Genomic DNA, 71,030 nt, shown 5'->3' on the forward strand with positions numbered 1-71,030 from the left:
ACCCCAGTCAAGCTAGCAAAAATCTATCATTTGCCTGATAATAAGTGTTGGAAGTGTAAAGAATCTGAGGGTACTTTCTATCACCTTTGGTGGACGTGCCCGAAGATTAAGGCTTTCTGGGAAATGATATATAATGAAATGAAAAAGGTGCTAAAATGCACTTTCCCTAAGAAACCAGAGGCCTTTCTCTTGGGCATTAGTAACCAATTGGTGTCGAAGAAAGATAGAATATATATGTTTAACTGGGGAGTAAGTCCTATTGAATTCAGAAGGGGCTCCCTTTGTGTAGATATGCATCGCTAATGCATTGATAGTATCAAAAATAGGAGTGGCCCTACAGATGTTCAATTCCCAGCATCCCTGGTGATTGACCTTGCTGCCCTGGGCTATTGGGATTTGGGAGTTCTGCAGCATCTGGATGGCCAAAGGTTAACCCCCTGGTTCTAAAGCATCAAACATTTACTTTTCAGCTCTTAATTGTTTGTAACTATTATTCCTTTGGGAACCTCTCCATGAAATGTAGAAAATGAAGACTTCTGAGAATTTGAGTTTACAAGCACCTAAGAAGGCATCTATCTCATCAGGTAGATGATAGATACCCATGACAAAGAGTGCTAAGAACATCTTCTTTCTCCTGCTATTGCCTCCTTGTGTTTATCTTCCCTTTTTATTTCCAGAAAAAGCAGCACACCAACATTACCAGAACTCTGACAGATATACTCTGAAATCTGTATTGTTGCTCCTAATGCCACATCAAAAGAACACATTCTTGCATGCACTTTAATTTCTGTTATTAGTAGGAGTTTTGTTTTGTTTTTTAAAGTATACAGTTGCTAGGAGATTCCAGTGTTCCTTGTTGGATGGGAAGAAATTTGAATGCTCTGCTTTTTATCAGATATTAAAATAGCTTTTTATTTATTTCTTCACAGGCTGAAGAGAGGAAATACAACAGGTAAGTTCAGCAAACAATAGATTGTAGGCAATAATGGATTGTAGACTATATTAGTTGAAATTAATGAGCATGATTGGGATCCTTTATTCTTCAACAGGTCTACAGTGAGTAAAAATTAGTTGGATACAACATACAGTGGAGAAATAAAGAGTGGCCTTAGACATAAAGACCAGTGAAGAATGTTGAGAGAGAAAAGTTTTGCTCCCTCTCTCATAAGATTAAAGCTTGGGGACATCCACTGAGGCCGGACGTTGGAAAACCCAGGAGAGACAAAACAAAGTACTTCACATAGCACATCCTTGACCGATGGATTGCATGTGTGTGAATGTGTTTCTTCTGCTTGATCATTCCACAACTCCACATTCACCATGGGACTGAGGAATCAGAGCAGCATGGAGCAAGTGGCCGAGTTCATCTTAACTAGTTTTCAACTTCCTAGACACCTGGAGCTTATCGTTTTTGTGGTGCTTCTTGTTGTTTTCCTGATAACAGTAGCTGGGAATATCACCATCATCACACTGGTATGTTTGGACCAGCATCTCCAAACCCCTATGTACTTTTTGCTCTGCAACCTCTCACTCATGGAAGTCTTCTTTGTCACATCTATTATCCCCAAGATGCTGGTGGACATGGTTTCCCTGAGCAAGGCCATCTCTTTTTTGGGCTGTGTGGCTCAATGCTACTTCTACTTTGTCTTTGGCACGTGTGAAACCATCCTTCTTGCTGTGATGGCCTTTGATCGCTATGTTGCCATCTGCAGACCACTTCACTATGCCATCATCATGAATGGATGGGTCTGTTCCTATTTGGTCTTTGGCTGCTGGCTTGCTGGATTCCTTTCTCCTGTTGCCCCATTCATTTATTTCTATCCACTATCCTTCTGTGGCTCTAATATTATAGACCATTTCTTCTGTGATTATGTTTCAATGCTAAAGCTTTCTTGTAATGATGTACATTTCAATCTAACTTTGGCTTCAGTCCTGTCCTCAGTGGTGCTCCTCAGTTCTTTGTTTGTCACTCTTCTCTCTTACATCTACATCATCGTCACCATCTTGCGCATGCACTCCACCAAAGGTCGGCAAAAGACATTTTCCACCTGTGCATCTCACATCACTGTTGCCTCCATTTTTTATGGCAGCTCAATTTTCATGTACTCTTTACCCAGCCAGGGACGCTCTCGGGATGTCCAGAAAGCAGTTGCTGTCCTTACTGGAATGGTTACCCCATTGCTGAACCCTTTTATTTATAGTCTAAGGAATGAGAAGGTCAAGGAGGCCTTCAAAGACTGTCTGAAGAAGAGGAAAGCTCTTTGATGTAGCCTTTCCTTTCTTCATTGCACCATCATGATTCAGTTTGTACAGGTTGATTAGTATGTGAGCAAGTATGTGATGGACTGCTGGTTGTGGTGTTCCTTCTGAGCTGAAGGTCTTTTTTGGGGGTGGGTGCAAGTCCTGTCTTTCAGCTACTATACCACCAGCAAATGATTGCATGAACATTGAAAATGCAAGGTATCACCACGTGTAAAATGGTTATAAATAGAAAACTGGGTAACTGGGAGCCAGTGTGGTGTAGTGGTTAAGAGTGGTAGTCTCGTAATCTGATGAACCGGGTTTGTGTCCCCGCTTCTCCACATGCAGCTGCTGGGTGACCTTGGGCTAGTCACACTTCTTTGAAGTCTCTCAGCCTCAGTCACTTCAGAGATTGTTTGTTGTGGGGGAGGAAGGGAAAGGAGATTGTTACCTGCTTTGAGACTCCTTAGGGTAGTGATAAAGCGGGGTATCAAATCCAAACTCCTCCTCCTCCTCTTCTTTTTCTAACTGGGTATGACAGACAGACCCCAGGTTAGCCTCCTATTGACCCAGAAACCAATCGGGACTGTGTGGAGTATTGTCAAATCAGCCCGATAGGGCTTTTCTGACAGTGAATGTTTGTAGGGGCTTAGAGAGTACCTAGATAGGGCGCAGTTCAGAGCCTGCTTAGGGCTGAATTAGAAGTTAGCTAGGTAGGGCAAGCCAGATCATTTTCATGAGGGAAACATAAAGATCTTAGAAGGGACTGGGAGTGTTTTATTGGTTGATGTTGGCACCCATCTGTCTCAAGAGACAATGCAGTGTGACCAGACCACTAGCCACTCTAGAAGGCATTGTTGTGTTTAGAGAGAGAGGTTCAAAGTGAGAATTTCAATAAAGTTCTGTAAAGAGTGAGTGAAACAATGAGCTGTGCCTTATTAGAGAACCCATTAATCTGTATCTCTCATCAAGATTATGTAAATAAAATTCTAGTTTTGTTCCAAAAGTGCCTCATCCTTACTTTGATCCTCTGGGAGGGGATAAGTGAAAACAAGTGATGTCATAAAATCAGTTACCACTAAAGTAGGTTAAAGTAACAGAAGTATAAAATTGGGTCAGGTGACAAGAAGGCTGGGGGGGGGGTGAGACACACACAAATCATGTCATCCACACATACCCAATAAAGGAAGCAGACTTTCCTCCCAATTATTTCCCATCATTTTGAGTGGAGGGTAGTAAATATTCCCTCATCATCACCACCAAAATGCCCTAGAATAGCAATAGATCTGGGTACTGTGAGGAGTGAAAAATAATGGCCAGGCTCCCAACACACTTGCTGCTGCCCACCCCCCACTTGCAAGCTTGGTGGTGGTTGTGGGTGGAGAGAGAAGAAGCTGTGGTAATAGCGAGCCCCACCCTCAGCGAATTGTTCAAGATCCCCTTCCTGGATAATTTTTGGTGAAATGGTTCCTCCTCAAGTTCTCTGTTCACAAAAATGAAGCATGCTCAGTATTGTTTCCTGCCGGGGTTAGTAAATAGAGCAGAACAGAACTTTCCTTGGCTATCAGCCAAGGAAATGAAAATGGAACAACTTTACCTCTGATTTCAATATGACGATCATTTGTCAGGCTTGATGAAATTGATGCTTAAAGAATGAATAAGTAGGGTTGGCATATGCCCATAATTCCCTGGACATATCCAGGACGTATGGCAAGTCATGTCGGCAGTGTTGTTTTTGCCGATTTATCAAAAAATAGCTCCAAATAGCTAAAAAGCAGCTCCAACAACTTTTGGGGGGGGGGGGACAACTCAATAACTTTTTTGCCTGGATTTTTTGAAATATGGCAACCCTAGATGATAATAGCCCCCATGGGAATCTCATGTAGCACCGCCGAGAGAAGGAAGATGGGAACCTCAAGCCCAAGAGCAAAATGTGTAACTCTCCAGCCTTTCTATCTCTTCCATGTAACTCTCCCAAAGCCACAAGTCTCATTTACTCCCCAAAGTGTCATTTCCATGGCTGTTTCACCACTTCACCTGCTATTCCAATGCAAACACTTTCGCATTACTGTTCCAATTCTTTGAATCCTTACTCGTGTGACCTTAGAAGAGAGAGAAGTAAGGATCACCATCAGCTCATGAGAGCTGATACAGCAGTGTCCTAGTGGTGGTAGCACTGCATTTGTTGGGACAGAAGTGGGATTGAAGGAGTTTCAGGATTTTCGTAGCCCCATAGGTGTAGGTGCATTGCTGCCCTGGCCAGCAGAGTACCAAAAATGGGTCAAAGTTAATGGCTCTGTGCCCCCCGCATGCACAAATCTTGAGTGACCACTGAGACACACTGTCTCCTACCTAGTATCAGAGAGCTGGAAGGGACCTCAGAGGTCATCTAGTAGCAGTAGTAAAAACTTTCTGCTATTGCAGGAGATCTGCTGCTTCTCGCCCAAGAAAAACAATTCTGAACTGTGCTTGAACCATCTTGAATCCCCAATAGTGAAATTCTATGCATGTCTCCTCAGAAGAAAGCTACATTAATTTCAATGGGACTTGCTCTGCAGCCCTGTACATGTTTACCTGGGGAGAAAGTCCTACTGAATTCAGTGGGAGTGTCCTCTGAGTAGACATGCACTGTTAGTATTGAAAATAGAATAGAATACAAAATAGAATAGAATAGTATTGAAAATGGAAGTTGTAAACCACATAGTGTGAATCTTCAACTCCCAGTATCCCTTGATGTTGATTATGCTGATGGGCCGGCAAGATTTGGGAATTCTTCAGCATCTAGATGGTGACAAATTAACCACCCTGGTCTAAAGCATCTAACATTTTGCCTACCAACTCTTAATTGTTTGCAACCATTATCCCTTTGAGAATCTCTCCATGAAATACAGAAAATGAAGACTTATGGGAATTTGAGTTAGAAACCACCAATGAAGTACCTCATCACATAGATATCCTGTAGATACCAGGGACAAAGAATGGTGAGAATGAATGCCTTCTCTGGCTATTATTCTGCGCCTCCCACCTCCCACTTTTTACTTTTACTAAAAGCAGCACACAAACATCATCAAAACTCACATAGACGTGCTCTGAAATCTGCATTGTTGCTCCTAAGGCTGCATCAAAAAGCACAACTTTTCTATTTTGGCATTTGCCTTGATTTCTGTTATTTGATTTTGTGTTTTGCTTTTTTGAATACAATTGCCAGGAGCTTACAATGTTCATTATGTGATGGGATGAGATTTATGCGCTCTACTTTATTATTTAACACATTTTAAAATGGCTTTTTCTTCATATCTTTACAGGCAGAAGAGAGGAAACACAACTGGTAAGTTCAGTACTTAGTGGACTGTATCCGATATTAATTATACTCAGACTTGCCTCATTGCGATTGCTGAGCACGACTAAGCAAGGTCCTTTAATTTCAACAGGTCGAAAGTGAGTAAAATTTGTTAGGCTACAGCTTAATGTTTCCCTCCTGTACCCTCTGAACTGTCACACTGCAGACTAATACAGAACTATTTATGTATTTATTTTTCATGGTATTTCTATGCTATCCCACAACTAAGGCTATCTGGGCAGTGTACATAAAAAATAAAGTATGTAGGTCAGTCAATCCACAGATAAAATACTAAAGCTGGAAACTCAAAATCCTTTTTAAAAAATGAACCCTACATACATTTATATCCCTCTCTCATAAAAGTAGGACTTAGGGACATCTAATAGAGAAGACAAAACAAAGTCCTTGTTCATTTCCCCCCACCCACTCTTCTCTCTATACTTCTGTATCGAAGTATCATCTGTGCTTGAGATATTTATCTCCTGAGTACATTGAGTTCAGTGCATTTACTTAACGAGTACACATTGAAATCAATTTATGTTTTTTAGGTACCTCCCAAATGTACAAAAACAACCAAACCACAAGCAAAGTCAATGAATTCATCTTGCTGGGCTTCTCGGTAGACTGGCAGGTGGATATCGTTTTCTTTGTGGTGCTCCTTTTGGTCTACGCGTTGACCATCACTGGCAATGTGGTCATCATTACTGCAACATGGGTTGACCGCCGACTCCACAGCCCCATGTATTTCTTTCTCTGTAACCTGTCCTTCCTGGATGCCATGGTGGCCACAGCCATTGCTCCCAAGATGATGAAGGACTTTTTATCAAAGAAAAAGGCCATATCCGTATCCGGCTGTATCGCTCAGTGTTATTTCTACTTCTTTCTTGGCACCACTGAATTCATTCTCTTGGCTGTCATGTCCTTGGACAGGTATGTTGCTATCTGCAACCCACTCCGATATTCCATCATAATGAATATACGCTTGACAATCCAGCTAATGCTTCTCTCCTGGTTTGGGGGCTTCTTTTCAGTCCTTTCTCCAATCATCATTATTTCTAAGCTACCTTTTTGTGGTCCTAACATAATTGACCACTTCTTCTGTGACATTGAGCCATTGATAAGACTTTCCTGTGCTGACACTGCCCTCCTGGAGATGATTGAGTTCTCCCTTTCGACCATTGTGCTCTTGAGCTCTCTGATGCTGACAGTGGTATCCTACCTGTATATCATCACCACCATCCTCCGCATCCAATCTACAACAGGTAGGAAAAAGGCGTTCTCCACTTGTGCTTCCCATATCACAGTGGCCTCCGTCTTCTATGGAAGTGCTATCTTTATGTACATCGTGCCCAACAAAGGCTTTTCCTTTGGCCTCAAGAAAGCTGTGACCCTCCAGACCTGTATTGTCACCCACTTGCTCAATCCATTCATCTATACCCTGAGGAATCAGCAGGTCAAGGAGGTGCTGAAAGACACCGTGTCCAGACTCCCATGCACCACAAAGAAGCTGAAGACAAGCTTACCAAGGAAGGAAGGGTAATCATCAGTGCTGGATACAACTTAGGGCCCACCCAAAAAAAAAATCACTATTAATATACTTCTTCTTAATTGTATTTCAGTTCAAAAATTACTTTGATAAAATACATATTTTGTTATGTGCAAATGGGCTTTAGATACCTATTAGGTCCATAAATTACAATTTAACCCAAAAAACAACAATTTGTTGTTGACAAAGGACAGCTGGACATATAAAGGGATCCGTTACCTTCAGTAGCTTAGGGCCTCATCAAACCTAATTCCAGCCCTGATAACCATTGCCATTCAATGGAGGATGAAAGAGAACACACAGACATTGGAGACAGCATCCTCCTTCTGCCCAATAGCCTATTAGAAACCATGTATCCTTCTTTCCTTCTTTTTCACTGTTGCATTCCTGAGTTTGAAAAACATATTGAAACTTTCCTTACATCCAGGAAACATAGGAACTTTTAAAACATTCCCGTTTTCAGGAGCTCGTCCTACTCTCGAGTAGGACACTGGCAGAGACACTTGCTTGACTGGCATGTTCTCTCCCTCCTGGTCGATCATTCGGGAGCTTCAAAAGCTTTCTTCTGCCTGAACATCACAGCCACTGATGCCAACAGACATCAGCACGCTTAGGGATCGGCAGATTCTTCACAGCTTCCGTAACAGACCTCAGCAACTCAGCATTTTGGCTAATCTACTTTATTTTAAGTGCATATAAACACACACGGAGCACTGCAACATGGCTCCTTCTCTCTCTAGCATCAGACAGCAAAGAGGGGGGGGGAAACAAAGGACAATAGTCCCACTTCACAGAACGCAGTAACACAAACTTCCTTTCTCCGTCACTTCCCACACTGTGTGGTGTCAAAACATACATCGTCATGTGACAGACAAAAATCCCATGACTGCAATCATGGAGCAGTAATTCTAACACCCAGATGTTTTGAGAATTCTATTCCAAACATTCAATTTACAAATGGTAGTTTTAGTTTTTCGAAGCCTACTGCATAATAAGTCAATGTGTAATAGAAGGAAGACCCACTTCATCAGCTTTCCTGAGAAATGTTCTCCATCTCCCTCAACTATCACTTGGCAGCAGACACTCCATAAGGCTACAACAGATGGAGGGGGCAGGGTCACTCCATTGACTCAGCCAAGAAACATTCAACTTTTGGCCCCTCCTCTTTTCCAACTATTTCCATTCCAGCTGATTGTTATAAGGACTTTGTATCTAAAAACTAGTGGCTGATTGCCCTTTCCCCATTCTCCCTCTCAATGTGTGTGTGTGTGTGTTGTAACTTTTAGATTGTAAGTTTGAGGGCAATGACTATCTTATCTGGCTGAATCGTGGGTTTAATTTTTTTCAAAGAAAGAAACAATAAATATGACAAGTCATTTCTATTATTATCTAATTGAATTCATTTTACATGTTATAAAAGCCATTCTAAAATATTTATGTGTTATTCTGTTGCCTATATTGAAGATTGCAGGATTAGGGAATGGGGTAGAATAAAATCATAGTTGAGAAGTGTCATGAGAACAAAAAATCACTTCCGAAGGTCCGTTTTCCAGGTGGGGAATTTACCAAAAATAAAAAGACACACACAATTTCAAAGGAAAACCCCAGAAGACTAGAGCATACTTAATACCACTGCAATAGGACCAATATTACAGGAAAGAAAGGTAGATTCATGGTACAAACATACAGGGTTTATACAATGGTACCTCAGGTTACAGACGCTTCAAATTACAAACACTTCAGGTTACAGACTCCACTAACCCAGAAATAGTACCTTGGGTTAAGAACTTTGCTTCAGGATGAGAACAGAAACGGTGGCGGCATGGCGGCAGCGGGAGGCCCCATTAGCTAAAGTGGTACCTCAGGTCAAGAACAGTTTCAGGTTAAGAACGGACCTCCAGAACAAATTAAGTTCTTAACCAGAGGTACCACTGTATATATGTTTTCTGCTGCCAGGGAAGTTCCCTGGCTTTATTTACATATTAATATCTAAAACAAACAACTCCCACTACTTTACAAAGAAACACATCTAGGAACATTTGTAAGATTAAATACCAAAGGGATCTGTGATGAGCATTTGAATTTCCTAGCTGATTGATTCAGCTTCTTGCAGGGCCAGATTTAGGTTTGATGAGGCCCTAAGCTACTAAAGTAATGGGGCCCTTTATATGTCCAGCTGTCCTTTGTCAACAAAAAATTGTCATTGTTTTTTGTGTTGAATAGTATATGGTAATTTATGAACCTAATATGTATCTAAAGCCATTTGAACTTAACAAAATATGTATTTTATCAAAGTAATTGTTGAACTGAAATACAATTAAGAATTATATTAATAGTGATTTATTTATTTTTGGCGGGCCGAAAGAGAGTGGGGCCCTAAGCTATAGCTCGTTTAGTTTATACATAAATCTGGCACTGCCTTCCTGTCAACTTAACTTAACCCTTCCTGCCAATAAGATTCAACATATATCCTGGCATCCTTAAACTGGGAGATATTAGGCGATCTGACAGGTTTAACATAATCAATTTTAGCTGTACTGCTGTGCTGAAGTTTTACATGGGTTTCCCTTGCCATCCTGCAAGGCATTTAAATAAAGTTCTAAGCTTCTTGTGCCTTCATGTGTGTGTGTTTGACTTTTTTTTAATATAGCTGCTACCTTGTTTCCCTGGGGTGAGTTGCAAATGGGGAGTCTGGCTAGGGAAGCTCATTCTGATGCAACAGGGGAAAGTGGCTCTGAGAGAAGTCTTTCATGCTTTTCACCAAGCGGGAAGGAATGTCCATCTTTAAAAAGTCTTAATGCGAAGCTATTTGTTTTTTTGTTTCTGGTCCCAGGCGTTAAAATTAGTCTTTTGAGCCATAACCTTTAAGCTGGCTGTTAAACGTATTTTCATATCAGAAGTTATGTTCGGCTGATGCTCTCCCCAATCATACTGGGTTCTTGTGAAATGTGATACACTGTCTATATCCAGCTCTCAGGGCATCCTGGACCTGTCTGTTCCTCAGGCAGTAAATGAAGGGATTCAGGAGAGGAGACACAACAGTGTTCAGAAGGGCCACCCCTTTGCTGAAGTCTAATTCACTGGTGCCTTTTGGTTTTATGTACATGAAAATGCAACTACCGTAAGTGATGGAGATCACCATGATGTGAGAAGCACAAGTAGAGAAAGACTTTTTCCTCCCTATTGTAGATGGGATGCTCATGATGGTGGAAATAATATTGATATAGGATGCAATGTTTATAGCCAAGGTCCCGAGGAGAGAAAGAGCAGCGGTGAGGAGAACCATGAGTTCCAGAAGACTTGTATCTGTGCATGCCAGTTTAATCAGAGGCCCAATGTCACAGAAAAAATGGTCCATGGCATTTGGACCACAAAAGGGCATTTGAAATAATGTAATTGCTGGAGCCATGATAAGCAAAAATCCCCCAGCCCAAGAGCAGAGCACCATCAATGAGCAGGTTCGGCCATTCATTATGGTTGAGTAGTGAAGAGGGTTGCAGATAGCCACATATCTGTCAATGGACATGACCGCCAACAGAGCAAACTCTGTGGTTCCCACAACCAGGTATAGATACATCTGCATGAAACAACTAGGCAGAGAGATAGTCCGTTGGCCATTGACCAGGTTGGCCAAAGTTTTGGGGAGGACGGTGCTGGTGAGCCCAATCTCCAAGACGGCAAAGTGTCGCAGAAAGAAGTACATTGGGGTGTTGAGACTGTGATTCACGAATGTAACTGTAATAATCACTATGTTCCATATAATTGTCAAAAGATACATGCCCAGCAGGAGGCTAAAAAGCAATATTTCAACTTGTTGATTATCTGTTAAACCCCAAAGTATGAATCCACTGACCACGGTGCTGTTCCTCATTGTTAACATGTTCCTAGAAGTAAACAGAAGAGGTATCCAGAGTCAATATTCAGTGTTTATAAACCACTGTAAATATGGGTTTCTATTCAACTTTATTCTTTTATTTGTTTTCTTTCGCCATTAAGTTTCAGTAGTACCATTGCTAGGAGATATGATAGGTGATTTGCTGGAACTGACCCAGGGCAATCTCTGGATCAGGTGCCAACTCATGCCCATCCTTGCTTAACCTCTAGAACCTTGTAACCACAATTGTTCTCTCTCTCTCTCTCTCTCTCTCTCTCTCTCTCTCTCTCTCTCTCCTGACCTCAGCTCCTCATGTTCTTTGTCCAGAAAATCCAAATCAGTACATCTCTCTGATGTTATTGAGGTTGCCCATGATCTGCCCTGTCTTGTCTATTTTGGTAGCAAGAGACACATTTTGTAGGCGCAATAATGCTACTTTTAAACAAGTGCTGCAAATATTTTTATGCACCATGCCCTTCATGATCATATGTACCATGTGCTTTATATACTTCTAAATATAAAATGGGCCTTTATGGAAAATTCAATAAAAAAATATTTTCAGCCATATTTTTTTTTTGTTAGGTTAGTAGTGCAATTTTTTAAATAGCTGTGTTCTATTTTCTGATCCTTTCTTTATTAGTACTTCTGTATGTGTGTCACTAGGCCTTGTGGACACAATGAGCACCATCTAGAACATTGTACACAGTCAGTACACAGTAAAGTGCAATATTAAAAACATCAGTGTAGTACAGACTTTAAAAGAACAACAACCTGGAGGACAAATAGTTTTATTGGCTAGCAACCTGCCTGAAATTCAGCAGGGTTAATCCCCTCTCCAGGGACCATCATGTCTATGTCAGGAGCTTGTCCTACACTCGTGTAGGACCCTGGCAGAGACACATGACCGACTGGCATATTCTCTCTCTCCTGGTCGATCATTTGGGAGCTTCAAAAGCTTTCTTCAGCCTGAACATCACAGCGACCAATGCCAACAGACATTGGCACACTTAGGGATCCGCAGAGTCTTCGCAGCTTGAGTAGCAGACCTCAGCAACTCAGCATTTTGGCTAATCTACTTTATTTACATATAAACACACACGGAGCACTGCAACATGGCTCCCTCTCTCTCTAGCATCAGACAGCAAAGAGAAAAAAAACAAAGGACAATAGTCCCACTTCATGGAACACAGTAACACAAACATCCTGTCACCGTCACCTCCCACTCTGTGGAGTCAAAACATAAACCGTCATGTGAAAGACAACAATCCCATGACTGCAATCATGGAGCAGGAATTCTAACATCCTCCAGATTTCATGCACTGATGTGAACAAACACAAGAGGTATTTCAGTCAGGGGCTTTCAGGCAAGGGTCTCTCTCAGCCCTGTGAGGTGGGCTGGGAGGTAGAGGGGGAGATTTGGGAAGTGGGCTTAAAAGGAACTCTGATGGGCAGGTCAAGGGGATAATGAAATGCCTGGGCTAGGTAGGTTGGGGAAAAGATCAGGAAACAAATTGGGTTTAGCTGGAAATAAATATAATAGGGATTAAAGGTAAAGGTAAAGGTACCCCTGCCCGAACGGGCCAGTCTTGACAGACTCTGGGGTTTGTGCGCCCATCTCACATTTATTGGCCGGGGGCCAGCGCTGTCCGAAGACACTTCCGGGTCACGTGGCCAGCGTGACAACGCTGCTCTGGCGAGCCAGAGCCGCACACGGAACGCCGTTTACCTTCCCGCTGGTAAGCGGTACCTATTTATCTACTTGCCCCCGGGGGTGCTTTCGAACTGCTAGGTGGGCAGGCGCTGGGACCGAGCAGCGGGAGCGCACCCCGCCGCGGGGATTCGAACCGCCGACCTTTCGATCGGCAAGCCCTAGGCGCTGAGGCTTTAGCCCGCAGCGCCACCCGCGTCCCACATAATAGGGATTAGGTCCAGATATTCTGAGGGGAGTTGGACAATAATTGTTTCTAAACATCTAACCTATTTCATTATTATTTTTACCTGAGGGCTCCCATTTTAACAGATGGCTCATGAACCTTCAAATTTTGAGGGAACCAGCATGTTTTCATGTTTGAAGAGGCAGATCAATACCTAGGATAGGAAGCTTCAAATTTCTACTCAGCCTTGAAGCCCATTGGGTGGCCTTAGGCCAATCAACCTAACCTACCTCACAGGCAGTACTATTTTGCTAGAAAAAGAGGTGCTGGACCTCACCACGAATGCCTCCCTTGTCCTCTTAGAATGGCAATGGCACCCACCTGAGAGGTGATGGAGCCAAGTTCCTGCGAGTTCAGGCTGAAAAAAGCCCTACTCACCGGGTTCTTGTGAGGATAAAATGAGAGTGGAGAAGCACCATGTGTGTCATCTTGAGCTACTTGCAGGAGAGATGGGCTATAATTATAATGATTACTTATTTAATTAAACATTTTGCCTCATGTTTTCAGCCTTGGTAATCTCAGACCAAGCCATGTATAATCATGGCGAATGGATTTCCCATCAAAGGACAAGTTGATTCAACTTCCTGATTGAGCTGCCTTTGCTAAGGGCAGAAATTGGTCTAAGCCAAGGGTTGGGAACCTCAGTTTTAAGGGGCAAATGCAGACCTCCAGGCCCCTCTATCAAGTCCTCAACACTCTCACCATCCTCACATCCATTCCCTTGGTCACATCCCGCACTGCCCCTGCTTCACAATCACCCACAAGTAACTTTGACTGCCTGGGATGCAAGTTTGAGCTCTGATAATGCATCTTCCTTGCCTGGATGGAAGATGGACAGAAGTGTGCGTGTGTGTGGAGAGAGAGAGAGAGAGAGAGAGAGAGAGAGAGAGAGAGAGAGAGAGAGAGAGAGAGAGACTAGCCTACTATGCAAAGGTATAAATTATTTTAATTGTTCTACCAACTTTTGTGTCTGGTCTCACCAGCTATAGGTATGTGACCTCAGAAAGTTGCTCAAAATGTATTGTGGCCCTCATACTTAAATAAGGCTGATGGCTCCTCTCGTCCAGCATCCTATTCTCACAGTGACCACTCAGATACCTCTGGAAAATCCGCAAGCTGGATCCAAGCAAAAGAGCATTCTCCCCCTCATGTGGTTCTCAGCCACTGGCTTTCAGAAGTCTTACTACCTCCAGCCATGTACCTTTAAGCCAGGACTGAGAAAGTACCTTGAGTTTAAAGAAACATATACAATTTCAGACGTCTCCATTTGGACTAGTGCTTTCCACATTGAAGAAAAGTATATATGAATCTGAGCACAGTGGTGGATTAGAGGACACACAATTTCACAATATATTTTCACCACACCAAACACATCAAGATGTGTATTTCGCATGCATAGTGTATCATTGTCACTACATTGTATCCAGTCAAGTTGTCCCAATGGTGGAAGTACTTCTGCCTGCACAACAGGACTTCCTCTCTCTGCACCTGTCCAAATCTGATCCAGAGGGTTTGGGGAGCCCACAGAACAGATCTAGGAAAGCAGGAGGGTGCACAGAGAATGTAGACAGATCCTGGTGCAGAGATCATTGGATCCAACTCCAAACTGTGATATTGTCTCTCCTCCCTTTCCTGTCTTGTGGAGGCTAACAACTAAAAATGTGTCAGTCCAGCAAAATTAATACCACCATACAAAGGAAAATACAATGTAGCATACAATTTCCCCACCAGCAATTTCTATATCCTCCATTCTTTAAAAGATTTTTTTCCACTTCCTTACATCACAAGCCAACAAGCTCTGCAAATTTTATGCCATGCATTTATCCATCTCTTTGCTACCATGAAGAATCCTACGGCATGCAATGTTACCCATTCGTGTCCCTGTGCAGCTTGCAGGAGAGCTATTCACTCTCTGAAGCTTAAAGAGGCAACCACTCATCATAGGCAATGGTGCAGCTTATTGTTCCTAAGACAACATTTAGCATGAGAGATATTAGCTCTCACTTTATTAGGATACACCAGAGACATGAGCTTTGATTCCCACCACAACAAACTAATCTGGAAGAATATTTGTGTATGGGGCTCAGCTATGGAACTGCTGCAGTTTCTTGTCCCCAAGCCAAGTTATTCATGATACACCAAGAACCTTAGCTTTGCTTCCCAGAAGAGCAGAAAGAAAGAAAAAGCTGGTGCAAGAGGCTCATATCATACTACCACAAACTAGTTTGTGATGTTCACAGTCTGTATATGTAGCTTCTAAGTGGTTGGTTACTATTCTGGGATCAAGAGTTGTAATCACATTGCTCCTCCCTGCCTTCTTTCTTCTTTGAATTTTGATGTTGAATATTGGCTGGTATATTCTATGTATCCCATAGGGACGCGGGTGGCGCTGTGGGTTAAACCACAGAGCCTAGGACTTGCCGATCAGAAGTTTGGCGGTTCGAATCACCGCGACGGGGTGAGCTCCCATTGCTCAGTCCCAGCTCCTGCCCACCTAGCAGTTCGAAAGCATGTCAAAGTGCAAGTAGATAAATAGGTACCGCTCCGACGGGAAGGTAAACAGCGTTTCCGTGCTCTGCTGTGGTTCGCCAGAAGCGGCTTAGTCATGCTGGCCACATGACCTGGAATCTGTACGCTGGCTCCCTCGGCCAGTAAAGCGAGATGAGCACCGAAACCCCAGAGTTGGTCACGACTGGACCTAATGGTCAGGGGTTCCTTTACCTTTTAATTCAGTTTTACTAGCAAACCAAAGGTTAACTAACCCTTTCCAGTCCCGGGATGAGTGCAGGGAGCCCTTGCAGTATATACTGTAGCCGACAGACTAACGTGTTGTGACACATAGTTTGGAAAGCACTGTTCTAACTTTTCCCTCACAACAACTCTATGGGGTGAGCTGGGCCGAGATGAACTGACTATTCCAAGGAATCCAGTGAGTTTCATGGCTCAGAGGTGATTTGAACCCTGTACACTCTTACCACTATATAACACCTTAAACAATATCTGCAATTTACAGTCAAAGAAAGCTAGCCATACCCATATTCTTTTTCACAAAGGGCTGCAAGTATGTTCCAGCAGCCTTAAGGGTTTTCAAAGCAAAATCCGTTTCCCAACTCCTGTATGCTGCAAATATCTGGCATAATGGGGACCTGCCTAAGCTAGACATCTTTCAGGCAAAATTTCTACGATCTCTGCTGCAGGTACCCAACTGTGTCCCCAACTCCATAGTTCTGTTAGAAGCTGGTGAATGCCAGATTTCAACTAAAGCATGGTGGGCTGCCCTAAAACATTGGCTCAGGATTTCAGTGTTTGAACTAGGGAAGGGTTTGTATCAACATCTGGCCAATTAGGAGTTTGTCAGCAAATGGCAGAAAACCATGGCTAGAAAAGTCACCACTATTGGTCTGTCTCCTCCCCAACTGTATTACCTGGGTTATGAAGGCACCTTATAGACGTTAAAGCAAAGATTATGGAATAATACACACAGTGACTTGTGATCTCAATCACACGCAGTCTGTAGTCCGCTGGCAGTAGGAGTACAATATGGGCATGTCTTTAAGTTAACACCTTACATTAAAAACCTGACAGTACCGAATTACCGAAGGTTATTCACCAAAGCCAGACTAAACGTTTCTCCTTCTGCAGTGTTGGATGGCAGGTTGAGAGGAGTTCCCTACCAGGACAGACTTTGCTCGTGTGCCCAAGACATCAATTCTATAAAACATATTTTACTGCACTGTGCGAAATATGAGCAAACCAGGGCTGAACAGATATTACCCTTGCTTGTACATTTCTCAGGAAAATCAGAGGCTCACTATGTCATGTTCCTATTGGAAAACCAGACAAGTGCTAGAACATTAGCAGTGGCAAAGTTTTTATCGGTGGTTGCAAGAACCAATGATCCCTATCTTTAAGTCTGAACAAAATGCTTGTTTTACCTGGAGGTAGGCTGTCTGAATTGTGCATTGCTTTGTAACGATTTGTTGGGTCTCTGGACTGTAATAAAGATTGATAATGATGATGATGAGCTTGCTTCCTCCCAGACCACATACACACATTCCTCCCTAACATGGCCTTGAACATTGCTGTCTGACATCTGGCCCACGTAATCAATAACTCAGCCTCACTGGTGCTGTGTGCAGAGGGTGAAAATAAAACCCTATAATAGTGTGTGTGTGTGTGTGTGTGTGTGTGTGTGTGTGTGTGTGTGTGTAAATATGTAATATACATTTCCCCACTCTCACACTCTCACAACCAGAATCAACTTCCGCAGTCACTTATGGACACACTGTTAAGACCATCTTCATGGAAGATAATCTTACTCAGCTACCAGTAATCACCAAAGAATGTACAACAGGTAGTCCACTGATTTCAGAACTTTATGCCAGAAATTGATTTGGCATTTATTTGACATTTTTCACACACTGTATTCACCCATAGATGGTATCCCATCCTTGCAGTGTTATTGGGAGGCAAACCAAAGGCCTGATATTCATGTTCAAGCTGATGTCAGTCCTATTCCAAATCACCTTGGGGACTTGCGAAGTCCAACACACTGTCTAAATCCAGCTCTCAAGGCATCCTGGACCTGCCTGTTCCTCAGGCAGTAAATGAATGGATTCAGCAGAGGAGATACAACAGTGTTCAGAAGGGCCACCCCTTTGCTGAAGTCTAATGAACCAGTGCCTTTTGGTTTTATGTACATGAAAATGCAGCTGCCATAAGTGAGGGAGATCACTATGATGTGAGAAGCACAAGTAGAGAATGCCTTCTGCCTCCCTGTGGTCGAAGGGATGAGCATGATGGCTGAGACAATGCGTATATAGGACACAATTGTTATGGCCAAGGTCCCAAGGACAGAGAGCAAAGCGATGAGGAAACTGAGGAGTTCAAATAGAGACGTGTTTGCACATGAAAGTTTCATCAGTGGCCCACTATCACAGAAAAAATGGTTGATGGTGTTTGGACCACAAAAGGGCATCTGAAAAAGGACAACTATTGGAACCATAATGAGTGACAACCCCCCTAGCCAAGAGCAGAGTACCAGCAGTGAGCACAAGTGATCATTCATGATGGTTGGGTAGTGAAGAGGGTTGCAGATGGCCACATACCTGTCAATGGACATAACTGTCAGCAGAAGGAACTCTGTGGTACCCAGGACAAAATACAGAAAGGACTGTGTGAAGCAAGCAGGCAAAGAGATGGTCTTCTGTCCGATGGCCATGTTGATCAATGTTTTAGGAATGACAGAGGTGGTGAATCCAATCTCCAGGACTGCAAAGTGTCGAAGGAAGAAATACATTGGGGTGTTGAGATGGGGACTCACCTGAGTGATTATAACAATCACAGCGTTCCCAGTTATTGTCAAAAGATACATGGGAAACAGAAGGGTGAAAAGCAGGATTTCAACTTGCCGGTTGTCTGTAAAGCCCCGAAGTATGAATTCTCTCACCATGGTGCTGTTCCTCATTTTGGGCACATCCCCACAACTAAAGTGAATAGAAATCATTCATTAGTATCAATGTTTTATAAACTATACTAAGCAAGTGTTGTTTTTCCTTTTCTGGCAATCAAGTTCACAGTGCTGTGAATAATAAGCCATGTTGTATACTTCACGCTCAGGTCCCAAGTAGAAAATGGTACATTAAAAAGGAATTTAATTTAACATTCCATAAACAGGAACACAAACATATTTGTGACGGAAATAAGGCAATAAATTCTTTTAATATAATTCTCTCATTTTGACACAGGATGTAATTTTATAGCACATCATTTGGAATGCAATTTTAAAGCACAGTTAAAATAATGGAATAAATTAAAATAAAACATACAATATCTCAGACAGTGATGTCTGTAGCCTCAGTGGTCTCTAGAAAGTTTCTTCTTCTTCTTTACCACACAAAACTCTGCAATTTAGGACATGCATTTCTTTGCAAAATGGAAACACCCTATGAGAAGCGATGGTACCCAGTCTGTTCTTTAAGGGAGACAGAACATGAGCTATTTGCTTCTTGGTTGCAACCTCTCCTAAGCAGGAATGCAGCTTCTTTTTCCTGAGGCAGCATTTAGCATGAGAGATATTAGTTTGTTTTCCCACAACAGGGACATGAGCTTTGCTTCCCAGAGGAGCAGAAAAAACTGCTGAACATTTGATGTAAGAGGCTACTGTCCTACTACTGCAAGCTTCGATGGAAGAGTCATGGTGCATAGGGCTTCTATGTGGCTGGTTACTATCCTGGGGTCATGAGTTGAAACTATTATGTTCCTTCCTCACCCCCTTCTTATATATCTACCCCCACCTTTCTTCCAAGGAGCTAAAGGTGGTGCATATGGCTTTGTGTTCCTCACTTTTCACACAACAAGCCTGTCAGGTGAGGTAGGATGAAAGGCAGTGACTGGCCCACGAGCACCTGGTGAGTTTCATGGTCCCTCAACCCTGATTTCTGTCATTGAATAGCTCTTGACAATCAGCACAGAATATTCAGTACTTGACATCATTAACTTGAAGGATTTCCTTGAAGGAAACCTGTGTTACTGAAAGGCAAGGTTTATCCAGTTGGCTGCAAGGTTGACATATGTTTTTAATGTTTGAGCTAAAGCACCTTGAGTTGCCACAAAACCCAACACGCTGTCCAAAGCCAGATTACAAGGCACCTTGTCTATTCCCCAGGCAGTAAACAAATTTGTTCAGAAGGGGAGGCAAAACCATGTCAAGAAGAGAAACCCCCTTGGTAAATGCTAATTCACCTGTGCCTTTGGGTTTTATATAATTGGAAATGCAACTGCTGTGAGTGTTTGAGATCACGATGATGTGAGAAGCACAAGTGGAAAAAGTCTTCTGCCTCCTTGTGGTTGATGTGTATGATAGTGGAAATAATAATACTGTATAGGTAATGGTAAAGGACCCCTGACAGTTAAGTCCAGTCACCGACAATTCTGGGGTTGCAGCATTCATCTCGCTTTACAGGCTGAGGGAGCCAGCATGACTTCTGTTGCTGTAGCCTAGGATAGCATTACCTTTTTTTTTTGCTGCTGCATCACATTGTTGACTCATATTAAACTTGTGGTCTACTAAGATCCTTAGATCCTTTTCACACGTACTATTGGCAAGTCAGATGTCCTCTTATATAGCACCAGACTAAAACTCAGAAACACAACATAGAAAATCATCCTCACCCACCAAATATACATTCATACATTTGACAGGATGGACAAAATAACAGACATCCCAACCCTGGAGGTCCCTGCTAACGTCTCCCAAATGCCCCTATCCTGCTCAGTTAGAATGGAAATGAGTGAAATTTAATTGTGGTTACAGATCAGAGTTACATACTCTGAGCCAAGGGCATCTGTAGTCTATGGAATATGTCAACCACTGCTATTCAATTTGTGGGTTCTCATCTTGATCAATGGTTCATGAAGATTCATATTTTTGGAGGACAGCCATGGGTTCATACTAAAATGGTTTCACTTGATCCTGGAAGATGAGGGTTCAAATTTCCACTCAACCATGAAACTCATTGTGTGATATTAAGCCATTCATTGGCTCTCAGCCTAACCCTACCTCACAGGGTTGTTGTGATGGGAGAGAGGAAAACCATGTGTGCCACCTTGGGCTCCCTGGAGGAAAAGTGAGATGTAAATATACAATGATTAATTACTTAAACCCAACCATTAGAATCTCAGATCTAAGCACATCTCATCATCAGTAGAGCATAAGACTCTTAAACTCAGAGTTGTGGGTTCAAGCCCCACATTCGTCAAAAGATTCTTGCATTGCAGGGGGTTGGACTAGATGGCCCTCATGGTCCCTTGAAGCTCTACAATTCTATGATTTCTAAGGCGTTTGCCACTAAAGGGCAAGTTTATTCCTCAGCTCTGATCATCCTGGTTGATTTGCCTTTGCTAAGGGCTGGAATTGTGCAAGTTGGGGGCACTCAGATTTGAGGGTCAGATGTAGCCCTCCATGCCTCTCTAGCTGGTCCCCATGGCTCTCCCCAGTCACAGATCTTTTCCTTGGGCCACATCCTTCACTGTCCCTGCTTCACACATTTCATGAGTGTATCTGCCTACCTGGAAGGTATACTTGAACTCTGATAATGCCTCTTGCTTGCCTGGATATGGATGTTTAAAGGTGTTTAGATGTGGGAGTAAGTGTAAAAACTAGTCTCCTGCACAAAGGTAACATTTTAATTGATTGCTCCACCTACCAACCATCCGGCCCCACCAACCACTGGTAAGGTACCCAGAATGTAATGTGGACCCCATGCTTAACCGAATCTCCCAACCTCAGTCTAGGTTACTGAATAGCACCTGACATTTAACACTTGGTATCCTGTTTATGTATAGCTGAAACTCCTCTGTGATGTGAACATTCTATACTCTCTGATGTGAACACTCTATGTTCTTTGACAACAAATTTGATCTAATTTGTTTGACGTTTGATGTTTTCCTAACACAGTGTTGTCACAGTTAATATCTGATTTTAAGGTTTCGGCTGATGGCAATCATCTTGGCTTCTAATGAAACCCAACACACTGTCTAAATCCAGCTTTCAGCGCATCCTGGACCTGTCTATTTCTCAGGCAGTAAATGAATGGATTCAGAAGAGGGGACACAATCGTGTTAAGAACAGCCACCCCTTTGCTGAAGTCCAAAGTACCAACACCTTTTGGTTTTATGTAAATGAAAATGCAACTACCATAAGTGATGGAGACCACGGTGATGTGAGAAGCGCAAGTGGAGAAAGCTTTCTGCCTCCCAGTGGTCGAAGGGATGCGCAGGATCGTGAGGACAATGTTGACGTAGGAAACAATGTTTATGGTCAAGGTCCCAAGGAGACAGAGTGCAGCGATGAGAAGAAATCTGAGTTCCAGGAGGCTTGTGTTTGCACACGCAAGCTTCATCAGTGGTCCACTGTCACAGAAAAAATGATTGATGGTGTTTGGGCCACAATAGGGCATCTGAAACAGCACAGCTGTTGGGACCATAGTAAACAGCAACCCCCCAACCCAGGAGCAGAACACCAGCAGTTTGCAGACCCGAGCATTCATCATGGTGGTGTAGTGAAGGGGTTTGCATATGGCCATGTACCTGTCAATGGACATGACTGCCAAAAGAAGGAACTCTGTGGCTCCAAACGCAAAGTACAAAAAGGTCTGTGTGAAGCAACCAGGTAGAGAGATGGTTTTCTGGCCAGCGGCCATGCTGGCCAATGTTTTAGGAATGATAGAGGTGGTGAATCCAATTTCCATGAAGGCAAAGTGTCGGAGGAAGAAATACATTGGGGTGTTGAGCTGGCGATTCAGCCAAGTGATTATAACAATCGCAGCATTCCCCGTCATTGTCAGAAGGTACGTGCTAAATATGAAGGTAAAAAGCAAGATTTCAACTCTTCGGTTGTCTGTAAAGCCCGAAAGTACGAATTCTCTCACCATGCTGTGGTTCCACATTTTGGGCACATTCCTGCAACTAAAGTGAATAGAAATCAACCACTTGGAACAAAATTTTCAAATCCACTTTAAATATATTTTGCTACTCCATTTTGATTCCCCCCCCCAAAAAAAAATCAGGTCAAAACTGTTGTGAATAATAATATGCCTCATATACAATCAGTTCCAGGTGGCGACTTCAAGAGAGAAGAATTGCGGTTCAGCTGTCTGTCTGTTAGCTCACCCCTGACAGAAGATAATTTTGTGGTGATTGATAATAGTCAGAGAGATGGGCTGATCTTTAATCACTCAGAAAGAGAAGGGATTTGTGAGCAACCTCAAATGCTTTCATTGAGGCTTTTTATGCTGTCTGTGCCTGGTGGCTCAGACAGAAGTTAGAATGAGCTGGCAAGCTGAGGAGTCACAAAAATACCTTCTCTAGGTAGAAAGACCCACACCCTCCCTTGTTTAAACATTTCTGGGACAAGGAAAAATATAACTTGGAGAGACCCCTCTACCTGCTAGTGAAAATTTACAGTCTGAAAATTTGTATGTACCACATTCTGTCATTAAGAAGTACACAATGGAAAAGTGGACATTGAACTGTCTAAGGTAGAGCAAAATGCCTGATTTATGGTTGACAATAAGAATTATAAACAGATGAGGGAATCCTCTGCGTGAAAAATCTCTAACCATTTCCCTGTTGCTCGCCACTGAAGAGATGAAAGAACTGAAAGTAAACCAACCATTACTCCAGCAATGGGAAAGAATTTCTTATGAGGTAAGATATGCTGGCTGTGATCATAAGGCAGAAATAGTAAGGCAGACTGAGTTGCTAATAATATTCAAAACATCAAAAGCATAGTAAAGAAAAAGAAGGGATGTTTTTTCATGTGTGGTGGGAATGTAAGAAAGTGAAAAGCTTTTGGGAAAAGATATATAATGAAATGAAAAAAATGTTAAGATATACTTTTGTAAAAAGACCGGAGGCTTTTCTCTTAGGAATTGTAGGAAAGGATATAAGAAGAAAAGACTGTAAACTTTTCCAATATGCAGTAACGGCAGCCAGAATCCTTATTGCCCAGAAATGGAAAAAAGAGGAAATACCAACGATAGAAGAATGGAGATTGAAAATGACAGACTATGCGGAATTGGATAAACTAACTGGGAAAATCAGATATACCAAAGACCAAAAGTTCATCGAAGATGGGAAAGTTTGTAGACTATCTGAAAAACATATGTGGTGTGAGCACAATGCTAGTGGGATTTCAAGAGGCACTGTAAAAATGGAGAAGTATTGTTAATATGAAATAGTGGGAGAAGGGAAGTGTAATGGCAATACGAAAGGAGGAATGTGTAACTATAGTTATAAAAACGGATGATTGTCAGAGACGCTGAAGGAAGTTCAAAAAAAAGAAGTAATTTGTTGTATTTTGGAAAATTGTATAATTGTTTGGAAAATCAATAAATTTTTTGGGAAAACAAAACAAAACATCAAAAGCATAGAGAATGGCAAAGGTACCTTTGGATCGCCCAGTGATGTCCATCAAAGCAGCAGGTATGAATATTTCCTCTGGTTTTATTCCCAAAGCCTTTCTCATGAATGTGTATGTAGCCCCAAGACAGTGGAGGTTTAGGACCAGATCTTTCCTTCTTCTGGTTGGGCTACCTTCCCAGGTGGATGAGCCCCATCTGTCGCTCAATTCCCTCTACAACACATGCAGTCACCACCTTCTTGACTTTTGGATCCACTGTTGGTTTTATCTGCTCAATCTACCAGAACCTGTCTTCACATGAAGGGGAAATTTCTAACTCCTCGAGGATTGAAGCCCATTGGCTACCCTCACTTGTTTAGCCAGCCAGTAGAAGCCATTTCCCTTATAGGAGCCACAGGTGAGCCGAGGGCAGAGTGGGAATCAAAGGTGGATAAGCTTAAAGGTACATATGCAAAAAAGAAAACAACAAATTAGGAGCTCAAGATATAGAATACAGGTTTCAAGCCATCTACTTTCACACTCAAAAGTCAGTTCTGAGCTAAATACACACCTTTTGCATTTCACATTAACCGAAGGATATTCACATTACTGTATTTTCTTCCCACTCCCGGTTTCTGGAAGTTTTGCATCTACTTTATTCCTTCTGTGGAATAAAGACAAGGTCTTAACTACAAAAGAAGAGCCCTGATGAATCAGGTCAGTGGCCCTCAGTCGCAACTGGCAAAAATATTACTGCCTCCAACCATGCACATCTATTCCAGTAAAGTGTTTTAAGTTTATAGAAGCAGATCAGGGAGCTGCCCTATACAAGGTCAGACTTTTTCTCCATCTAGCCCAGTGCTTTGCAAGTTGAAGGGCAATGGCCCTCAAAGCTCTTATCTGGGGGTCTTTAACGTCATCTGCTTCCTGATCCTTTTATTAGGAAGTGGTGACTATTGAATCTGGGGCTGCGGATGTAGGGAAATTCTGCAATCTAATTCATGGGGAGTTATTGATCAGAGGACACACTTCTCTGAATTCTGAGATACATTTTCAGTTCAAAGCACAAGATGGATATTTTGCACAGGCAGAAGTACTTGTCCTAGGAGTATAACTTTTTGGACTCCGCTTTTAACTAAGAATTCTTATTCTCTCCCCTTCCTCTCTCATGAGCCCATGGAGGCTAGCAACAAAAAATGAAACATTCAAATAAAGTTAGAACCACAGTACAAAATACATTACAATACAGAATACAAATTTTCTGGTGAGTGGTGCCTATATCCTCCATACTTTCAAGAAAATCCCCCCTTCCGTACCTCATAAAACAAGCCCTGCAAATTTTATGTCATGCATTTCTCCACCTTCACTACAATGAAGAATCTTATGATATGCAATGGTACCCATTCTGTTTCTTAAGCAGAAAGTGCAGATTTGATGCATGGGGGTGGCCTTTTCTAGGCAATGGTGATCCCCAAGCCAGCATTCACCACAAGATCTATTAGCTCTAATTTTGTCAGAATACACCAAGGAGGACTTTAGCTTTGCTTCCCAGAAGAGCATTAAAAAACATCTGATGCAAGAGGCCCACATCACACGACCACAAACTAGACCATAAGGGACAAGGTATGCCTATGTGGCTACTATGTGGATACTATGTGGCTGATTATTATTCTGTGATCTAGAGTTGAAATCATTTTGCTCCTTCTCACCGTCTCCTTTCTCCTCTGAGTTTCGATCTCGGATATTGGCTGGGATATCCCATGAATATTTTGCCGAAGGTTCACTGAGCATTTATTTATATATTTATTGCCTTTCTGCCTCACCTTTATTTCAAGGACCTCAAGATGGTGCACATGGTTCTAACCTTCCCAAATTGTCTTCCTAATAACCCTGTGAGGTGGAGCAGGCTGAGGTTAATTTTCTGTACCAAGGAACCCAGGGAGTTTCATCGCTGTGAGATTTGAACCCTGAACTTTCAGGTCCTAGCCCAACAGTCTAAACATTCTAACCACCACACCACGCCATACGTGTGCTTTTTAGCCAATGAATTAGTCTGCATATCTGATAGCTGCCATTTGACGCTTGACTGCGTTTGACAGCCACCATGGAACACTCATTAATAATTTGTCTGAATATCAAAAAGGCTCGGTCTGAATTGTGCCAACTTGTGCTGTTAAAGGTTCAAAATGTTATATAGTCAGGTAGACCTGAATCTGTCTGTAGCTGTTTTATGCGTACCACCACTATCCCATTCAGAGTAGCCAAACTGCAACCACACTTTGAGGAATATGTAAGGATTTGATGCCCTAAACCCCTTTGTAAAATTGAGGCAGTTCTCAAGCAACTTTTCGGTAGCAGAGCATCTGTTTCTGGATACAGAAAGTACCAGCTTCCCAATCTGGTAAGATTGGTCCATCCAGCTCAGTATTCTATACAGTGGTACCTTGGGTTACAGACGCTTCAGGTTACAGACACTTGAAGTTACAGACTCCGCTAACCTGAAAGTAGTACCTCGAGTTAAGAACTTTGCTTCAGGATGAGAACAGAAATCACACGGAGACAGCGGGAGGCCCCATTAGCTAAAGTGATACCTCAGATTAAGAACAGTTCCAGGTTAAGAACGGATCTCCAGAACAAATTAAGTTCTTAACCCAAGATACCACTGTACTGAGTAGCAATGAACCCTCTGGGATTACAGGCAGGGGTTTCTCTTTCAGCCCAAACTGGAGATACCCAAGGTTGTAATTATGTATGAAACAACAGCAGCCAGAATCCTGTACACGCAGAAATGGGAAGAAGGAGAAGAACCAACCAAGAAGGAATGGCTTCAAAGGTTAATGGACTGTGTGGAAATAGCAAGATTGACAGCAAAAATAAGAGATAAAAGAGCTGAACTGTTCACGGAACAGTTATTATTATTATTATTATTGGGGAGTGTGGCGATCACACAGGGTCCCCGGATGTTTGACGGCCTATTGACCCTGTGCCACCACTGTAATTGCTTTCTTCGCTGCCACCAACCCGTTTCTCACGGGTACACACGGAGTTCAGTCAGTTGTTAACATTAACAAATAATCAAGTTTATTTTATAGGCATGAACAAGCTTATGGTTTCAGACAATTTTTCTTGGCAGTTTCTTAATCTTAGTTCCTTAACTGTCCTATTTGTTCCTAATAACTTCAAACTGATTATCCCAACTATCTGACTCCACCTAACAATTCCCCTCTCTCACACACAACACAACTCGACCAACCCACAGACTATTCCTCCCTCTTCCTTCTCCAACTCTAAACTCTCAACTGACTTTCACACAACTCCCACACTCTAACTCCCCCTATCAGTTTCCACTGGCCAATCACATCACACTCATTTTAACCCTTTCCTTATGACCCACGTAGGCGGCAAACGCCACAGGGAGTATTTGAAGAACTGTTACAGTCAAATTAAAATGAAGGCAGGATTTGAATTATGAGCAGCAGGTAAAAGAGGATTGGGAAATAATCCATAACGAATTGGAAAAAAATGTTTAAAAGTACTTTCCCCCAAAAAAACCCAGAGTGCTGCGGACAATTCAGACAGAAATCCCCAAGTGTCAAAAAAAAAAGAAGGTTATTTATGTAGGCCATGCTGCAGGCCACATTTTGTTAGGCCAAAAATGGAAAACAAGTGAGGTCCCAACTAAAGACGGATAGCGACTTAAACTGATGGAATATGTACAACTTGCGGACCTAACATATAGAATGAAAGGACAAGAAGAACATTCATTTAAAGAAGACTGGAAAATGTTTATTGAATATACGAGGAGAAATTGTGTACACTTGAAAATATGGGCAGCATTGAGATAAATTCAATAGTGTAAATAAGTTTGATGGATGTAATAATGGAATGGTGAATGGTTTAGTTTATTTACAATATGCAGGGATTTATGATGTGCAAAATAAACCATGGAATGAGAAGAAGGGAAGTCATGGATATTTTAAGGGTGTTTAAATGAATATTCTAAATTATAAAACAAAATGCATATATATATATATATATATATATATATATATATATATATATATATGAATTATGAGCAGTGGAATGAAAACACTGATAAGTGAAATAGAGAATAATTGTATTAGATAAAAGTATGTTATATAAAGCAGTAGGTATAAGGTGGGAATAAAAACATGGAGTTAAGGATGGGAAGTCAAAATTTTAAGAAAAATATATATTGAAGTTTAAATAAATTTGTAAAATTTTGGGGAAATCAGTAAAAAGAATATCAAAAAGAGATGTCTGAGGTTGAACTTCAGACCTTCTTCATACAGAGCAAGTGCTCCATCCCTGAGTTAGGGCCCTTCTGTAATAAATACAATACAGTCAGGCTACATAGCTTTACTTGTTTTATTTATTTCACATTTTTCATACTTCAAAAAATTCTGTTCTATGTGATTTACTTTCAAAAAATGTTACAAAAATACAAAGAAAGATTACAAAAATTCCATATTTTAAAGCTTCTCAGATGGCAGGTAAATAGGATCCTCTTAAACACCAGTATAAATTGAAACAGCTGACATGGACTAGTGGTGGACCCTAGGCTCTCAAATTTCAGTAGCACCCAGTGTGATGCCAAAATTCTGTGTTCTCCCATCTCTCACATCATTCCATTCTACATCATTGTTGCCATGTCCCACTGTGGTGCCCCTGAGGCTCTGCACCCTGTATGGCAGAACAAGTTGTGCTCCCCTAAATCCACCTCTGCATGGACCATATTAGACATTCTCTGACATACAACATCAGTCTCTAATTGATATTCACCCCTGAAAGAAATCCAGCGAATGCAAGCTTTTCCAATTTGCTCCAAAGTTGATCTCTGATTTTCATGTGTGATTTGAGGTCGGTTCTATTCCCTTGTCCTAGAAAATCCAACAAGCTCCTTAAATCCAGCCTTCAGGGCATCCTGGAACTGTCTGTTCCTCAGGCAGTAAACAAAGGGATTCAGAAGAGGAGACACAACAGTGTTCAGAAGAGCCACCCCTTTGGTAAATGCGAATTCATCTGTGCCTCTGGGTTTAATGTACATGACAATGCAGCTGCCGTAAGTGATTGAGATCACTATGATGTGAGAAGCACAAGTGGAAAAGGCCTTCTGCCTCCTTGTGGTTGATGGGATGCACAAAATGGTGAAAATAATAATGGTATATGAGACAATATTTATGGTCAAGGTGCCAAGGAGACAGAGTATAGCACTGAGGAGAAACATCAGTTCCAGGAGACTTGTGTCCCCGCATGCAAGTTTAATCAGTGGTTCAATGTCACAGAAAAAATGATCTATAGCATGTGGGCCACAAAAGGACAATTGAAGTAATATAATTGCAGGAGCCATCATGAGCAAAAATCCTCCAGCCCAAGAGAAGAGCACCAGCACTGAGCATGTTCGATGATTCATTATGGTTGAGTAGCGAAGAGGGTTACAGATCGCCACATATCTGTCAATGGACATGACTGATAGCATAAGGAACTCTGTGGTTCCCACACTCAGGTATAGATACACCTGTAGGAAACAACCAGGTAGAGAGATAGTCTGTTGGCCATTGGCCATATTGCCCAATGCTTTTGGAAGGACAGTGCTGGTAAATCCAATTTCCAAGACTGCAAAGTGTCTTAGGAAGAAGTACATTGGGATTTTGAGCTGTTGATTCACAAGTGTGATTGTGATAATCACAGTGTTCCACATTATTGTCAGAATGTACATGCCAAGCAGGAGGGTAAAAAGGGAAATTTCAACTCGTCGGCTGTCTGTAAATCCCAAAAGTGTGAATTCTCTCACCATGGTGTTGTTCCTCATTGTTGGCACTTTCCTAGAAGTAAAATGAAGAGAAATGAAGAGTCTGGATTCAATGTCTATAAATCATTTTAAATTCAAGTAGCTGTTTGTTTGTTCGTTTTGCCATCAGGTCTCTGCTGTACGGTTGCTAGGAGATTGAATAGGTGATTTGCTGGAACAGACCTAGATCCATCTATAGTTTAGATGCTAAGTCATGTCCATTCTTAGTTAGCCTCTAGAACTTTGTAACCAGAATTGTGATGCCTCTTCTACACCACTGTTCTCCCCCTGACCACAACCTCTCAACCTGCTTTTCAGTTAAGTCAGAATCAGAATGCTTTCCTCACATCTGTCTCATGCCATCTAGTTTGGCCATACCCTGGCTCATCGCATGCAATTTGATAGCAAAAGACACAGTGCAGACACAAAAATGCCTCTTTTAAACAGTGCTTTAAATAATCATACGCTTCACAATTAGTTACCAAGAAAGAAAACAAGAACGTCCTATTTTCTATGCAGTAACTGATTTTGGATCACAATATTTAAATACAAGTTTAAAGTCATCTCCATTGACACTCAATAGTAAATTATCAGCAAAGGCCAAAGATTTATGCAATCTGAAGAGAAACCAGAGTAAATGACACACCTCTTGCACTTCACATTAACGGGAAGATCATAGAACTGGAAGATGATAGAATCATAGAATTGTAGAGTTGGAATTGACCCAGAGGGTCATCTTGTCCAATCCTCTGCAATGCAGGAGGCCCATATGGACATTGAACCCATGACCATATTCCTCACAATGGACTGAGCTCCTGTTGCTCTGTCCCAGCTCCTGCTAACCTAGCAGTTCGAAAGCACGCCAGTGCAAGTAGATAAATAGGCAGCGGGAAAGTCCATGGCGTTTCTGGGGGCTCTGGTTTCCATCAAGGTGTTCTGTTGTGCCAGAAGCGGCTTAGTCATGCTGGCCACATGACCCAGTAGCTGTCTGTAGACAAATGCAGACTCCCTCAGCCTGAAAGCAAGATGAGCACCACAACCCCATAGTCACCTTTGATTGAACTTAACCATCCAGGGGTCCTTTACCTTTTACCTTTACCTTCTAACCAACTGACCTAACTGAAATGTTCACATCCATTTTTTCCTGGTTTCCAAAAGTTTTGTATCTACATTCTTCTCTCCACAAAATAAAAGCAAGGTCTTAAGAACATAGGAACATAAAACCATAACAATGTTAGAATAGGCTACTGGATCAGGGCGATATGTACAAATTAAACATGGAATGAATAAAAGCCCATCTATGGCTACCTGGGACCTTCTGCATGCAATATATGCTCTGCCATGGAGCTATGACCTCTCAGGTCCAATGAAGGAGAGACCTTCTCTTGCTGTCTAAGCAAAACCAAAGGACCATAACCATATTCTCAGCAATCTGCATTCCAGCAATCTCTGCAATGTTATTACCTGGCTATCTTCATGGTACCCATTCAGGTCCTTGAGCAGATAGTGCAAAGGATATTCAGTCTTTACTTCTTAGATGCAACATATTATAGGCAATGCTGCAGCTTCATGTCCCTAAGCAAGCATTTAGCGCAACAGATATTAGCTCTTAGTTCATCATCATGCTCTAGGGACCTTCGCTTTGGTCCCTGAAGGAGCAGAAAAGCCACTTAACTTTTGATCTTTTTTATCTTATTTACAGCAGGGATGGGAAGCAAAATAAAGGGATTACCAGTCATCAGACTTAAAGTAGCAGAAGCCCCACCCGTTTCCCTTGAAATCTCAAATTTTGATATAAATTTGATATCACTTGATATCAATTTCTCATAAATAAATTTTATAATGTTTTTTGTTTGTTTTATGTTATTGTGTAAGCTATGCCTGCGGATGGAGGTCTACCATATATACGCTACGCATTTGGATGTACGGAGTCATGCTGTGTGGTTCCTACCCCCCCCCCATGCAAAGGGTCCATTGAACATAGATTTGTTTTGGGGAGTGTGTCTTGTCCCTTTAAGGCCACTGCAGATACTTCAGATCTGGCATATAAACTTTTGTTTTAAATTTCCAATTACAGTGGTGCCTCGCAAGACGAAATTCTCTTCGTCTAGCGGTTTTTTCGTCTTGCGGAGCAAGCCCATTGACGGATTAGCGGATTAGCGCTATTAGCGGCTTTTAGCGGCTTTTAGCGGCTTTTAGCGGCTTATCTGCTGATTGGATCAGCTGATAAGCGGCTTAGCGGCTTAGAAAAAAGGGGGGAAGGGAAAAAACCAGCAGGAACTCGCAAGACATTGTCGTCTTGCGAAGCAAGCCCATAGGAAATTCGTTTTGCGAAGCACCTCCAAAATGGAAAACTCTTTCGTCTAGCGAGTTTTCCGTCTTGCGAGGCATTCATCTTGCGGGGCACCACTGTATGTTATTTTCATTCCCCTGTCCACTACCCAACCAATAGGAATCAGGGATGCCAATGACCCACCACAGTCGCCCTGTAGGAAGAGGACCCATCACAGTGCTGGGGAGATGGTGTCAATTTTGTCTATGTATCCATTATGTTTGGTTCCCCACTCACCAACACCATGTCACAGCCCCCTTCCCAGCAAGATGCCAGTGGCAGGTGGGCCAAATTCAAGTCCTTCAGCTGGCAAGAGAGTTCTCAGGTCTCTTGATTCCCTTGGGCTGTAATTGGCGATGGCAGGCCACAACACTACATCATCATCATCATCATTTATTATTTATTATTTATGGGGTCATGCCCTGTATCTGGCTTTCCAAAATATGATAGGTCCTGTGTGAGTGCCTGGAGGCGGTTGGAGGATGGATGGCGGCTAACAGATTGAGGTTGAATCCTGACAAGACAGAAGTACTGTTTTGGGGGGACAGGGAGCAGGTTGGTGTGGGGAATTCCCTGGTCTTGAATGGGGTAACTGTGCCCCTGAAGGACCAGGTGCGCAGCCTGGGAGTCATTTTGGACTCACAGCTGTCCATGGAGGCGCAGGTTAACTCTGTGTCCAGGGCAGCTATCTACCAGCTCCACCTGGTACGCAGGCTAAGACCCTACCTGCCCGCAAACTGTCTCACCAGAGTGGTGCATGCTCTAGTTATCTCACGCTTGGACTACTGCAACGCGCTCTACGTGGGGCTACCTTTGAAGGTGACCCGGAAACTGCAATTAATCCAGAATGCGGCAGCTAGACTGGTGACTGGGAGTGGCCGCCGGGACCACATAACACCAGTTCTGAGAGATCTGTATTGGCTCCCAGTACGTTTCCTAGCACGATTCAAAGTGTTGGTGCTGACCTTTAAAGCCCTAAACGGCCTCGGTCCTGTATACCTGAAGGAGCGTCTCCACCCCCATCGTTCAGCCTGGACACTGAGATCCAGCGCCGAGGGCCTTCTGGCGGTTCCCTCATTGCGAGAAGTGAGGCTACAGGGAACCAGACAGAGGGCATTCTCGGTAGTGGCGCCCGCCCTGTGGAACGCCCTCCCATCAGATGTCAAAACGATAAACAACTACCTGACATTCAGAAGACATCTTAAGGCAGCCCTGTTCAGGGAAGTTTTTAATATGTAACGCTGTACTGTTTTTAACACTGATTGGGAGCCGCCCAGAGTGGCTGGGGAAACTCAGCCAGATGGGCGGGGTATAAATAATAAATAATAAATTATTATTATTGTTGTTGTTGTTGTTGTTGTTGTTGTTCTATGAAGAACAATGCCAGATTAGGCCAAAGTCCCCTGTGGTCCAGTATCTTGTTCCCACAATGGCCAACCAGGTTCCTATGTGAAGCCCACACACACAATTGGTTTCAGCCTGACCCTATTTCATATGACGCTCAATAAGTTTGTTGCTCCTTAGAGAAGCAACATTCATGTCTACTGTGTATTGTTAGCAAGCAAAGACTGGATATCTCTTGTGAGATGTGCTTAGGGACACAAACCAGCACTTAAGGACATGAGCCAGGTTGCTTCAGTGTTCACTCCTGGCGCAAAGAGAAGGAGAAATGCAAAATATTGTCGAGGTCACTAGTCTGTGAGCCAAGACAGCAAAGACTCTTTGGCAAAGTGTTATGGATGTGGCATGTTCAGAGGCCACACAAAAAATAGGCTTAAGGAGAGAAATCTTTACAATTGTTCAATCTCCCTGGTTAGTGGAAGAATGTCAGCGTCATCACCATGGCCTGAAAGTTCTAGCAACCAGCTTTGCATCTATACAAATGATAACACCACCCCCTTTTCTAAGTTGATGTTAAGAGGTGAGTACTTTGCTACAGCCTTTGGTGATGAAATGAGGTGATGCAAAGTATTTGCTTTTGTAAGAGAAAATGATTTTGCATATGAGATGCTTATTCACAGAATCATTTAGATTTAGCTATGCTTATTGTTATTGTGATGCATCATATGTGGAGATGTCTTTGAAGAGCATTTGGATGGGAACTGGCAAGGGCCTTCTTTGGTGGACATATCAGTGCAGACAATTCCCATGTCCCACCCACCCATCCAAGTTCAATGAAAATATGTTGCTTTGGTTCTGTTCCAGGGATGGTAAACTTGTGATTATTCACATGTCACTGGACTCCAACTCAGGGTTGATGGGGGTTTAAGTCCAATAATATTTGGAAGGCCATCTCTGATCTAAATAGTCTGGGAGTATCGAGACCAGGGAGAAGACTCAGTGGAAGAAGATTGGGGGAAATTTAAAACCTATTTGCAGAAATATTGTAAAATTTCTGAATGTTGATGACATTGAAATGAAATGCTGGGGTTCTAGCAACAAGGTAAAATCTAAGATTAAACCAACAACAGATAAATTAATGGGCCATGAATTTGCTGAACCAACTTTTAAAAGGGATACAAGAACGGGGGATGTGAGGAAGTCAGGAAAATATGTGAATTTAAGATGTAAAATTAAGGAAGAGGGAATTTTTGTGTCTTTCCTATATGTGCTTTTTCTTTTTATTATTAGTTTTTAATGTATGCATTTTTGTATTTTGTATTTTTGTGCTTAATGTTTGCATTGTTGTATTTTGTAGTATGTATTTTGTGTCTTTATATTCTTTTTGTCTTTGTCTTTGTATTTTTTTTTCTATACTTTGCATTGTTAAAATTTAATAAAAAACTTTTTTAAAAAATAGTCTGGGAGTAGGGTCTCTAAAGGACTGAAACAGATCTACTGGTCTGATCCAATTCTTCATGATATCCGAAACAGTCACACTTAGGCAATTGCAGAGAGTTAAAATTGATTTTTTTAAAGGCTAACACAGCTCTAAGGTTTGATTTCCCATTCCTTTTAGGGAAGTGCCAACAACGATGAACAACACCATGGTGAGAGAGTTTATATTGTTGGGTTTGACGGACAACCATCAACTTAAAATTATACTTTTCATCCTGCTAATTGGGGTATACCTTTTGACGATAATGGGGAACATACTGATAATTGTAATAACACTGGTGAATCAACAGCTCTACACCCCAATGTATTTCTTCCTACGACACGTTGCATTTGTGGAGATTGGGTATACCAGTGCCATTATTCCTAAAACACTGGACAATATGGCTACTGGCCAGAAGACTATCTCTCTAGCTGGTTGCTTCACACAGTCCTTTGTGCACTTTGTCCTGGGAACCACAGAATTCCTTCTGCTGGCAGCAATGTCCATTGACAGGTATGTTGCCATCTGCAACCCTCTTCGCTACTCAACCGTCATGAACAATCGGGTCTGCTCATTGCTGGTGCTCTGGTGTTGGGCTGGGGCATTGTTGCTGATCATCGTTCCTGCAGTTGTACTATTCCGGATGCCCTTTTGTGGCCCAAACACCATCAACCATTTTTTCTGTGACAATGGGCCATTGGTCAAACTTGCATGTGCCGACACCAGTCTGCTGAATCTCCTCAATTTTGTCACTGCTACCCTCTCCCTCCTTGGGACCTTGTCTGTAAATACTGTGTCTTATGTCCACATTATCTCTACCATCATGCGCATCCGATCCACTTCAGGGAGGCAGAAGGCTTTCTCCACTTGCGCTTCTCACATCACGGTGGTCTCCATCACTTACAGCAGTTGCATTTTCATGTACATAAAACCCAACCATGATAGTGAAGTGGACTACAGCAAAGGAGTGGCTCTTCTGAACACTGTACTGGCTCCTCTTCTTGTCCCATTCATGTACTGCCTTAGGAACACACAAGTCCAGGATGCCTTGAGAGGAGCATGTAGACAGCTTGTTGCTATTAGGAAGGACTCAAGATGATTTGGGGTTCAATTGACACCAGAATAAACATTAATATTAAGCACTGACCATGGAGACACCCATTCGAAACCTGAATCTTGATTTCTTTCAATATCTGAATGCCAGTTATATTCGAGTACCATACATGAGTAAAATATATACCTTTGTTTAGAAAAATCAAATAAGAAAAATCAGATGAAATTCAATATAATTTTTTGCAAATGCAAAACATTCATTCTTTTTGGAAGTTGATAATTCATGTAATAAATGAAATGAGAGACTATGTTTTGCCAACTAATCCCTTTTGGTTATGTTTATTATTGACTTATTTTACTGCATTGAGAGATGGCCATTCATTTACAAGAAGCTGCCTGTACAATAATCAGCTGCAGTGAGAATAATCTTTGTTTTCTGACACTGGCTGATCGATTAATGCTGTTATGAGAGGATGTTCATATGGTTAAAGTGACAAATCTGGTTAACATGTGAGGAAGAAGACAACACAGTAATCAATTTATTGAAAAATTGAACCCTTTTTGTTAACTATGGGTGGAACAAACTGCAAGATAACATTGACCTGTATATTTTGTAAGGAACTTTATACAGCCAGAATTAGGATAAGGCTTTAAATAGCAAATGATAAGTAAATAATAAACTAAAATTCTTTTTCTGTCTTTTGATTATATGTAACAAATTATATTATTATGCTATTATATATATTTCATAGAATCATAGAATCATAGAGTTGGAATAGACCACAAGGGCCATCGAGTCCAACCCCCTGCCAAGCGGGAAACACCATCAGAGCACTCCTGACATACGGTTGTCAAGCCTCTGCTTAAAGACCTCCAAAGTAGGAGACTCCACCACACTCCTTGGCAGCAAATTCCACTGTCGAACAGCTCTTACTGTCAGGAAGTTCTTCCTAATGTTTAGGTGGAATCTTCTTTCTTGTAGTTTGGATCCATTGCTCCGTGTCCGCTTCTCTGGAGCAGCAGAAAACAACCTTTCTCCCTCCTCTATGTGACATCCTTTTATATATTTGAACATGGCTATCATATCACCCCTTAACCTCCTCTTCTCCAGGCTAAACATGCCCAGCTCCCTTAGCCGTTCCTCATAAGGCATCGTTTCCAGGCCTTTGACCATTTTGGTTGCCCTCCTCTGGACACGTTCCAGTTTGTCAGTGTCCTTCTTGAACTGTGGTGCCCAGAACTGGACACAGTACTCCAGGTGAGGTCTGACCAGAGCAGAATACAGTGGCACTATTACTTCCCTTGATCTAGATGCTATACTCCTATTGATGCAGCCCAGAATTGCATTGGCTTTTTTAGCTGCCGCGTCACACTGTTGGCTCATGTCAAGTTTGTGGTCAACCAAGACTCCTAGATCCTTTTCACATGTACTGCTCTCAAGCCAGGTGTCACCCATCTTGTATTTGTGCCTCTCATTTTTTTTGTGCCCAAGTGCAATACTTTACATTTCTCCCTGTTAAAGTTCATCTTGTTTGTTTTGGCCCAGTTCTCTAATCTGTCGTTTTAAAGTCTGTCGTTTGCCCTTGAGTCCGTCATCCAAGTCGTTGATAAAGATGTTGAATAAGACCGGGCCCAAGACAGAACCCTGTGGCACCCCACTAGTCACTCTTCTCCAGGATGAAGAGGAACCATTGATGAGCACCCTTTGGGTTCGGTCAGTCAGCCAGTTACAAATCCACTGAGTGGTAGCATAGTCAAGACCGCATTTTACCAGCTTCTTTACAAGAATATCATGGGGCACCTTGTCGAATGCCTTGCTGAAATCAAGGTAGGCTACATCCACTGCATTCCCTTCATCTACCAGGCTTGTAATTCTGTCAAAAAATGAGATCATGTTAGTCTGACATGACTTATTTTTCAGAAATCCATGCTGACTATTGGTGATCACTGCATTCCTTTCTAGGTGCTCACAGACTGTTTGCTTAATGATCTGCTCCAGAATCTTCCCTGGTATTGATGTCAGACTGACTGGGCGATAATTATTTGGGTCCTCTCTTTTCCCCTTTTTGAAAATAGGGACAACATTTGCCCTCCTCCAGTCTGCCGGGACTTCGCCTGTTCTCCAGGAATTCTCAAAGATGACTGCCAATGGTTCTGATATCACATCTGCCAGTTCTTTTAATACTCTTGGATGCAGTTCGTCTGGCCCTGGAGACTTGAATACAGTGGTGCCTCGCAAGACGAAATTAATTCGTTCCGCAAGTCTCTTCGTCTTGCGAGTTTTTCATCTTGCGATGCACGGTTTCCCATAGGAATGCATTGAAAATCAATTAATGCGTTCCTAGGGAAACCGCCTTCAGACCAGGTCCGGGGACAGTCTTCTGAAGGCTGGGGGGGGGGACAAGGGCTTTTCTTCCCACCCCCAGCATTTTAAAAAACCCCGGGACAGCGGAGGACTTCTCCGCTGTTCGGGCGATCTTAAAATGCTGGCGGGTGGCATTTTAAAATCGCCCCGGGACAGCGGAGGACTTCTCCGCTGTCCGGGGCGATTTAAAAGCCCCTGGGAAGGCAGGCAGGGGGGACAAAGACTTTTGCCCCCCGCCAGCCTTCAGAAGAGGTCCTGGACCTCTTCTTAAGGCGGGCGGGGGGTGAAAGTATTTGCTCCCCCCCCGCCTGCCTTCAAAAGCCCTCCGGGACAGCGGAGAAACGCGCTGTGTTTCTCTGCTCTCCCGGGAAGGCAGGCAGGGGGGAACAAAGACTTTCGCCCCCCGCCCGCCTTCAGAAGGTGTTCCCGCCCCGCCGCCCGGCTTCGGAGCATCGTTCCGAAGCCCGGCGGCGGGGGCAGGTGTTCCCTCCCCGCCGCCCGGCTTCGGAGGAGGTCCGAGGACAGTGGGGAAGACGCCCTGCGCTTCCCCGCTGTCCCGGATATTTCCCTATGGGCTGTCGTCTTGCGAAGCAAGCCCATAGGGAAATTCGTCTTGCGAAGCGCCTCCAAAACGGAAAACCCTTTCGTCTAGCGGGTTTTCCGTCTTGCGAGGCGTTCGTCTTGCGAGGTACCACTGTACATCTAAACTAGCCAAATATTCTTGTACTATCTCCTTAGTTATTCTGGGCTGTGTTTCCTCTGCTGAATCATTTGCTCCAAATTCTTCAGGTCGGGCATTGTTTTCTTTATCGGAGAAGACTGAGGCAAAGAAGGCATTGAGGAGTTCAGCCCTTTCTGTGTCCCCTGATATTGTATATTAAAGACAAACAAATAAATAATTTCCCACAGGTACAGAATTGATTTTGAAATCTTACTCCAGCAATGTCAACTGGAAAAGTGAGCCATGTAGTCATGAAAAATAATCAGAAGTTTATCAGAATTAGACTCCAAAGAAGAAGCATTGAGGCATGATGTTGAAAGCCAGCAAAATCTATTAAACCGGAGTTTGCAGCTAAAGAACTAGCAAGATATATCAAGCCACTCAGAACTGGCCCTACTACTAGACAGTGTGAGGAATCTGCCTCAGGTACCAGATGCTGGGTGCTTGTGTAGTCCATCCATCATTCCCCCAGAGTCCCAGAAGTTAGCCTGCTCTTCATTTGTTAACCTAGATGGCTTTACTTGGACACAGTGGAAGGTGCTGTCCCATATATAATGTTGAAATAGATCTGATAAAGTTCTGTGTGTGAAATCTGGTTGGCCCATCTTCTCCTTTTCTCAGATAGGAAATTGTGTAAATTTGTGGAATCCATTGCTTTTTATGCACAATGCATTGTGTCCAAGTTAACCTCACTCACTTTGAGTGGCCTTATGTAGCTCTGATACGCTTGCCTCTCGCAACTAAATACCTTAGCATATAATGCCTACAGACATTAATTGCTGTGAGTTTCAAGCTGATTGACTGTATGGGACTGGCAGAAATGACTGGCAGAATCCGTGACCAGGGAGAAGAGTCGGCAGAAGAAGACTGGAAAAAATTTAAGGACTATCTACAAAAATATTGTAAAATTAAGGAATGTTGAATGATGTTGGATTGAACTTAAGTGGTTTCAAGCTGTAATTATGATAAAATGACTTTCTTTTTGTAAGTAAGAATTTAAAGCTATAACATTTTAAGATGTTGAGATAAGGATTTGCTGTATAAACAACTCAAACTGGGTATACAAGAAGGGGCGGTATGAGGAGGTCGGGGAAATAAGTTATAAGAAAACAAGTTATGAAATTTATGTGTTTTTAATATTTTTATGTTTGTTTTTTCTTTTTGTTTGTTAAAAATTGGAAACTTTAATAAATATCTTTTTTTTAAAAAAAATGCTGTGAGTTTCCCTCAGATTTCCCTTTCTTCTTGGTCCCTTGCTCCATTAGTTCCCTACATCTTCCCAATCCAGCCTTCTCTTCAGCCATGAAACATTCCCTTGTGTTTCTCCTTCTCCATTCATTGCCCATTCAGTCCTTTCCTGCCTATGGATAACCAGCTTCCCCACCCCCGCCACCATTTTATGAACATTCAGGTACAGCCAATCCATTTCAGTGTGCCCAAAAGCATAAGCCCTTCTCCTCATGACATTCACACCCTCCATTCATATCCTCCACCACCAAATTTGTCCCTCTGTGTCATATTGTGTGGGGTAGATTCTGCCAGGAGTTCAGCCTACACTCAAATAGGACCCTGGCAGAGACACATGCCCAACTGGCATGCTCCCTCCCTCCTGGTTGATCATTTGGGAGCTTCATAAGCTTTCTTCAGCCTAAACATCACAGCGACCGATGCCAACCAACACCGGCACACTTAGGGATCCGCAGAGTTTGCGCATTTCGCGTGACAGACCTCAGCAACTCAGCGCTTTGGCTAATCTACTTTATTTACATATAAACACACACGGAGCACTGCAACATAGCTCCCGCTCTCTCTAGCATCAGACAGCAAAGAGAGAGGAACAAAGGACAATAGTCCCACTTCACGGAACACAGTAACATAAACATCCTGTCTCTGTCACTTCCCACTCTGTGGAGTCAAAACATATAATGTCACGTGAAAGACAACAATCCCATGACTGCAATCATGGAGCAGGAATTCTAACAGATTCATCTTATTTTTTATTTATTTATTCTGTTAATGTCTATTTCACTTCTGGCCTGGAGAAGGATTATAAAACTGAATGCAGTGGGCCATAGAAGGCCTGGTTATGACAATATTCATGGAATCACATCATATTGTACAAGCTCAGTATAGGTAAGTGAAGCTTAGGTAGGCAACCTACATGTCAGCTACGCTCCTTCGCTGACAGGGAATGAGGAAAATAACATAGAGAGAGAGCAGCTAGGAATGGAATGTGGGGGGGGGAGAGAATCTGCAGAGAGCAGCAGTAACGATCTCTGAGCACAGAGATACCGGAAGGGAGAGCCAGAGGGAAAGAATGCAGCTTGTCAGCTCAGACATGGACTCGGACACAAGAACACCAGCAGTGCTCTCTCCAAAATCTCATAGGGTCACGAGACTTTACGAGAAGCGCGAAAAGGAAAGGAAGAGAAGGTGGGGTTTTTTCCTATTGGGTGAAAAGGGGGCAGAGCTTAGTTCCTGCAACTGTGCCATCGGATGATGCCAAAGCCTAGCTGAGCTCTGACCCAGGGTTTGTTATTTGATTAATAAATCTGAAATAATGAACTGCCAGAGTCGTCATGCGTGTGTCGGAGAGACCCAAGCCATTACACTACATGTCATTTGCAGAACATTAGAGCATGTGATGGATTCGGCCAAAGTCCCATCTTGTCCAACCAGGTGCCTATGGGAAGCCCTCCTGAGCAATTTTCATACAACTAACAATAAGTCTGTTGCTCTTTAGAGAAGCAATATGCATGTCCCTTGTGTATCCTAACAAGCAAAGAGTGAATACCTCTTGCATCATGTGCTTAGGAACATGAACCAGCACCTAGAGATTGCTTCAGTCTTCACCAATGCAGCAAAATATTACTAAGGTAACTAGTTTGTGCAGAAAGCAAGCAAGTAATCCTCCACAAAGCGTTAAGGATGTGGCATGTTCATGGGTTGTGAAAACAGGGAGTGGGAGCCTAGGGTCCATTTACTTAGTTAGCAGAGGAAGATTGCCACCATCACAACTGATGGTTTACTCTTCACCATCATAACCCGCAGGTTCCAACAACTTGGTTTGCATTTGTGAAAATAAGAGCATAGTCTTTCCTCCCTAATTTGATTTTACTGGTAATTGGTGAGTATTTCACTACAACCTCATGTTTTGGCAGTACAAGAAGTGTTGCGAAGTATTGCAAAAAATTAAAAAGGGAACTGATTGTACATGCATGCATATTTACAACATCATTTAGATTAGATCGTGTATGGAATTGATTATGATGAGCCTTTGGATGGTGACCTAGAGGGGCCTGCACTAATTCATTGGTCTGCTGGGGATGGAACATCAACTTTTAATATTTCCAGGACACACACACACCCCCGTGTGCAATGAAAATCTTCTGCTTTGGATTCCAGGTAAGGGAAACCTGTTTTTCTCCAGATGTTGCTACACTCCAACTGCCGTCAGCCTCACCCAGCATGGCCAATAGTCATGGAAGATTGCAGTGGGAGTCTTAACATTATCGAGAAAGTCACAGGTTCCCCATCCCTAATCCATACCATTCTAAATAGCCCGAGAGCAAAGTATCTGAAGGACTGTCACATTCTATATGAGAGAGACTGTTCTGAAATATATGGTATATACATAAATTCTGAATGGCATGATACAAAACAAAAACAACCTGCATCTTTAGCTGGAAGAATAAATGAGAACAGAAACTGATTAAGGCTTTATGGTACATTTATGTGCTTGCCGAATATAATGGGAGTTGTAGTCCAAAAAATCTGGAGGACACCACATTAGTGAAGGCTGGTTTACATGGTAGTTATGAGTCCTTTTGGACAGAGACAGCAGATCATTGACTACCAGATATAGGGTGGGTGGAGGGAAAGACACAACAGAGAACAGCCATCAGCTTGCCTGTGGCTGACAACCAACAGAGGTGGATTCAGGGGAGCACAGCCCGTTCATCCGCATTGAATGCTGAGCTGAGAGGATGGCACAGAGGGCACCACAGCAATAACTTATAATGAAGGCCAGAGGTGGTGGGGTGCCAAATTTTGGCATCACACAGGGTGCTGCTGAAATTTGAAAGCCCAAAGTCCATTACTGCAACCCCTGAGATGATCCAATACTTCATGATATTAGTGGCAATGCAAGAATCAAAGCTGAACCATTTGTCCTTATTTTAAATGGTCAGTATTGAAATGATTGGTGTCCCTTTACTTACAGAGATGTGCCTAAAATGAGGAACAACACCATGGTGAGAGAATTAATACTCTTGGGCTTGACGGGCAACCATGAACTTGAAATTATTCTTTTCCTACTGCTAATGGGGATATACCTTTTGACAATAATGGGAAACATACTGATTGTTCTAATAACACTGGCAAATCAACAGCTCTACACCCCAATGTATTTCTTCCTACGACATGTTGCATTTGTGGAGATTGGGTATACCAGTGCCATTGTTCCTAAAGCTTTGGCCAACATAGCCATAGGCCAGAAGACTATCTCTCTAGCTGGTTGCTTCACACAGACCTTTCTGTACTTTGTCCTGGGAACCACAGAGTTCCTTCTGCTGGCAGCAATGTCCATTGACAGGTATGTGGCCATCTGCAACCCTCTTCGCTACTCTACCATCATGAACAATCGGATCTGCTCATTGCTAGTGCTCTGGTCTTGGGCTGGGGCATTGTTGCTGATCATCGTTCCTGCAGTTGTATTATTTTGGATGCCCTTTTGCGGCCCAAACACCATCAACCATTTTTTCTGTGACAATGGACCACTGATGAAACTTGCATGTGCCGACACAAGTCTGCTGGAGCTCCTCAGTTTCCTCATTGCTGCTCTTTCTCTCCTTGGGACCTTAGCCATAAACATTGTGTCCTACATCAATATTATCTGCACCATCATGCACATCCCGTCAACCGCAGGAAGGCAAAAGGCTTTCTCCACTTGTGTTTCTCACTTCACTGTGGTCTCCATCACTTATGGCAGTTGCATTTTCATGTACATAAAACCAAGAGGGACCAGTGAGTTAGGCTTCAGGAAAGGGGTGGCTGTTCTAAACACTGTTGTCTCTCCTCTTCTGATCCCATTCATATACTGCCTGAGGAATAAACAGGTTCAAGATGCTTTGAGAGCAACAATTAGACAGCTTGTTTCATTTTCGAAGGGTGATTCAGGTATATCAGAGCAAAAAAATAATACTAAACAGTAAGTATTGATACATATGGTTGCTGAAGCTGTACTTAGAAACTAACTTTCTTTTGTCAACTTCTAGGAACTCAATGTCATTTATATTCTGGTAATATATTGTGGGATAACCAGCTTCATATAAGCAATATGCTTAAGTTAAATTAATGCATGAAGGGGTTAATGCCATGGTGTAAGCTGTCCTGCCAGTCTTAGTTCCCTCCACCTCACACAGGCCTACTGTTGTACTTCAGTCAACCAGAGACGTTCAGTGGTGAAAGAGGTCTGAACTAGTTTCTCCAAGTTCAGACTGTGTGGCTCTTACGAGACATTCTTGTGTTCCTATACCAATTATTTAAGAAACTTCACCACTGTAACTAAGCCAAGTTTTACTGCCTGTGCCACATTTTTTTGAATGCTGTATGGAAAAGCACATGAACCTGACCTTTGGAAAGTTTGTAAGTAAACAATTTCTTTAACTTACCAGACACAGGGTCTTTTTCTATCATAATGGAAGAGGGGAATTTTGGAAGGAACTCACAAGGGCATATTTTAAAGGTCTAATGGCCTATATTTCCACTCTTTACTTTGCTGCACAGTTTGCAATTTTAAATCTCTGCTGCGGTTCTCTCACCAAAGAGCACTTGCCCCAAATCTGGATATTGGCATTGAAGGAATTCTCCTTTTAATACCATATTTTTTTCCTTACCACCAACATGTATGTGGGAAATGTGTGTGTGTGTGTGTGTGTGTGTGTGTGTGTGTGTGAGAGAGAGAGAGAGAGAGAGAGAGAGAGAGAGAGAGAGAGCACTGATTCACCAACACTGTATTCAGGAAATGTGAGACATTTTCAAGAAAAGAGCAAATACAGATAATCTGGACACAGAACTCCCCACTAGCCTACATTCCAAAACAGGAATTCAGGAAGTTGTGGTATGAAGTTTGTAAGGAGTGTGGTTTAGTAGTTAAGAGTATTGGACTGGGACTGGATAGCTCAGGCTTAAATCTGCACTCAACTTGTAAGATCCCTGTGTGACCCTTAGGCCAGTCAATCTTTCTTAGCCTTACCTACTTCACAGACTTCTTGCGAGGATAAAGTGTGGAGGAGAATCAACATATATCGCCTTGAGCTCCATGAAGAAAGACAGAAAATGCATACATACATAGTTACATATGTGCATACATAATTCATAGGCGTGAGACAGTGGACACTTTTTGGGGTTTGATGCTGTGTGGGAAAAGTGACACTTGAATGGTCACTTGAGTTCCACAACCATACTGATGTGTCTTTGCTTGCAGAAGGTGAAATATACTCAGAGTCGCAAAGTGATTTCATGCTCTTTATTCAGCACATAGTGGTGAGGAGGAATGAATGGAAGTCCCCTCACAGTATCTGCTTTATATACATTATTTACACAATGGGCTGCACATGACTGGCTAATTCCGGAATTCTACTGTAAGCCAATCAGGTTGTGGATTCACTTCTATCTGGAGCAGGATTCGGTGGTTCCTGCCAACCAATCATACTGCTGCATTGTTCTAGGACCAATCAGACTGCTGCATTCTGAATCCTATTGTTCTAGGACTAATCAGAGTGCTGCAATTTGGATCCTATTGTTCTAGGACCAATCAGACTGCTTCAGTTTGGATCCTATTCAACACAGTACATAACAGAAGGCTTATTGATTTTGAGGAATATTTCATCAAAGGGGAGGAGAAGGTAATTCCTGTTCTTTCCTTCTCTCTACATTGTCCCATACTTCCCTTCAAGTCTGCTCTAGAAGGTTGGAGGACCCTGTGGAACAGCATGAGACATGATGTTGGGAGCTAGAAGAGAAACACGATACAGTATTTGCTGAAAAACACCTTCCCTAAGTTGAAGGACAACACAGAAAACAAGGCTGACTATTTGTTCAATTGTTATGAATGGAGCATTTGTTAGAAATGTCTGTTCAGTCACCTGAGGGCACTGTGCTAGTTTAGGAGGTTAAAGGAAAGACCATGTGGCACACAAAGTTTTGCCCTTCAACACCTCACCATTTGTCAGGCTTTGGGGACTCGGCTTCCTCCCCGCTTTGGCTGGAGATAAGCAGAACAAAGCAAAAAGAGTTGTGTACCATTTAAAGAGTCTTGAATGATCACAGCAAAAGAACAAAGCAGCCATTCTCAGAATGATGGTGTTCCCAATTAAGGTTTCCACCCACTTCCTCTCTAGTCACTTCCGCGCCTTGCAACCTGATCTCGCAACCGCTTCGCTTTCTGGGCTGCCACCTTATCTGCTCGCTGTGATCTTGGGCTGGGCGGATGTGGGCTTTCAAGAGAGAGAGTCAGATAACTCTCTCTCTCTCTCCCAGTTCTTCTTCTCCTAGCTGTTCACCACCACCACCCCCAGTTCGTCCCAACTTTTGTCTTCAGAGCTATGCCCCTCTGCAAACCACTGCTTCAAATCTATACTGCTCCACTGCTCCTGGGCAGCTTCACAGTCCTGGTCAGGAGCAGGGGGCGGCTCCCACCATTCCTCATCAGAGCAGTATTCCTCAGCCTGGTCTCTGACATCATTGCTCCCTGCTGCTCACCATCCTTGCATGAAGTGGCCCTCTCATTCCAGCCAATGGTAGGGCCAGCACTGTCCATTGGTCCATTGGCCAAATCAAACAAAATTAACAAAGCATCCCAACAAAAATTTTGCATTCATTAGATAGCCAACTGATACCACCCTAACAAGATGTCAGTTCCGTGTGATGTAGAAATTAGGTCTTTAGTGTGGTGGCACTACTCTCTCCCATTTCATGCCTGACAGTGACCACCTGTGTTGTCTTCAAAGCACCAACTGATGACCTTCTTTTTCAAGGCATTTAAGTGGAGATTTTTTTATCATCCCTGGCTGTATCTACATTGAATTTGAAATTGACTCTATATATGGCATTTAAAAAAATGTTTTACATACAAAACTGTTGTAATTGTTTTATCATCAGTGCTTTTATTATGTAAAATATATTCTAGATATTTTATTGGCAGTGATTCATGAATAGGGGTAAAATAAACTAAATGAATCCCAGCTTCGAAGTAAAACAGTCCCTGCCTCCCACATCCCCGTACACAAAGTGAATTCTCTAGTGAATTTAGTTATGGTATTCACCAATTAACCTCAATGGGAATAGTTACAAGAGCAAAGGAGGAAAAACTTTGGCAAGCATGATGATGTCATTCTTATTGAACCAAGAAAGATGATCATTATTTATACAGGCACGAGAAGCAGCTTGAAAGATTTATCTCTCCTTCTTTTCCCCACCCCAGTCCCCACAAATTTTCCTCTCGCCGCTCTTTCCTTCTTTCTGTGTGTTCCACTGGCCTGAATGGGACACTGCTGTGGGCAGCTTGAGGAAGAACCATCCACCTTGGGCCTGCCTATAAGAAACAAGTCTAGAGTGAGAGACCTGGAACTGTTATCATTGTGGAACTTTTGTGGGTGAGGTGAGAGTTTGTTTCGACCCTGGGTGAAAACCTGGGGGCTGAGAGTTGTATTAATGTAACATTTTTATATGTAACTGTATATTTTTGTAATATTTTGTTTAAGTTGTCTGTGGTTGCTTGAGATTTTTGTACACTGCTTGGAGATATTTTTAATATATTAAGTGGAGAATAAATTAAATAATCAACCAATCTTCAGCTAGTGGGTCAGTAGCCACTAATAGATCATGACCTGTTCCAAGGTGGATTGCAACAGGAGAAAATATATGGCAAATATTAAGAAATAGGTCCATAAATGTATATTTGCCTTAAAAGCAGATCCTGGATCTGTAAAGACTGAAGGTCAATGTGTTGACTATTTGAGAAAGATATAAATGTTTAACTTAACATACACTGATTAATTCCTCCCATTGTTTCATTTTCCAAATTGCTTTATTCTTGGTTGCTCATATTTCAGCATTCCCTACAGATTGCTGTCAATGCTGCCTTTAGACATTATAACAATGGCTGGAGACATCTTGAGTTTTCCATTACCAATTGGATTTCTTTTCTTTTCTAGAAAACCTTCTCTACAAATGAATGATGAATGCCTACAATGGAAAACAAGTCTACCATAGTTGCTGAATTCATCCTTGTGGGCTTCACCAGTGTCCGGTGGCTACAACTTCTCCTGTTCATACTTCTCCTCATCATCTACTTCTTGACCATTGGTGGGAACGTCCTCATCATCTCCATCACCTTGCTTGACCATCGTCTCCAGACCCCCATGTATTTCTTCCTCAGAAATTTCTCTGTCTTGGAAATTGGTTTCACCTCTTCCACCATCCCCAAGGTTTTGCTCAACCTGGCCTTTGATGACAAAACCATTTCTGTTGCAGGCTGTTTCACTCAGTCCTTTTTCTATTTCATACTGGGGACCACTGAATTCTTCCTCTTGGCTACTATGTCCTTTGACAGATACGTGGCCATCTGTAATCCACTTCGCTATACAACCATCATGAACAGTCGTCTCTGTACCCACTTAGTGTTGGGTTCTTGGATATTCAGTTTCCTATACCTTATTGTTCCTCTTATTTTGTTGTTCCGTTTACCCTTCTGTGGCCCAAATGTCATCAATCACTTCTTCTGTGATAATCTGCCATTGGTAAAGCTTGCTTGCACTGATACTCAGTCCCTAGAATTGCTTGATTTTCTCCTGGCCACTTTCAGTGTCCTGGGAACTTTAACTGTGACCATAGTTTCATATATTAAGATTATTTCTACTATCATGTACATCCCTTCAAAGGCAGGGCAGCAGAAAGCCTTCTCAACCTGTGCCTCCCACCTTCTGGTTGTCTTCATCACCTATGGAAGCTGCATTTTTATGTATGTCAAACCAAGGCAGAGTGGGGGATTGGACCTCAGCACAACGGTGGGTGTTCTGAACAATGTGGTGTCTCCGCTACTCAACCCGTTCATCTACACCTTGAGGAACAAGCAGGTCAAGGAGGCCCTGAAAGATGTCATTGGTCAGAGAATTAAGTTTTCTGGGATTTCCAAGCACTGATGATTTGAAATGGGACTGTAGAAAGGTTTTAGAAACATGGGAGGGTGTATTGTACTGAGAGAGACCTTTGGTGCATCTGGCACTGATGGGTAGAGACTTGCCAAGGGTTCAGACAGAGGACATTCCTAATCCTATCTGGAGATGCAAGGGATTGAACCAGTGACCTTTTGTGTGCTCAGTCAAATACATGCTACCCCCAAACAAAAGGTGGATGTTCTGCCCACACAAACACCGTTATTATTTTGCTAATGTTGATCCTTCCTTTTCCTCTTTCTGCTCCTTCTATTCACTCCCCTCTGAATCAAACAGCAACAGTGTTCATTACATAGTATCAGTGACTAAAACAATTTAGGTAAAGAGCATCCAGGTTCAGGTTTGAATTTGTTACCAGCAGAATGAATTCTCATTGTTTCCCAACGGCATTCAGTTCAACGGATATTCTGGCAACAAACGCAAAGGCATTCAGTGTGAATGGTTGGCAAAAAAACTTGAAAACTGCTGAGATAATAAAATAAAAAGGAGGGTAAAAGAAGGAAGAAAGCAAAGTTTGGGGAGAAAATGGTTTTCTTTTGTTAGTTACTGCCAATATACAGTGGTACCTCGGTTTGCCTACGTCTTGGTTTGCATATGTTTTGGATTACAAACACGTCAAACCCAGAAGTGCGTGTCCGGGTTTGCAACCTCTCTCTTTTTATTACAACCCTTTTTTTCTTTTTCTTTTTTTGGACTGCGAACAATTTTGGAGGGAGGCCTCATTGGCGAACGCGCACCTTGGGTTACAACCTGTTTTGGTTTACAAACGGACCTCCGGAACGGATTATGGCTGTAAACCAAGGTACCATTGTATATGTAATTTTCATGTAAACCAATGAAGATTTTAAGTTGTATGAGTAACATCTCACATAATACAATTCACTCTAGGCTTTGCACACATTGTTTTCCAGCAAGCTAATACAAATATTAAAATTACAAAATGAAAAAGCAACAAAATAAGCACACACCAAAAGACTCCTAAAAGGAACAGATAATAAACTATCAAGGAGGTAAGTAAAGGTTGAACACTAGATTACATATTGGTTTGCATCTACAAAAATAATACTATGAAATAACTAAAAAGAACTTGCCAATGCACATGGAATGCACATCTACAACCTATGACCCTTACAGACTAATATGTTACAAAATTAGCTTTATTCATCAGTTGTACAGTAGGTTTCCTGCTCCTCAGAGAATTAGAACAAACGTCTCTTGTGTAGCCTACCTAGTAAAGACCCAATATCTCTTATGCTTTGTGCTTAGGGATGTCAACATGCACCACTATGTCTGAGAGGCTGATTCCATGTTCAGTCCTGATGCAAAGAGATGTAGAAATACATACAGTCATGCTGATAAGCTTATATGAAGCAATGAAGCAAAGAATATTCAGGAAGGCATAGTCAACTGAGAAAAATGGAAAATGGGAAACCTATGTGTTCTAAAACAGGAGTAAATCCCCTATAATACTGAGCCTTGCTCTGTTAGAGTGTGCAGTTTTTAGCCTTTATCTTTGCTTGGGAAGCAAGCAGGAAATCAGCTTCAGCACAACTGAGTCTTGCATTTAAGATCCTTTAACAGCTGCAGCTTGCAAGTTCTAGGCACTCATCTATCATCTGCAGAAATCAGAGACTAGGCACCATTCTGCAGAGGACCAAGGAGAATATGCTGAAGCCCTCTGGTGAGTCTGGATTGTAAGTGGTGAGTACTTTGCAGAGAACTCGTATCCGGATGGTGAAAGGCTGTGTTATAAACAATATAACACTGCGACTCTCTTCTAACAACTTCTCCTTCTCTCTGTAAGATGTGCAGCTTGGGGCTAGGTTTCTGAGAGTTACATCTGAATTTATTATTATTATTATTATTATTATTATTATTATTATTATTATTATTATTATCCTCAGCTTACAACATAATAAAAACAACAATCCTTAAAAAGTTCCCTAAACAGGGCTGCCTTTTAGAAGAACAGATAGTTGTTTATTTCCTCGACATCTGATGGGAGGGCGTTCCACAAGGAGGGCGCCCCTATCGAGAAGGCCCTCTGTCTGGTTCCCTATAACCTCGCAGTAAGGGAACTGCCAGAAGGCCCTCAGCACTGGACCTCAGTGTCTAGGCTGAACGATGGGGGTGGAGACAATCCTTCAGGTATACTGGGCCAAGGCTGTTTAGGGCTTTAAAGGTCAGCACGAACACTTTGAATTGTGCTTGGAAATGTACTGGGAGTCAGTGAAGATCCTTTAGAACAGGTGTTATATGGTCCTGGCAGCCACTCCCAGTCACCTTCAAAGGTAGCCCTACATACAGCACATTGCAGTAGTCCAAGTGGGAGATAACCAGAGCATGTACCACTCTAGCAAGATAGTCTGCGGGCACGAAGGGTCTCAGCCTGCGAACCAGATGGAACTGGTAAACAGCTGCCCTGGACACAGAATTGACCTGTGTCTCCATGGACAGCTTTGAGTCCAAAATTACTCCCAGGCTACACACCTGGTCTTTCAAGGGCACGGTTATTCCACTCAGGACCAGGGAGTCCTCCACACTCACCCACCCCCTGTACCCAAAGAACAGTACTTCTGTCTTGTCAGAATTCAACCTCAACCTATTAGCTGCCATCCATCCGCCAACCGCATCTGCTACAACAGATAGTAAGTACAGTGGTACCTCGGGTTAAGTACTTAATTCATTCCGGAGGTCCATTCTTAACCTGAAACTGTTCTTAACCTGAAGCACCACTTTAGCTAATGGGCCTCCTGCTGCCGCCACGCCGCCGGAGCCCGATTTCTGTTGTTATCCCGAAGCAAAGTTCTTAACCTGAAACACTATTTCTGGGTTAGCGGAGTGTGTAACCTGAAGTGTATGTAACCTGAAGCGTATGTAACCTGAGGTACCACTGTACCTGTATATATTTCCTACCACTATCATTACCAATCAAAAGGCAAGTGTGTATGATAAAATAATTTATTGAGATACAAATATTAAAAGGTCTGATGATTGATTAGTGTTACAGAAGTTTTACAGAGTCTTATTGGTTACATACAGCACAGTGACTAATAACAATGCTGGGCCTCCTTTATTAAACTAACTCTGCCACCACCCAAACACTCTTCCCATATCTCACCGCAATTACCACACAATTGTTTCTCTGAACTGTCTCCCATTATTCACACTCCCTTTCAAATTCTTATCCAATCACTACTCACTTCCCACATTCCAAGCAGGCTCTCTTCCTCTCCCAACCAAACTCATACCCCAATTCATATATTATTGTTACCTACACATTTACTACTTATTAGTTTACCATAGTTTCTGTAATATTATTACATATCCGCACAATATTATTTACATAAATTCCAGATTTACAGTGCCCACATTTCTTCCTCCTTCCTCAAACAATTCAGCTGTGTTTGAAGAATCCATGCCAAAATAATTCATATTGAACTGCTGAAAAATGGGGACTTCATAACTTTACACTGGCACCAAAATTCACTGATACATGGAGACAACCAAAAATTTAGAGACAAACAACTGAGGGTCACAGTCCTCAGACATCTGGTTTGCCACTGTGGGAGAAAAAATATGATGGATTGCTTAGTGTCACGAGGGAGCTGACAGGCAACACACTTAGCGAACAGCCAAGAGAAACCAGGCATGCAGCAAGCTTCTTCTTCAGTTCATTTATTAGTAGCAAGCAGAAACACATGGAGTCTACTCCCTCAAAGCTTGAGCTGTTGCCCAGAGTTTCCTCTCCTCACCAGATCACTTTCTATGTGTCAGCCCCCTCATGCTGCCTATGGCTGTTGCCAAAGGACTGTTTCTGTCTCTGCCTGGTTTTCTGCTCTGTGACATGGATGAAACACCTGGTCTTAGGAAAGGAGAGGGATGTGGCAGGCTCTCAAGGGACATACTGTCAACTGACTCCGGTACTGTCTCTGTCACATCTGGTTCCTGCCTCTGTTCAGAGCTGCTGCACCTGCTGGCTTCCCCCTGTTCCTCACTGTGGCGTTTGCCTCCTAGGATGGGTCATAAGGAAAGGGTTAAAATGGGTGTGATGTGATTGGCCAGTGAGGATGCAAGGGGGGGAGTAAAAGTCAGAGTGGGAGGTTTTGAAAATCAGTTGAGGTTTGGGAGTTGGAGAAGGAAGAGGGAGGAATAGGTAGTGGGTTGGTCGAGTTGTATTGTGAGAGAGTGAGAGGAATTGTTAGGTTGAGTCAGACAGATAGTTGGAATAATCAGTTTGGAGTTGTTAGGAACTAAGATTAAGAAACTGACAAGAGAAAAATAAACAGAATCCATACGCTTGTTTCTGCATTTAAAAATAAATAAACTTGATTATTTGTTAATGTTAACAACTGTCTGTACTTCGTGTGTCCCCCACAACAACAAACACTCTGTGAGGTGAGTGGGGCTGAGAGACTTCATAGAAGTAGGACTGGCCCAAGGTCACCCAGCAGCTGCATGTGGAGGAGTGGAGACGCGAACCCGGTTCCCCAGATTACGCGACTACCTCTCTTAACCACTACACCACACTGGCTCTCACTGGCAATCACAGGGGTGGCACAGGGTAAATAGACCTTCAAACGTCCGGGGGCCCTGTGTGATCGCCACACTCACCCTCCAATATGTCCCAGTTCCTTTCTTCTGGGGTGTGTCCTGTTTCCTACCACCATGAACCTGGGTCTATATTACCTACTTCTGTGCTCTCCCTGGAAGCCTCTTGGTCAGGCGGTCTCCACCACTCCTCCAGTGTGGTGTAGTGGTTAAGAGTGGTAGTCACGTAATCTGGGGAACCGGGTTCGCGTCTCTGCTCCTCCACATGCAGCTGCTGGGTGACCTTGGGCCAGTCACACTTCTTTGAAGTCACTCATCCCCACTCACCTCACAGAGTGTTTGTTGTGGTGAAGGAAGGGAAAGGAGATTGTTAGCCGCTTTGAGACTCCTGAAGGGGGAGTGAAAGGCGGGATATCAAATCCAAACTCTTCCTCATCCAGCCAGTCCCTGACACATAGAGACCTTGATTGGTTTCAGCAAGTCCATTCTTAAATATATGATGAATTACTGTATTGATTTAATGGGAGTGAATCAACACTAAATGACTTCTGCTTTTGGAGAGGCCAGCCTTATTGACTCATTTTCCTTCACTTTGTTTTCAGAGAAGTGCCCAGAAATGAGGAACAACACTGTTGTGAGTGAATTCATACTCCTGGGCTTCAGTGACAAATGCTGGCTTGAAATCTTGATCTTTCTCCTGCTCTCCACCACGTATTTTCTGACCATATTGGGAAACACAGTGATTATTCTGATCACGCTGGTGAATAACCAGCTCTACACCCCAATGTATTTCTTCCTCCGACATCTTGCAATTGTGGACATTGGTTTCACCAGCACCGTCCTTCCAAAAGCTTTGACCAACATGGCCAATGGCCAACGGACTATCTCCCTACCTGGTTGTTTCACGCAGGTGTATCTATTCCTGGTTGTGGGAACCACAGAGTTTGCTCTGCTGGCGGTCATGTCCATTGACAGATATGTGGCTATCCGCAACCCTCTTCACTACTCAACCATAATGAATGGCCGAACCTGCTCATTGATGGTGTTCTGCTCTTGGGCTGGGGGATTTTTGCTTATCATGGCTCCAGCAATTACATTATTTCAAATGCCCTTTTGTGGTCCAAATGCCATGGACCATTTTTTCTGTGACATTGGGCCTCTGATTAAACTGGCATGCACAGATACAAGTCTTCTGGAACTCATGGTTCTCCTCATTGCTGTTCTTTCTCTCCTCGGGACCTTGGCTATAAACATTGTATCCTACATCAATATTATTTCCACCATCATGCGCATCCCATCAACAGCAGGGAGGCAAAAGGCTTTCTCCACTTGCACTTCTCACAGCATCGTGGTCTCTATCGGCTACGGAAGTTGCATTTTCATGTACATAAAACCAAAAGGCGCCAATGAATTAATTTTCAACAAAGGGGTGGCTCTTCTGAACACTGTGGTGGCCCCTCTTCTCGTCCCTTTCATATATTGCCTTAGGAATAGACAGGTCCAGGATGCCTTGAGAGGAACAACTAGGCAATTTGTTGGTAGATTTTGTAAGACTTCAAGTTGATTTTGGGTAGGATTTGGCATCAAAATCAGGAACCTTTGGGTTGCAATAGGCAACCATTTCCATTAAATTCTGTTTTGTGGAATGGGTCACATTCACACCATGCATTTAAAGCAGTGTTGTGCCTCTTTAAACTCCCATGGCTTCCCCTCAAAGTATCCCAGGAACTGTAGTTTATTAAGGGTTCTTAGAGTTGTTAGGTGTCAGGGACCGTGCTGAGGAGGGCTACAATGAGGAGGCATGGTGGGAGCCACCGCCTCCCCCTGACCCTGAAACTCCCCAGGAGCAGGAGGATAGTATAGATGTAGAACAGTGGTTTGTAGAGGGGCATAGTTCAGAAGGGAAAAGCTGGGAAAATGGATGAAGAGCAGCTTGGAGAAGAAACACTGGAAGAGAGAGGGTTAACAGATTCACAGTTGTTGGATAGCATCCCCTTCCCCCCCCACACACACACATTCTAGGAGAGCTGAGAAAGTTGCTGAACAGAAAGTACAGCGACTACAAGCTCAGGTTACCAGAAGTAGGGGTGATATGGATTGGGAGGAATGGAGGGGTAGCCTTAATTGGAAGCACTGCCATTCTTAGAGGGAGACGTTTGTTATCCCTCGCTGTGATTATTTTAGGAATTAAAACTGGTAAGAAGACTCTGCTCTCTTTGTTTTGCTTATCTACTGCCAAGGGAGGAGGAAGCCAAGTAAATGTGGCTTTTTTGTCAGGGAACCAGTTAATGTGTTAGCAGATACATAATATTTTTATGCATTTTTGAATGGTGTGTATTATTTCTTTCATTTTATCCTGGTCTGCACACATGTGGCTTTTTCAGACAATTTATTGTTATTCAAAACATACATATAGAATCAGTGCGATATTTTTGTATCATATCACAATTGCAAGGTTTTACCCCCTTTTCTTTTCTTTTAAAATAATTTTTATTGAATGGTTTTATGTTACAAAAAACATTACAACCATACTACCACAAAATATAATTGAGAAATAAAAATTACGTACATCAATATTTTGTTTGTTATTCCTCCCAAACGTTCCATACAAAACACACATCTGTGCACACACAGGAAAAATAATAATAATGAAAATAATGAAAATAAATATTTTCCCCCTTTTATCTTACAAAATCTTTTCTTCGATTTTGACTTCCTTTCAAGTCCCTTCGCATATGTTTTATCTTACAATTGAATGTACACAAAACAAAAGTCTCCCCTTTCATTCACTTTACTTTCTTGCTGAAACCTTTGAATGAAAAATAATAACAGAGAATTTATCTACATCTGTCATTGCCTCTCCTCCCTTTAATCACAGTATCTACACAGTCTCAAACAAAACAATTGGATGTTGTTTTAGCTTCTTCCATTTTCCCCTTGTGCCCATGAATCACCTCCAAACTTACTTAAATGGGCCTTTTCTTTTGCAAGGAGCCCCAAGCTTTTTGAGTGAACAACACCTTGTATTGTCTCAACACATCTTTCAGTGCCTGCTTCACAGTGTCATTTTTCAATGTGAAGATAAATGGGTTCAGAAAGGGGCAGACGATGGTGGTGAGAACGGCAGGCACTTTGTGAACTTCCAAGGTCTCTTTCTGGGAAGGTGTAACATAGATGAAGATGCTGATGCTGCAGGAGATGGAGATTATGGTCAGGTGTGAAGCACAGGTGTTGAAAGCCTTGGCCCGGCCAGTGGAGGTGGAGATGCGCATTACCGCTGAGATGATGAGCATGTAGGAAAACAGAGTCACAGTCAATGAGCATATGATCACAACAGCAGACAGAAAAAAGTCCATCAGCTCAATGAAACTGGTATCACTGCATGACAGTTCCAGCAGTGGGCCGCTGTCACAAAAGAAATGATTGATGACGTTGGACCTACAGAATGACAATCTGGTGATCAGGATGGTGGGAAAGAGGACTGAGAGGAATCCACCCAGCCAGGAACCCACCAGCATTTGAATGCACACCTGGCTGTTCATAATGGCATGATACTGCAGGGGTCTGCAAATGGCAGCATATCGGTCATAGGACATGGAGGTCAAGAGGATGAACTCCACCGTGCCCAGAAAGAAGTAGAAATAGGACTGGGTCATGCAGCCAGCAAAAGAGATGGACTTGTCGCTGGAAAAGAGGTTCCACAGCAGCTGTGGGCTGATGGCCGAGGTGAAGAAGATATCTAGGGCAGCAAAGTTGCCAAGGAAGAAGTACATTGGGGTGTGGAGCCGGCTGTCCACCAACACCACAAAGAGGATGACCATGTTGCCCAGCACGGTCACAACGTAGAGGGCCAAAAAGAAGAGGGCGAGAAGAATCTCTTCGTGGCGGTCAATGGAGAAGCCCAGCAGGATGAATTCAGACACGCTCTGGTTCTCCATCAGACTTTCCCCTCGTCACTCTCAGCACATTTTCTTGAAGGAACAGTAGAATGGTGAGAGTCAAAACTTTGAACCCCAAACACAGGTGGTGCTTTACAATCCTTATTCATCTTTCCCACCAAACTTTTTAGGCATTTATTTGGGATGGGATATAAATCTACTAAATGACTTTAATCAAATACACAATTATGACAAACATGAACATTTACTTACTGTAGCAAGCAAAAATCCAGTCATGTCCAATACTGGATTTGTAGGCATGGTTGCAAGGAAGATGCTTCTAGGTACTCAATGTTATTTTGTGTTCTGTCAAGAAACCTGCTGTCTGTCTATCAAACTGGATTTGTAAAATACTCCATTCTTCAACCCTCTTTGATCTCAACTGCCCATGTTTTCTTAAAAGATGAATTCTACTGAAAAATCTTCCTCCCTCCATGCTCTGTAGCCAGTAACCCGCCCATTTGTAGTTAGAATTGAATTGTTTCCAATGTGTGCAAATGAGAGAGGACAGATTTGAGGAATCTCATTTAGTAATGCATTGAGAGTCTGAAGTCATTAGTGGGGCTCTAGAGAGACAGACTCCAGGGATATTGTTAGAATAATTCTCTAATACAAAAGTTGATGTGGTAGTCGATGAAATGGGAATTTCATTTAGCTCTTTTGAACCAGTTCCTTTCTAATAAAATCATCATCATCATCCTATTCTCCCTTTTACCAATGTACTGTGTTGGAATGAGTGTTCAATTTCAGGTGGAGAGTTTTGGACTCAAAAAAGTGTTCTTCTATGAAATGCACTGGGTGGCCTTGGGATAATCACTATGTGTATCTCAGCCAAACTTACATCACAGGGATCCTGAGTGGAAAGGAGCATTGGAATAGAACACAGCCCTGTTGCATCAAGTCAAAGGCCCTACTAGTCAAGAATTGTGTTCTCACTGTGGCCACCAGATACCCATAGGAATAACTGCACAATAGAATGTGAACACAACACAAGTTGTCATTCCCACTGACTGGTGTTCAGGTGCATACTGCCTCGGATGGTGGGGGCAGAACATAGACACTGTGGATATTGAATAGCCCTTGGTAGTCTTCATGAGTTTGTCTAATCCTCTTTTAAAGCTAGCCATTTGCTCAGTCAGGATGCTTGCTCTGCTGGGAGCAACTTCCTTAAAATGGAAAACTGGGAGCAGGGGGTCAAAGCCTTGCAGCAGTGTCAGACAGAAAGAAGATGAGTTATTCTCTGGCTCAAATCAAGATCCAAGCCAGAGAAGAACTCAGGGGATTATAGTGTTCCAACTTACATTCAAGATGAGTTTTATGAGTTGCTAAGAATCATAAGCCAAGTGAAGGAATATTCATATCATGTCTCTAATATTTTGCCAGATGAATAGGATGAGATGTGATGAGAATTCAGTGCATACTCAAAGGTATGCAGTACCAGCACTTTTTTCTATTAAAAAGCACTGTTTAAAAGAATGCCTATACTTGCACCATACAAGAATTGGGCATGCAAACTTTAAATCAGTTCAAATCAACATAAATGTCATTTTGTGAAAGTTAGCAAGAATATCTATGACAGTCTTCCACCTCAAATTCTTCCCTTGAGAGATTCTTCTCCTTTCCCTCTCCCGCTACCTGCAATTCCAGGCCAGCATTTCTTGTACATCAGCAACTGTGCCTGACACACACACAAAATCACTCATTTTGTGCGTTGACCACAAGGGGACAGTCCTTTTCAGTGTACTCAGTTCACACTTTCAGCTACTCTTCTGGACCATTCAACATGTGTGAATCATTGTCTGGGGCTACGGTCTGACAGTACACAGTGCAGCAACTACATAGAAGCTAAGCAAGTCCAGGTCTGGTCAGTGCCTAGATAGGAGACTTCCTGGAAACCATATGAATGTTGAATGGAGTTTAAGACATTTGAGATGTAAAATGCATTTATTAACCTAGAAGTAAATAAATGGAACTGAAAATGATTCTTGGGTTACATTGAGTAAATCATCTTGCTCTGGGGAAGAAAGAAGAATATATTTGTTTCATAAATAGAAATTAGTCCAACATTGCTTTGAAGGTACTCAGTGAAGGAGCTCCCATCCTTCCCTGTGGAAATGTAGCAGGACCCCCAAGACCTACATCCGGTCACACCAGCAGCTTCACATCTCACCTGCCACAATTTTGTGAAAGTTCTTCCCAGTCTTTTCCTTTACTTCTTCCTTGAGGCACAGTCCTCTCTTCCTTGCAACATCTCGAAGGGCTTCCTTGACCTTCTCATTCCGCAGGGTGTAAATGAAGGGGTTGAGCGATGGGGCCACCACACTAGTCAAAAGAGCCACCACTTTGTCCACCCTTTCGGTATAGGTGTGTGTGGTGCGGACATGCATGAAGATGTGGCTGCCGTATACTATGGTGACCACAACCATATGGGAGGCGCAAGTGGAGAAGGCCTTGCTTCGACCTTGCACGGAGGGGATCCTTAGAACAGCCAGGGTGATCAAACAATAGGAGATAACAGTCAGAACCAAGGATCCGAGGATGAGCCCCCCAGCCAGAACCAAGTTGATGGTCTCCACCCATTCGGTGTCAGTGCAAGCCAGGTTCACCAAGGGCGTGCGGTCGCAGAAGAAATGGTTGATGACGTTGGAGGCACAGTAGGGTAGACCAGTGACCATGATGAGCGGGCCAAGGATGGTGAAGAAGGCTGCTACCCATGTCCCACAGACCAGCTTAAGGCAGAACTTCCTGGTCATCAGTGCTGGGTAGCGCAAGGGGTTGCACACGGCTTGATAGCGGTCAAAGGACATGACTCCTAAAAGCAAGAACTCAGTAGCCCCGAGGAGAAAGTAGAAGTAACATTGAGTCATGCAACCAACGAAGGAGATGGTGTGGCTTCCCCAGAGGAACCCGGCCAAAAGCTTAGGCACCGTCACCGTCGTGAACCAAATTTCTGCAAAGGAGAAATTGCGGAGAAAGAAGTACATGGGGCTCTGCAGGCGATGGTCAGACAGAGTGATGCAGATGATGACCGTGTTCCCTGAGAGTGTGATGAGGTAGTTGGTCAACACCAGGAAGAAGAGAAGCAACTGCGTGGAAGGTTCTGTGGGGAAGCCCACCAGGTAGAACTCCCGCACAGCTGAAGAATTGGCATAAGGCATGGATGGATGGTGGGTTCTGGTCTTTTCTGTAGGGGCAAAACAAAATTCGCAAATGACATTCAACTCCGGATGGGGGAGAAATCAGATTGCGTTCACGTTTAATCTGAGTTTCCTGAAACTTTGCCCTCGTATATGCATTTTGGTACACATTACTGGGCTGAAGAATTGTGTTGCAAATTTCAGAGAAGTGTGGTTGTGCTTCGAATAACATTTCAAGGTTTACCTTTAAATGTGAATTGAATGGGTTTCTGCCCCATCCCTTGCTGAGCCCCAGCTCTCTAACGAAGATCTATTCTACCTTCAAGAGGCTTAGGATTCTCTGCTTGGTTTTGTGTGCTCACTAACAGTGTCAAGGGAGCCTGATGATTTGGAGGGAGCAGAATCCAAACTGTACATATTTTACACTCTGACTCTAAGTACACCTCTGCAGATGTTCATCCCATTGAAATCAATGGCATTACCTCAACCAAGAGGATAAAAACTTTATAAAAGAATGGGGAAAAAATATAAACTATTTAGGAGACCACTGTAAGCAGATGGAAACATTAGCGGGAGTTTGATTTCACTTGTTGTGTACCAATTACCATGGATAATTATGGATTGATATAAAAGTTGGAGTATCGAAGAATATGCAGTATTAAATGTTTAAAATTGGACCCCATGGAGGGGATGAGGGGAAGTCCTGAGATTCAGAGGAATCTCTGTTTATGAATTTATATTTGGATAACTTTGTATTTGTAAAACCAAATAAAAATGTTTTCAAAAGAAAAGGAGAAATCAATGGCATTACCCCAACTGATGATGTGAGGAGCTTCTAGCAGGCCATGTCATTATGACATTCCAATGAAATATATATCACATTGCTCATTATAATCCCTTACCTCAAACAGGTGTGCATTCTACAGCATGGAGCAGATATATATTTTGTAGAATCTGTTGTTGTTGTTTGCTGTGTTTAAACTACAATTTTATTTGTACAGCCCCTGGAGAGCTGTTTGATCCAGTAAATGTGGCTCCTTTTTTGTCAGTGAGCCAGTAAATGTGTTAGCACATGGGTAGGCAAACTAAGGCCCGGGGGCCGGATCCAGCCCAATCGTCTTCTAAATCTGGCCTGCAGACGGTCCGGGAATCAGCATGTTTTTACATGAGTAGAATCTGTCCTTTTATTTAAAATGCATCTCTTGGTTATTTGTGGGACTTGCCTGGTGTTTTTTCATGAGTAGAATGTGTGCTTTTATTTAAAATGCATCTCTGGGTTATTTGTGGGGCATAGGAATTTGTTCATTATTTTTTTCAAAATATAGTCCGGCCCTCCACAAGGTCTGAGGGACAGTGGACTGGCCTCCTCCTGAAAAAGTTTGCTGACCCCTGTACAGTTAGCAGATGCGTAATATTTCTAAGCATCTTTGAATGGTGTGTATGATTTATTTCATTTTAGTTTATTCAGATGTGCTTTCTATATCTGCACATATATAATTCAGTGCTCTGTGTGAATAGAGCCCAAAGGCATGTCCAAAGTCCATTTTGGGGGCCACCTTTATGCAGCCCCTATGGCAGTTTTTTTTATTGGGGTCAAATCCTTAAAAAAAGCTCAACAAACTCATTCTTAAATAAAAGCTCAACAACTCTGCCCTCACACATGTTCACTTCATCAAATCTGGCCCTCTTTGAAAAAAGTTTGAGCACCCCTGCACTAGAGAGACCATAGCAATTCCACATACCTACCCTAGTGCTCACAGCCAAGATCACCCCTCGGAAGCTGTTTTGTCTTCCATCACAGAGGCTGGGTGAGGAAGCAAGGTGATGTCTTGACAAAAGAGGAAAAGGAGGATGAACTGTGTGCTTACGAGAGACACAGGCAGACGGATTAGAATGGGGCTCAGCATCAGAGTCTTAATGCTTTGGTGAGGATCATCTCCTTGATTTCTGAAGCGTTTAAAGGAAGCTATTCTCCGGGGTCAGAAATCCCAATAGAAAAGTGGCTGCTGAAAAAAGATGATGTAAAGCTAATCTAGGATTCATTGGCCTGAGATGTTGACATGATGAACTTATTGCTTGAATGTGCAGAAGCTCCCTGCATTTAAGTGATCAGAGCCCTTAAGCTACAGTTCCATGAAAATATTAAATATTTCATACTGTATATAGCTATCAAGGATAGCTTCAAGGATGCATGGTTCTATCCCCCCCCACTGCATTATATATTCACAACACCCCTGTGAGGTAGATTGGATTGAGAGACAATGTGGATTTCATCACGTGTTTTAAGATCAGATTGGTGTTTGGTTTGGCTAGGAATCCAGCATTTCCTTAGTACTTCGCCCAGCTTAAGCCCATGGTAAATACAGTGACAAAGAGGGTATGAAACCAGGAGAAATATTCATGGCGGGCTGCACAGTTTCTTGTGTAGGCTTGAAGATGCTTGAGAACTGAAGTTTTAACTCTGTAACAGAGCTAGGAAGACCACAGTGCCAAGCTCCAGAGAGCTGTGTCCTCCATCACAGTTTCACAGAATTCCATGCAGTCCCAGAGGATGCGGGTGGTGCTGCGGATTAAACCACAGAGCCTAGGACTTGCCGATCAGAAGGTTGGCCGTTCAAATCCCCGCAACAGGGTGAGCTCCCGTTGCTCGGTCCCAGTTCGAAAGCACGTCAAAGTGCAAGTAGATAAATAGGTACCGCTCTGGTGAGAAGGTAAACGGCATTTCCGTGCGCTGCTCTGGTTTGCCAGAAGTGGCTGAGTCATGCTGGCACATGACGCGGAAGCTGTACTCCGGCTCCCTTGGCCAATAAAGCGAGATGAGCGCCACAACCCCAGAGTTGGCCACGACTGGACCGAATGGTCAGGGGTCCCTTTACCTTTTTAATAATAATAATAATAATAATAATTTAATAAAGAGGCCTAGAGTTTGAACCTCCCTGTGGACACTGACAAACTGGAACGTGTCCAGAGGAGGGCAACCAAAATGGTCAAAGGCCTAGAAACGATGCCTTATGAGGAATGGCTAAGGGAGCTGGGCATGTTTAGCCTGGAGAAGAGGAGGTTAAGGGGTGATATGATAGCCATGTTCAAATATATAAAAGGATGTCATATAGAGGAGGGAGAAAGGTTGTTTTCTGCTGCTCCAGAGAAGCGGACACGGAGCAATGGATCCAAACTACAAGAAAGAGGATTCCACCTAAACATTAGGAAGAACTTCCTGACAGTAAGAGCTGTTCGACAGTGGAATTTGCTGCCAAGGAGTGTGGTGGAGTCTCCTCCTTTGGAGGTCTTTAAGCAGAGGCTTGACAGCCATATGTCAGGAGTGCTCTGATGGTGTTTCCTGCTTGGCAGGGGGTTGGACTCGATGGCCCTTGTGGTCTCTTACAACTCTATGATTCTATGATTCTATGTGTACAGGCACCAGTAGGTCGCTGCATCACATTGGAATGTACCTTTTACCAGAGGCAAAGCACTCTGAGAAATAAAGATGGTGGCCAGAACGACACAAGAAACTAAGAAAAGCCCTGCTTGATCAAGCCTAAGGCTCATTTAGTCCAGCACCCTGTTCTTCACAGTGGCCAACCAGAAGCCTGAACGCAGGATGTGAGCAAAGGATGTGGTATTTTCAGAGGCATAAGACTTAGAACAGTGGAGGGAGAATATAGCCATTGTGGTACATAGCCATTGATGTCCACGATGGACTGTCTGGTGCTTTGCTCTGCAATGCACCAACTTGGTTTTTAAAAAAGAGGAAAGACATTGTGGTTGACTGCCACTAACAGGATGGAGTTATTTTGGGATGACCTTGTGCCATACTGGTGCCACTGGTTCCACAAAATAAAACAGTCCTTTGTGTTACATCAGCATCTTGCAATATGCTGCCTTATGGTCCATTGTCTTTAACATTCAATACTTTTACACCTTGCATTGATGTATCCATTGGGGTCTAATAATTTATAATAATATTTTATTATTTATACCCCAACCATCTGGCTGGGTTTCCCCAGCCACTCTGGGCGGCTCCCAACAGAATAATAATAATAATAATAATAGCGATAAAACATCAAACATTAAAAACTTCTCTAAACAGGGTTGCCTTCAGATGTCTTCTAAAAGTCAGAGAGTTGTTTATTTCCTTGACATCTGATGGGAAGGTATTCCACAGGGCGGGCGCCACCACCAAAAAGGCCCTCTGCCTGGTTCCCTGTAACCTCACTTCTCGCAGGTAGGGAACCGCCAGAAGGCCCTCAGAGCTGGACCTCAGTGTCCAGGTTGAACGATAGGGGTGGAGACACTCCTTCAGGTATACTGGACTGAGACTGTAAATGGGGGTAAATGGTGTTGGACTCCAGGAAATCAAAGGTGTTCAGATTCAGCTCAGAATCTCCGCTTGACCACGTGATGCTATCTACGGTTGAAATGTACCAACTTTCTGGAATCACTAGAGTAGTAAGTTTCATTGAACTATGCTGGATGTTGCACCTGAGAATACAATTAGTAATGAGCTACAAAACTTTAGTCTAAGATCCTCATTCCCTTAAGAAATTGCCCAATTAAACTTTGTGGTGAACTTCTTTTAAACAAAAAACAAAAAAAACAGGATTGGGAGCTAGCAGCTCATAGACCTAATTAAGAGCAAGGGAACCCCTGGGTCAAAGAATATCCCTGGACAGGTGATCCTCTCCTTAATTAGAAGGAGTTTGTTTTTTCCCCAGTCCCCCTTAGTTTATTTTAGGGAAAAAGGAGAGTTTCCACAGATTTTAAAAGTCCCACCTGAGCATGGTACTGCTTCCCCCTCCCACTGTCTACTGATGAAATAATCCTATTTCTGTTATGTTTCTATCACTGCCAACAAACTGCTAGTAGAATAAGCATCCACTGTCCTAAGCCACACCTAATATGGTGAGGGCTTGTAGACTTGTCTGTGATGCACAGCAGTTAGGCATGTATTGCTTCAAAACACTTTGGCCCTGACTTTCATTAAAAATATATTCAAAATATTTTCAATTGCATATATTTGTGTGCACCTCACTGTGTTTACCCCGGGTTGGGTGTCCTTGGAATGAAGGTCAACTCTAACGTTTGGCCTATTTTCCTCCATCCTAGAATGAGTGGCGTATCACCAGGTGAGGCGGAAAAGGGGCTCAATTTTAAGATGCTGATGATGGATACTTAGCTGAGCAGCTAAGGCCACTAGCTAACAAATAAGCCTTCCTATATGATGATGGTGGTGATGATGGTGGTGGTGATGATGCCACATATCTGACTGGTTTGCCCAAGCCACTCTAGGCAACTTCCAGTAAATTGTAAAACCTCAAACATTAACACGTTCCCTACGCACGGCTGCATTCAAATGTCTTCTAAAAGTCCGTTGTTATTCTGTCTGACATCTGATGGGAGGGTGTTCCATGGGGCTGGCGCCACTACCAAGAAGGCCTTCTACCTGGTTCCTGGTAACCTCACTTCTCTCAATGAGGGAATTGCCAGAAGGCCCTTAGATCTGGATCTCAGGCTGACCAATGGAGCTGGAGATTGGTTCAGCATCCTATTCTGAACCTCTCTGGGAAGAAGATCACAGGCATAGAAGGGAGCTATGGTTATCATCAAGACTGATCCTCCAAACCTTTAACAATACCAGTGGTACTTCGGTTAAGAACTTAATTCGTTCCAGAGGTCCGTTCTTAACCTGAAACTGTTCTTAACCTGAGGTACCACTTTAGCTAATGGGGCCTCCTGCTGCCCCTGCATGATTTCTGTTCTCATCCTGAGGTCAAATTCTTAACCCGAGGCACTACTTCCGGGTTAGTGGAGTCTGTAACCCGAAGTGTTTATAACCCAAGGTGTTTGACCGTACACCCATGTACAGCCCACATCTTCTGCGCCTGCATGGGCTGCATGTCGGTAGCACCTTCTTCAACCTTCCGATCACGGGAACGCAGGAACAGCAGACCAGCATTCCGCTGGAACAGGTCCTGGTGTAGTGGACTCGCATTTGCTATTGTGAGCACCTCAAAAGCAGCCGAGAAACAGAAACAAAACTGTGGAGGTTTTGTTGCATACCTAATTTTAGTTCTACTGATTAAACAAATAAAAGAACACAACAAACATGGACAAGAGAGTCAGCTCTCTCATACTGCCATCTAGTCTCTAGGCAGATCAAAGAAAACAGGCACAAGGCTGGGGACGGAAGTCTGGAAGAATGGTCTCAGCCCCCTCCTTTCTCAGAGACAAAAAGTAAAACAAACATGATCTGGTGATCATGGTAGGGATGAAAATACTGACAGGGTTTTTAACCCAAGGTACCACTGTATGTGTTTCTGTTTTTCACAACTGACATAGCCATGGTCGGAATAAGGAGACACAAAGGCACGCCATGAGATGCTTCTACCAGATGTTTCATTTTATTCTCCCCTCTGGGTGCCATGGTCAAGGTTGAGGTGGGGCAAGGGATGCCCTTCTGCCATGATCATGCCATTAGCCAGGTATCGGAGGGGAGGAGGAGGAGGTGGACCCACAGCATCGTTTCTTGGGACCTCATACCACGTGGGGGGAGGCAAGTCTTCTTCTGCCACCATGGAAGAGACGAGGTTCCCCATCAAGCGGTGATACCTGTAGTTCTCTTCGCGCTCGCCCCCATCTCCGGCCACCCACAACGTTAAAGAGGACAGTGGAGGACAAGATCTCTGAGCCGCCCGGCGGAGTCGGGCACCTCTACGTCCCCAGGAAGACAGCATCTCCTTGCGAATGGGGTCCAGGTCTTGGTAGAATATCTCACTAGGGGCAAGCGATATTTCTTTGGGCTGGAACAAAAGGTTTGAGGTGAAATGGCTCCCTTTCTTAGGTGGAGTGGGGACAGACAATCAAGAACAATAGCAAATTGCAAGGTACAGTGGACCCTCGAGTTACACACCACTCTGGATACGTAACTTGTGGGTTGTGAATGTGGTAAACCTGGAAGTGTATACTTCCGGGATTCACCGGGCACGCATGTGCAGAAGCACTCTATCGCACCACACGCGTGTGCAGAAAAGTGCGCCTCCAGTTACGGACTTTTCAGGTTAAGTACGGACCCCCGGAATGAATTTAATTCGCACCTGGAGGGTCCACTGTATTTGACATCCTTGTTTCCCTTTGGAAATCCTGGTGGTTAAATGGAAATAGACAAATGGGGGCCATGTTCAGCGCCATCCAGTGGCTAAACTGTATAATGACACTTATCCATGCATACACAATGGTCATATCAAGAAAGGTTTTGAAAGTATGACATGCCTAATGGTAGGCCACATTCATGGATGGGTTTGACTTTAATAATAATAATAATAATAATAATAATAATAATAATAATAATAATAAATACACCACCCATCTGGGTTTTGCCAGCCACTCTGGACAGCTTCCAGCAAAATATATAAAATAATAAAATGTCAAACGTTAAAAACTTCCCAATACAGGGCTGCCCTCAGGTGCATTCTAAAGTTGTATAGTTCTTAACTCCTTGACATCTGAAGGGAGGGCATTCCACAGGTTGGGTGCCACTACCGAGAAGGCCCTCTGCATGGTTCCCTGTAACTTCACTTCTCACAGTGAGGGAACTAGCAGAAGACCGTCCAGGCTGAATCATGGAGGTGGAGACACTCCTTCTTCAGGTATACTGTTTCATAGTGATTTCTCTTCTTTTCATGGTATTGATTGAAAAGTGTCTGTACTTGTTTCAGAGTACGAATGCAATCATTTCAGTTTGTTACAAAATCACTTATGCTGTTATAAGGAAGGTGAATGAACTATATGCTAATTTGAGTCTGGCCTAATTTGAAATGAAACCATTCCACTTCATTTTACACACACATACACTTTTCAAGAATTGAGGCGAGCAATGGGTGTTAGGAAGTGGTGTTTTTAACTTGAAATAATCAACATGAATGGGAGTCACCTTCATGTAAATGGGTGCACAGGACAGCCCAATAAATGCACTTTGACCTTCTCTTTAACAATAAATTGCAGCCTCTAGTGATATTCAGTTTAACTCAAAGCAGACTAATTGCAGCAAGAGAGGGGGGAAAAGAAAAATCTTGACTTGGGTCCTCCTAACAAATGTGCTTCAAAAATTAAATGATATGTTCTCATTCTTCTCATGTTTATGCATTTTCTGTTAAAGATCTTCATTTGAAGGTCTTTTTTTAAATGCAAAATACTAAATTCGCCATTAGTATTGTTGCTTCATACCTTCTGTGAAGACCACCAATGTTCGACTGTGCATCTCCCGCAATCACAAATTTCTTGCCCCTTTCTAAAATTAATTTACTGGTGTGTGTGTGGTATTTCCCCTTTTTGTAAATCTAGCAAAGAATAAAATGAAATCAGAATTAAGTTTTTCTCAGCACTCGCCCTTCTTCTGAGAGGAAATGTTCTGTGAGGGCACACAGAAAAAGGGGGGTCAAGGCACATCGGTCAAGCATGCCCCCTTGCCCCCCATGACTGAGGGAGGTTTTTTAAGGATTGAAGTTGTTGAGGTTTATGAAAGATTTTACCACAGGAAATAAACTGCCAAAGGGGCCAGATTAAACCGACCGATGGGCCGCCGAAACGGACTTTGGACATGCTTGATCTAGGGTGAGAATGTGGCCTAAGAAGCTATTTTATTATTATTATTATTATTATTATTATTATTATTATTATTATTATTATTATTATTATCAAAATATAAAACCACAAAATATATAATCAAAAGAACAAAACAACAACTCCATAACACGCCCCCCAACTCCAAACCCCCCCCCCCACATTTAAAAAGGGCATAGGGTGTCAATCAGATCAACCAAAGGCCTGGTTAAAAAGGAATGTTTTTGCCTGGTGCCTACAGGTTTATAATGAAGGCAAACTTCCCTGGGGAGAGAATCCCACAGACAGGGAGCCACTGCAGAGAAGGCCCCGTTCTCGTGCTTCCACCCTCCGGACCTCTCAAGGAGGCAGCACATGAAGAAGGCCCTTGAGACCCAACGGCCCCGCAATGCCACTTCCATACCCCAATACTCACTGCCCATTGGCCTCTCCGAAAGAACTTCATCAACCCCTGACTTCCCCTGTCTGGTTTCTCTGACTTAGGTTCTTCATCGCCTGTTGCCTCCAGCTTCCTTCCGGAGGCCCAGTTCCCCATTCCAGGGGGCTCACCCCCCTCTTGCTGGGAGATGCCCTTCTCCCCTTTCTCCGGCTTTCCCCTATGTGGCCACCACCACTGGGGCTGAGGGCTGTGGTGGGGATGGAGCCATTGTGACCTCAGCTGGTCGCTGCCAAGGAGATATTGAGACCTATGGCCTTGACTCCAACCTCTTCGGGAGCTGTGCAATTCGGGCTGTCTGAATGAAGAGGAATCCGTCCATCCCTTGTCGGACCAACACAATTCTTTTTGTTTGTTTTGTCTGAAGAGCAATAGTGGGGAACTTCTTGCTGCCTGAGAGACCTTCCAAGGGCCACATGCCAATGGCAGGCAGGGCCATAGGCAAAAGTGGGTGGGGTGATTATGCAAATGTTACTCTGGTTTAGCAGGCTGGTTTCACTACATCTCTCTTTGTCCTCATAGAACCGTAGAGTTGGGAGGTCAGCTAGCCCCAACTCCCTGCAATGCAGGGATCTCAACTGGAGATTCATCCAGGCAAGCAAAGTTCAAGGACACAATCCAGCCAGGGGAAACTCCACTTGGGGGCAGTGAGAGATGCATCTGTGGGATTGCTCTAAGGACCAAACAGAGAGGTCAGCAGGGACAGACATTCCCTATCCCTGCATTTAGGGGATGACCTATGCCATGGAAGTCGGAGGGGACATTTCCAAACTGTCTTCAAAGGCAGCCCCAACTATAACACATTTCCACAATCTAAAATAACAACAACAACAGCTTTTTATTTATACCCTGCCCTTGCCAGTTCAAAAACTGGGCTCAGGGTGGCTAACAACAAATTTAAAACACTTAATTGTAAAAAGCAGCATAAAATACAGTATAGAAACATGAATAACAATAAAATTCAAAATTCTGAAATCAATTTAGGGTAAATAAGCATTAGATAATCCCCAGGGCTAGTTGGCTGAATTGGTCCTACTTAGGTAAACCTAGAGTTTACCAGAGTGTGTACAAGAGAAACTACACCGTTGGCCCTCAGGACTCAAACCCCTCACTCTCCTTGCGTGTTTTTGGCCTGGCTGGAATGCGTTATTGACCTCTGAAAATAGCTCTTG

General features: G+C 42.9%; 10 protein-coding genes and 1 long non-coding RNA gene across 11 annotated transcripts; 4 read left to right on the plus strand and 7 right to left on the minus strand.

Annotated features, from left to right (window-relative positions):
- Nucleotides 1-10,053: 10,053 nt before the first annotated feature.
- On the minus strand, nt 10,054-11,007 carry LOC309517569 (olfactory receptor 6C74-like; the record flags this gene model as incomplete). The annotated part of the gene is made up of 1 exon (XM_082196786.1): nt 10,054-11,007. The coding sequence occupies one exon, from the start codon at nt 11,005-11,007 to the stop codon at nt 10,054-10,056; it is 954 nt and encodes a 317-aa protein (XP_082052912.1).
- A 6,450-nt stretch (nt 11,008-17,457) lies between these two features.
- On the minus strand, nt 17,458-18,402 carry LOC309517570 (olfactory receptor 6E1-like; the record flags this gene model as incomplete). The annotated part of the gene is made up of 1 exon (XM_082196787.1): nt 17,458-18,402. The coding sequence occupies one exon, from the start codon at nt 18,400-18,402 to the stop codon at nt 17,458-17,460; it is 945 nt and encodes a 314-aa protein (XP_082052913.1).
- A 3,049-nt stretch (nt 18,403-21,451) lies between these two features.
- On the minus strand, nt 21,452-22,384 carry LOC309517571 (olfactory receptor 6C74-like; the record flags this gene model as incomplete). The annotated part of the gene is made up of 1 exon (XM_082196788.1): nt 21,452-22,384. The coding sequence occupies one exon, from the start codon at nt 22,382-22,384 to the stop codon at nt 21,452-21,454; it is 933 nt and encodes a 310-aa protein (XP_082052914.1).
- A 6,342-nt stretch (nt 22,385-28,726) lies between these two features.
- LOC309517572 (olfactory receptor 6C74-like) lies at nt 28,727-29,671 on the minus strand (the record flags this gene model as incomplete). The annotated part of the gene is made up of 1 exon (XM_082196789.1): nt 28,727-29,671. The coding sequence occupies one exon, from the start codon at nt 29,669-29,671 to the stop codon at nt 28,727-28,729; it is 945 nt and encodes a 314-aa protein (XP_082052915.1).
- Nucleotides 29,672-34,957: 5,286 nt separating this feature from the next.
- LOC309517573 (olfactory receptor 6E1-like) lies at nt 34,958-35,899 on the plus strand (the record flags this gene model as incomplete). Its single annotated transcript, XM_082196790.1, has 1 exon — nt 34,958-35,899. The coding sequence occupies one exon, from the start codon at nt 34,958-34,960 to the stop codon at nt 35,897-35,899; it is 942 nt and encodes a 313-aa protein (XP_082052916.1).
- Nucleotides 35,900-43,174: 7,275 nt separating this feature from the next.
- Nucleotides 43,175-48,177, plus strand: LOC309517574 (olfactory receptor 6E1-like; the record flags this gene model as incomplete). Its single annotated transcript, XM_082196791.1, has 2 exons — nt 43,175-44,117; nt 48,158-48,177. The coding sequence occupies 2 exons, from the start codon at nt 43,175-43,177 to the stop codon at nt 48,175-48,177; spliced, it is 963 nt and encodes a 320-aa protein (XP_082052917.1).
- Nucleotides 48,178-48,193: 16 nt separating this feature from the next.
- LOC309517575 (olfactory receptor 6E1-like) lies at nt 48,194-49,144 on the plus strand (the record flags this gene model as incomplete). Its single annotated transcript, XM_082196792.1, has 1 exon — nt 48,194-49,144. One exon carries the CDS (start codon nt 48,194-48,196, stop codon nt 49,142-49,144), a length of 951 nt encoding a protein of 316 aa, XP_082052918.1.
- Nucleotides 49,145-54,269: 5,125 nt separating this feature from the next.
- Nucleotides 54,270-55,292, plus strand: LOC309517576 (olfactory receptor 6C74-like; the record flags this gene model as incomplete). The annotated part of the gene is made up of 1 exon (XM_082196793.1): nt 54,270-55,292. One exon carries the CDS (start codon nt 54,270-54,272, stop codon nt 55,290-55,292), a length of 1,023 nt encoding a protein of 340 aa, XP_082052919.1.
- A 1,402-nt stretch (nt 55,293-56,694) lies between these two features.
- LOC309517577 (olfactory receptor 6J1-like) lies at nt 56,695-57,666 on the minus strand (the record flags this gene model as incomplete). Its single annotated transcript, XM_082196794.1, has 1 exon — nt 56,695-57,666. One exon carries the CDS (start codon nt 57,664-57,666, stop codon nt 56,695-56,697), a length of 972 nt encoding a protein of 323 aa, XP_082052920.1.
- Nucleotides 57,667-59,591: 1,925 nt separating this feature from the next.
- LOC309516878 (olfactory receptor 6M1-like) lies at nt 59,592-63,358 on the minus strand. Its single transcript, XM_082195834.1, has 2 exons — nt 62,550-63,358; nt 59,592-60,850 (listed from the first exon to the last, which is right to left on the minus strand). Exon 2 carries the CDS (start codon nt 60,822-60,824, stop codon nt 59,826-59,828), a length of 999 nt encoding a protein of 332 aa, XP_082051960.1. The 5' UTR covers nt 60,825-60,850; nt 62,550-63,358; the 3' UTR covers nt 59,592-59,825.
- Nucleotides 63,359-67,182: 3,824 nt separating this feature from the next.
- Nucleotides 67,183-70,152, minus strand: LOC309516925. Its single transcript, XR_014213067.1, has 2 exons — nt 69,838-70,152; nt 67,183-67,603 (listed from the first exon to the last, which is right to left on the minus strand). It is a non-coding gene; the product is annotated as an uncharacterized lncRNA (long non-coding RNA).
- Between the last annotated feature and the right edge of the window lie 878 nt (nt 70,153-71,030).

The sequence above is a fragment of the Podarcis vaucheri genome, assembly GCF_965113315.1.
Source record: "Podarcis vaucheri genome assembly, chromosome: 13".
NCBI classification, from domain to species: Eukaryota; Metazoa; Chordata; class Lepidosauria; order Squamata; family Lacertidae; genus Podarcis; species Podarcis vaucheri.

Coding starts and splice junctions, on each gene's coding strand:
- LOC309516878 (XM_082195834.1), bottom strand. CDS start 60,824: ATGCCTTATGCCAATTCTTCAGCTGTGCGGGAGTTCTACCTGGTGGGC.